Source organism: Strongylocentrotus purpuratus, unplaced genomic scaffold (genome assembly GCF_000002235.5).
Source record: "Strongylocentrotus purpuratus isolate Spur 01 unplaced genomic scaffold, Spur_5.0 spur5_scaffold_2, whole genome shotgun sequence".
In the NCBI taxonomy this organism is placed as follows: Eukaryota; Metazoa; Echinodermata; class Echinoidea; order Camarodonta; family Strongylocentrotidae; genus Strongylocentrotus; species Strongylocentrotus purpuratus.
The window spans coordinates 20,306,101-20,378,189 of NW_022145605.1; the positions used below are offsets into that span (position 1 = coordinate 20,306,101).

The 72,089-nt window shown below is 36.3% G+C and overlaps 2 protein-coding genes and 1 long non-coding RNA gene across 3 annotated transcripts; all 3 read right to left on the bottom strand.

Annotated features, from left to right (window-relative positions):
- Positions 1-21,713: 21,713 nt before the first annotated feature.
- LOC115926534 lies at positions 21,714-22,627 on the bottom strand. The gene is made up of 2 exons (XR_004065069.1): positions 22,421-22,627; positions 21,714-21,768 (listed from the first exon to the last, which is right to left on the bottom strand). It is a non-coding gene; the product is annotated as an uncharacterized LOC115926534 (long non-coding RNA).
- Positions 22,628-27,137: 4,510 nt separating this feature from the next.
- On the bottom strand, positions 27,138-45,480 carry LOC100890380. Its single transcript, XM_030991107.1, is given in 9 exon segments — positions 27,138-27,673; positions 28,222-28,383; positions 28,989-29,102; positions 30,985-31,237; positions 37,435-37,518; positions 41,238-43,390; positions 43,868-43,969; positions 44,445-44,555; positions 45,033-45,480. Coding segments are annotated over 9 exon segments (3,717 nt in total). The 5' UTR covers positions 45,235-45,480.
- Positions 45,481-45,846: 366 nt separating this feature from the next.
- LOC115926416 lies at positions 45,847-53,273 on the bottom strand. The gene is made up of 7 exons (XM_030991108.1): positions 53,027-53,273; positions 52,246-52,340; positions 50,263-50,506; positions 48,889-49,002; positions 48,517-48,590; positions 45,948-46,215; positions 45,847-45,887 (listed from the first exon to the last, which is right to left on the bottom strand). The coding sequence occupies exons 1-7, from the start codon at positions 53,127-53,129 to the stop codon at positions 45,847-45,849; spliced, it is 939 nt and encodes a 312-aa protein (XP_030846968.1). The 5' UTR covers positions 53,130-53,273.
- Positions 53,274-72,089: the final 18,816 nt, after the last annotated feature.

The window sequence follows — 72,089 nt, forward strand, 5'->3', positions numbered from 1 at the left end:
ATTGCTCAAAATCGTCTTAAATTTTTTTTGCATACGTTTCAGGCCATTTTAAGCATTTCATAAAAAATCACGCAAAACACGCATTTTTGCACGTTTTCGTTCGTCACGGCCGAACGAAAAATAATTTCTCCGCAAAAGCTCTTGACCGAATATTCCTCATATTTTTCCGGAAAATTTGATACCATGTTTAGCTCTTTATCACTATTAAAAACGGAATGAGCGTCCGTTCAAGATAACCGTCCGTACGCGCGATTTTTGTAATACATTGCATATATGGGCAAAAACATGCCTATGAAAAGTCCATTGGGATGAATAGGGATTGCCAATTTTTTTTTCATATTTAGATAGAGTATGAGTCGGAGGTATGATTTCATATCTCATTTGGCCATTAAGTACATCTTGACGGCATCATAATGGCCTTGGAAGTCAAAAATACAAAATTGCATATTATGACGTCATTGTATTTATGGAAAATGTAGTGTATTTCTCTCAATATTCATCGATTCTCTTTGAAATGTCGATATGTTGTAGATAAGGCAATTCTCTACAAGATCACTTTTCACTAAGTTTCATTTTAATGAGGTCATCATAGTACAAAATTCAATTAAAGGCCACATGTCAGAATTTTCGTCATTTGCGTGTTATGTCTATGGAAGGTGAATTTCGTTCACATCATGAATCTGCATGGCATTCATCTATGAGCACTATCTATCTTATGTGTGCTCTGTTTTCTCCCAAATTGGGGTATGTTATAGCTGAGACCATGGGCTATAAAAACGGTGTACTTTGTTTTTCGATCAGATGTTGGGATCATATCGAAATTTTCAATCGAAAGTTGAAATTGCAAATTTTGAAGGAATCATTAGGTGATGCGTACAAAGTATACGTATCATTAGGTGATACGTAACGAAGTCAACGTATCACCTTTTGATTTCGTCAAGATTTTTATTTATTTTTTTTTTATTTATTATTCTTCCTCGAATTTGTTCGCAGGATATCTCAAGACTCAATAAAGCCATTGTTATGAATCTTTCACTGATGATAGATCTTAGTCTAACTTAGAACTGCGTGACTTTTCAAAGACTCAAAGTCATCGTGACGTCATCCAGGCGCCATTTTGTAAAAATCAACTTATGATCATATCTTCATAACGGAAAGTAATTTTACATTCATATTTATCAAGATTAAGATCAATATCCGTCGGATCAATATGAGGTCAATAAATGCGCGCAAAAATGCGCGTACGCGTAGGCGCGCGCGTCAATGCGCGCGTAAAATTTTAAATTGCTCAAAATCGTCTTAAATTTTTTTTGCATACGTTTCAGGCCATTTTAAGCATTTCATAAAAAATCACGCAAAACACGCATTTTTGCACGTTTTCGTTCGTCACGGCCGAACGAAAAATAATTTCTCCGCAAAAGCTCTTGACCGAATATTCCTCATATTTTTCCGGAAAATTTGATACCATGTTTAGCTCTTTATCACTATTAAAAACGGAATGAGCGTCCGTTCAAGATAACCGTCCGTACGCGCGATTTTTGTAATACATTGCATATATGGGCAAAAACATGCCTATGAAAAGTCCATTGGGATGAATAGGGATTGCCAATTTTTTTTTCATATTTAGATAGAGTATGAGTCGGAGGTATGATTTCATATCTCATTTGGCCATTAAGTACATCTTGACGGCATCATAATGGCCTTGGAAGTCAAAAATACAAAATTGCATATTATGACGTCATTGTATTTATGGAAAATGTAGTGTATTTCTCTCAATATTCATCGATTCTCTTTGAAATGTCGATATGTTGTAGATAAGGCAATTCTCTACAAGATCACTTTTCACTAAGTTTCATTTTAATGAGGTCATCATAGTACAAAATTCAATTAAAGGCCACATGTCAGAATTTTCGTCATTTGCGTGTTATGTCTATGGAAGGTGAATTTCGTTCACATCATGAATCTGCATGGCATTCATCTATGAGCACTATCTATCTTATGTGTGCTCTGTTTTCTCCCAAATTGGGGTATGTTATAGCTGAGACCATGGGCTATAAAAAAGGGTGACTTTGTTTTTTAATCAGATGTTGGGATCATGTTAAAATTTTCGATCGAAAGTTGAAATTGCAAATTTTGAAGGGATCATTAGGTGATACGTAACGAAGTCAACGTATCACCTTTTGATTTCGTCAAGATTGTTATTTATTTATTATTATTCTTCCTCGAATTTGTTCGCAGGATATCTCAAGACTCAATAAAGCCATTGTTATGAATCTTTCACTGATGATAGATCTTAGTCTAACTTAGAACTGCGTGACTTTTCAAAGACTCAAAGTCATCGTGACGTCATCCAGGCGCCATTTTGTAAAAATCAACTTATGATCATATCTTCATAACGGAAAGTAATTTTACATTCATATTTATCAAGATTAAGATCAATATCCGTCGGATCAATATGAGGTCAATAAATGCGCGCAAAAATGCGCGTACGCGTAGGCGCGCGCGTCAATGCGCGCGTAAAATTTTAAATTGCTCAAAATCGTCTTAAATTTTTTTTGCATACGTTTCAGGCCATTTTAAGCATTTCATAAAAAATCACGCAAAACACGCATTTTTGCACGTTTTCGTTCGTCACGGCCGAACGAAAAATAATTTCTCCGCAAAAGCTCTTGACCGAATATTCCTCATATTTTTCCGGAAAATTTGATACCATGTTTAGCTCTTTATCACTATTAAAAACGGAATGAGCGTCCGTTCAAGATAACCGTCCGTACGCGCGATTTTTGTAATACATTGCATATATGGGCAAAAACATGCCTATGAAAAGTCCATTGGGATGAATAGGGATTGCCAATTTTTTTTTCATATTTAGATAGAGTATGAGTCGGAGGTATGATTTCATATCTCATTTGGCCATTAAGTACATCTTGACGGCATCATAATGGCCTTGGAAGTCAAAAATACAAAATTGCATATTATGACGTCATTGTATTTATGGAAAATGTAGTGTATTTCTCTCAATATTCATCGATTCTCTTTGAAATGTCGATATGTTGTAGATAAGGCAATTCTCTACAAGATCACTTTTCACTAAGTTTCATTTTAATGAGGTCATCATAGTACAAAATTCAATTAAAGGCCACATGTCAGAATTTTCGTCATTTGCGTGTTATGTCTATGGAAGGTGAATTTCGTTCACATCATGAATCTGCATGGCATTCATCTATGAGCACTATCTATCTTATGTGTGCTCTGTTTTCTCCCAAATTGGGGTATGTTATAGCTGAGACCATGGGCTATAAAAACGGTGTACTTTGTTTTTCGATCAGATGTTGGGATCATATCGAAATTTTCAATCGAAAGTTGAAATTGCAAATTTTGAAGGAATCATTAGGTGATGCGTACAAAGTATACGTATCATTAGGTGATACGTAACGAAGTCAACGTATCACCTTTTGATTTCGTCAAGATTTTTTTTTTTTTTTTATTATTATTCTTCCTCGAATTTGTTCGCAGGATATCTCAAGACTCAATAAAGCCATTGTTATGAATCTTTCACTGATGATAGATCTTAGTCTAACTTAGAACTGCGTGACTTTTCAAAGACTCAAAGTCATCGTGACGTCATCCAGGCGCCATTTTGTAAAAATCAACTTATGATCATATCTTCATAACGGAAAGTAATTTTACATTCATATTTATCAAGATTAAGATCAATATCCGTCGGATCAATATGAGGTCAATAAATGCGCGCAAAAATGCGCGTACGCGTAGGCGCGCGCGTCAATGCGCGCGTAAAATTTTAAATTGCTCAAAATCGTCTTAAATTTTTTTTGCATACGTTTCAGGCCATTTTAAGCATTTCATAAAAAATCACGCAAAACACGCATTTTTGCACGTTTTCGTTCGTCACGGCCGAACGAAAAATAATTTCTCCGCAAAAGCTCTTGACCGAATATTCCTCATATTTTTCCGGAAAATTTGATACCATGTTTAGCTCTTTATCACTATTAAAAACGGAATGAGCGTCCGTTCAAGATAACCGTCCGTACGCGCGATTTTTGTAATACATTGCATATATGGGCAAAAACATGCCTATGAAAAGTCCATTGGGATGAATAGGGATTGCCAATTTTTTTTTCATATTTAGATAGAGTATGAGTCGGAGGTATGATTTCATATCTCATTTGGCCATTAAGTACATCTTGACGGCATCATAATGGCCTTGGAAGTCAAAAATACAAAATTGCATATTATGACGTCATTGTATTTATGGAAAATGTAGTGTATTTCTCTCAATATTCATCGATTCTCTTTGAAATGTCGATATGTTGTAGATAAGGCAATTCTCTACAAGATCACTTTTCACTAAGTTTCATTTTAATGAGGTCATCATAGTACAAAATTCAATTAAAGGCCACATGTCAGAATTTTCGTCATTTGCGTGTTATGTCTATGGAAGGTGAATTTCGTTCACATCATGAATCTGCATGGCATTCATCTATGAGCACTATCTATCTTATGTGTGCTCTGTTTTCTCCCAAATTGGGGTATGTTATAGCTGAGACCATGGGCTATAAAAACGGTGTACTTTGTTTTTCGATCAGATGTTGGGATCATATCGAAATTTTCAATCGAAAGTTGAAATTGCAAATTTTGAAGGAATCATTAGGTGATGCGTACAAAGTATACGTATCATTAGGTGATACGTAACGAAGTCAACGTATCACCTTTTGATTTCGTCAAGATTTTTATTTATTTTTTTTTTTATTTATTATTCTTCCTCGAATTTGTTCGCAGGATATCTCAAGACTCAATAAAGCCATTGTTATGAATCTTTCACTGATGATAGATCTTAGTCTAACTTAGAACTGCGTGACTTTTCAAAGACTCAAAGTCATCGTGACGTCATCCAGGCGCCATTTTGTAAAAATCAACTTATGATCATATCTTCATAACGGAAAGTAATTTTACATTCATATTTATCAAGATTAAGATCAATATCCGTCGGATCAATATGAGGTCAATAAATGCGCGCAAAAATGCGCGTACGCGTAGGCGCGCGCGTCAATGCGCGCGTAAAATTTTAAATTGCTCAAAATCGTCTTAAATTTTTTTTGCATACGTTTCAGGCCATTTTAAGCATTTCATAAAAAATCACGCAAAACACGCATTTTTGCACGTTTTCGTTCGTCACGGCCGAACGAAAAATAATTTCTCCGCAAAAGCTCTTGACCGAATATTCCTCATATTTTTCCGGAAAATTTGATACCATGTTTAGCTCTTTATCACTATTAAAAACGGAATGAGCGTCCGTTCAAGATAACCGTCCGTACGCGCGATTTTTGTAATACATTGCATATATGGGCAAAAACATGCCTATGAAAAGTCCATTGGGATGAATAGGGATTGCCAATTTTTTTTTCATATTTAGATAGAGTATGAGTCGGAGGTATGATTTCATATCTCATTTGGCCATTAAGTACATCTTGACGGCATCATAATGGCCTTGGAAGTCAAAAATACAAAATTGCATATTATGACGTCATTGTATTTATGGAAAATGTAGTGTATTTCTCTCAATATTCATCGATTCTCTTTGAAATGTCGATATGTTGTAGATAAGGCAATTCTCTACAAGATCACTTTTCACTAAGTTTCATTTTAATGAGGTCATCATAGTACAAAATTCAATTAAAGGCCACATGTCAGAATTTTCGTCATTTGCGTGTTATGTCTATGGAAGGTGAATTTCGTTCACATCATGAATCTGCATGGCATTCATCTATGAGCACTATCTATCTTATGTGTGCTCTGTTTTCTCCCAAATTGGGGTATGTTATAGCTGAGACCATGGGCTATAAAAACGGTGTACTTTGTTTTTCGATCAGATGTTGGGATCATATCGAAATTTTCAATCGAAAGTTGAAATTGCAAATTTTGAAGGAATCATTAGGTGATGCGTACAAAGTATACGTATCATTAGGTGATACGTAACGAAGTCAACGTATCACCTTTTGATTTCGTCAAGATTTTTATTTATTTTTTTTTTTATTTATTATTCTTCCTCGAATTTGTTCGCAGGATATCTCAAGACTCAATAAAGCCATTGTTATGAATCTTTCACTGATGATAGATCTTAGTCTAACTTAGAACTGCGTGACTTTTCAAAGACTCAAAGTCATCGTGACGTCATCCAGGCGCCATTTTGTAAAAATCAACTTATGATCATATCTTCATAACGGAAAGTAATTTTACATTCATATTTATCAAGATTAAGATCAATATCCGTCGGATCAATATGAGGTCAATAAATGCGCGCAAAAATGCGCGTACGCGTAGGCGCGCGCGTCAATGCGCGCGTAAAATTTTAAATTGCTCAAAATCGTCTTAAATTTTTTTTGCATACGTTTCAGGCCATTTTAAGCATTTCATAAAAAATCACGCAAAACACGCATTTTTGCACGTTTTCGTTCGTCACGGCCGAACGAAAAATAATTTCTCCGCAAAAGCTCTTGACCGAATATTCCTCATATTTTTCCGGAAAATTTGATACCATGTTTAGCTCTTTATCACTATTAAAAACGGAATGAGCGTCCGTTCAAGATAACCGTCCGTACGCGCGATTTTTGTAATACATTGCATATATGGGCAAAAACATGCCTATGAAAAGTCCATTGGGATGAATAGGGATTGCCAATTTTTTTTTCATATTTAGATAGAGTATGAGTCGGAGGTATGATTTCATATCTCATTTGGCCATTAAGTACATCTTGACGGCATCATAATGGCCTTGGAAGTCAAAAATACAAAATTGCATATTATGACGTCATTGTATTTATGGAAAATGTAGTGTATTTCTCTCAATATTCATCGATTCTCTTTGAAATGTCGATATGTTGTAGATAAGGCAATTCTCTACAAGATCACTTTTCACTAAGTTTCATTTTAATGAGGTCATCATAGTACAAAATTCAATTAAAGGCCACATGTCAGAATTTTCGTCATTTGCGTGTTATGTCTATGGAAGGTGAATTTCGTTCACATCATGAATCTGCATGGCATTCATCTATGAGCACTATCTATCTTATGTGTGCTCTGTTTTCTCCCAAATTGGGGTATGTTATAGCTGAGACCATGGGCTATAAAAACGGTGTACTTTGTTTTTCGATCAGATGTTGGGATCATATCGAAATTTTCAATCGAAAGTTGAAATTGCAAATTTTGAAGGAATCATTAGGTGATGCGTACAAAGTATACGTATCATTAGGTGATACGTAACGAAGTCAACGTATCACCTTTTGATTTCGTCAAGATTTTTATTTATTTTTTTTTTTATTTATTATTCTTCCTCGAATTTGTTCGCAGGATATCTCAAGACTCAATAAAGCCATTGTTATGAATCTTTCACTGATGATAGATCTTAGTCTAACTTAGAACTGCGTGACTTTTCAAAGACTCAAAGTCATCGTGACGTCATCCAGGCGCCATTTTGTAAAAATCAACTTATGATCATATCTTCATAACGGAAAGTAATTTTACATTCATATTTATCAAGATTAAGATCAATATCCGTCGGATCAATATGAGGTCAATAAATGCGCGCAAAAATGCGCGTACGCGTAGGCGCGCGCGTCAATGCGCGCGTAAAATTTTAAATTGCTCAAAATCGTCTTAAATTTTTTTTGCATACGTTTCAGGCCATTTTAAGCATTTCATAAAAAATCACGCAAAACACGCATTTTTGCACGTTTTCGTTCGTCACGGCCGAACGAAAAATAATTTCTCCGCAAAAGCTCTTGACCGAATATTCCTCATATTTTTCCGGAAAATTTGATACCATGTTTAGCTCTTTATCACTATTAAAAACGGAATGAGCGTCCGTTCAAGATAACCGTCCGTACGCGCGATTTTTGTAATACATTGCATATATGGGCAAAAACATGCCTATGAAAAGTCCATTGGGATGAATAGGGATTGCCAATTTTTTTTTCATATTTAGATAGAGTATGAGTCGGAGGTATGATTTCATATCTCATTTGGCCATTAAGTACATCTTGACGGCATCATAATGGCCTTGGAAGTCAAAAATACAAAATTGCATATTATGACGTCATTGTATTTATGGAAAATGTAGTGTATTTCTCTCAATATTCATCGATTCTCTTTGAAATGTCGATATGTTGTAGATAAGGCAATTCTCTACAAGATCACTTTTCACTAAGTTTCATTTTAATGAGGTCATCATAGTACAAAATTCAATTAAAGGCCACATGTCAGAATTTTCGTCATTTGCGTGTTATGTCTATGGAAGGTGAATTTCGTTCACATCATGAATCTACATGGCATTCATCTATGAGCACTATCTATCTTATGTGTGCTCTGTTTTCTCCCAAATTGGGGTATGTTATAGCTGAGACCATGGGCTATAAAAACGGTGTACTTTGTTTTTTCATCAGATGTTGGGATCATGTCGGAATTTTCAATCGAAAGTTGAAATTGCAAATTTTGACGGAATCATTAGGTGATACGTAACGAAGTCTACGTATCACCTTTTGATTTCGTCAAGATTTTCTTTTTTTTTTTTATTATTATTCTTCCTCGAATTTGTTCGCAGGATATCTCAAGACTCAATAAAGCCATTGTTATGAATCTTTCACTGATGATAGATCTTAGTCTAACTTAGAACTGCGTGACTTTTCAAAGACTCAAAGTCATCGTGACGTCATCCAGGCGCCATTTTGTAAAAATCAACTTATGATCATATCTTCATAACGGAAAGTAATTTTACATTCATATTTATCAAGATTAAGATCAATATCCGTCGGATCAATATGAGGTCAATAAATGCGCGCAAAAATGCGCGTACGCGTAGGCGCGCGCGTCAATGCGCGCGTAAAATTTTAAATTGCTCAAAATCGTCTTAAATTTTTTTTGCATACGTTTCAGGCCATTTTAAGCATTTCATAAAAAATCACGCAAAACACGCATTTTTGCACGTTTTCGTTCGTCACGGCCGAACGAAAAATAATTTCTCCGCAAAAGCTCTTGACCGAATATTCCTCATATTTTTCCGGAAAATTTGATACCATGTTTAGCTCTTTATCACTATTAAAAACGGAATGAGCGTCCGTTCAAGATAACCGTCCGTACGCGCGATTTTTGTAATACATTGCATATATGGGCAAAAACATGCCTATGAAAAGTCCATTGGGATGAATAGGGATTGCCAATTTTTTTTTCATATTTAGATAGAGTATGAGTCGGAGGTATGATTTCATATCTCATTTGGCCATTAAGTACATCTTGACGGCATCATAATGGCCTTGGAAGTCAAAAATACAAAATTGCATATTATGACGTCATTGTATTTATGGAAAATGTAGTGTATTTCTCTCAATATTCATCGATTCTCTTTGAAATGTCGATATGTTGTAGATAAGGCAATTCTCTACAAGATCACTTTTCACTAAGTTTCATTTTAATGAGGTCATCATAGTACAAAATTCAATTAAAGGCCACATGTCAGAATTTTCGTCATTTGCGTGTTATGTCTATGGAAGGTGAATTTCGTTCACATCATGAATCTGCATGGCATTCATCTATGAGCACTATCTATCTTATGTGTGCTCTGTTTTCTCCCAAATTGGGGTATGTTATAGCTGAGACCATGGGCTATAAAAACGGTGTACTTTGTTTTTCGATCAGATGTTGGGATCATATCGAAATTTTCAATCGAAAGTTGAAATTGCAAATTTTGAAGGAATCATTAGGTGATGCGTACAAAGTATACGTATCATTAGGTGATACGTAACGAAGTCAACGTATCACCTTTTGATTTCGTCAAGATTTTTATTTATTTTTTTTTTTATTTATTATTCTTCCTCGAATTTGTTCGCAGGATATCTCAAGACTCAATAAAGCCATTGTTATGAATCTTTCACTGATGATAGATCTTAGTCTAACTTAGAACTGCGTGACTTTTCAAAGACTCAAAGTCATCGTGACGTCATCCAGGCGCCATTTTGTAAAAATCAACTTATGATCATATCTTCATAACGGAAAGTAATTTTACATTCATATTTATCAAGATTAAGATCAATATCCGTCGGATCAATATGAGGTCAATAAATGCGCGCAAAAATGCGCGTACGCGTAGGCGCGCGCGTCAATGCGCGCGTAAAATTTTAAATTGCTCAAAATCGTCTTAAATTTTTTTTGCATACGTTTCAGGCCATTTTAAGCATTTCATAAAAAATCACGCAAAACACGCATTTTTGCACGTTTTCGTTCGTCACGGCCGAACGAAAAATAATTTCTCCGCAAAAGCTCTTGACCGAATATTCCTCATATTTTTCCGGAAAATTTGATACCATGTTTAGCTCTTTATCACTATTAAAAACGGAATGAGCGTCCGTTCAAGATAACCGTCCGTACGCGCGATTTTTGTAATACATTGCATATATGGGCAAAAACATGCCTATGAAAAGTCCATTGGGATGAATAGGGATTGCCAATTTTTTTTTCATATTTAGATAGAGTATGAGTCGGAGGTATGATTTCATATCTCATTTGGCCATTAAGTACATCTTGACGGCATCATAATGGCCTTGGAAGTCAAAAATACAAAATTGCATATTATGACGTCATTGTATTTATGGAAAATGTAGTGTATTTCTCTCAATATTCATCGATTCTCTTTGAAATGTCGATATGTTGTAGATAAGGCAATTCTCTACAAGATCACTTTTCACTAAGTTTCATTTTAATGAGGTCATCATAGTACAAAATTCAATTAAAGGCCACATGTCAGAATTTTCGTCATTTGCGTGTTATGTCTATGGAAGGTGAATTTCGTTCACATCATGAATCTACATGGCATTCATCTATGAGCACTATCTATCTTATGTGTCCTCTGTTTTCTCCCAAATTGGGGTATGTTATAGCTGAGACCATGGGCTATCAAAACGGTGTACTTTGTTTTTTCATCGGATGTTGGGATCATGTCGGAATTTTCAATCGAAAGTTGAAATTGCAAATTTTGACGGAATCATTAGGTGATACGTAACGAAGTCTACGTATCACCTTTTGATTTCGTCAAGATTTTCTTTTTTTTTTTTATTATTATTCTTCCTCGAATTTGTTCGCAGGATATCTCAAGACTCAATAAAGCCATTGTTATGAATCTTTCACTGATGATAGATCTTAGTCTAACTTAGAACTGCGTGACTTTTCAAAGACTCAAAGTCATCGTGACGTCATCCAGGCGCCATTTTGTAAAAATCAACTTATGATCATATCTTCATAACGGAAAGTAATTTTACATTCATATTTATCAAGATTAAGATCAATATCCGTCGGATCAATATGAGGTCAATAAATGCGCGCAAAAATGCGCGTACGCGTAGGCGCGCGCGTCAATGCGCGCGTAAAATTTTAAATTGCTCAAAATCGTCTTAAATTTTTTTTGCATACGTTTCAGGCCATTTTAAGCATTTCATAAAAAATCACGCAAAACACGCATTTTTGCACGTTTTCGTTCGTCACGGCCGAACGAAAAATAATTTCTCCGCAAAAGCTCTTGACCGAATATTCCTCATATTTTTCCGGAAAATTTGATACCATGTTTAGCTCTTTATCACTATTAAAAACGGAATGAGCGTCCGTTCAAGATAACCGTCCGTACGCGCGATTTTTGTAATACATTGCATATATGGGCAAAAACATGCCTATGAAAAGTCCATTGGGATGAATAGGGATTGCCAATTTTTTTTTCATATTTAGATAGAGTATGAGTCGGAGGTATGATTTCATATCTCATTTGGCCATTAAGTACATCTTGACGGCATCATAATGGCCTTGGAAGTCAAAAATACAAAATTGCATATTATGACGTCATTGTATTTATGGAAAATGTAGTGTATTTCTCTCAATATTCATCGATTCTCTTTGAAATGTCGATATGTTGTAGATAAGGCAATTCTCTACAAGATCACTTTTCACTAAGTTTCATTTTAATGAGGTCATCATAGTACAAAATTCAATTAAAGGCCACATGTCAGAATTTTCGTCATTTGCGTGTTATGTCTATGGAAGGTGAATTTCGTTCACATCATGAATCTACATGGCATTCATCTATGAGCACTATCTATCTTATGTGTCCTCTGTTTTCTCCCAAATTGGGGTATGTTATAGCTGAGACCATGGGCTATCAAAACGGTGTACTTTGTTTTTTCATCGGATGTTGGGATCATGTCGGAATTTTCAATCGAAAGTTGAAATTGCAAATTTTGACGGAATCATTAGGTGATACGTAACGAAGTCTACGTATCACCTTTTGATTTCGTCAAGATTTTCTTTTTTTTTTTTATTATTATTCTTCCTCGAATTTGTTCGCAGGATATCTCAAGACTCAATAAAGCCATTGTTATGAATCTTTCACTGATGATAGATCTTAGTCTAACTTAGAACTGCGTGACTTTTCAAAGACTCAAAGTCATCGTGACGTCATCCAGGCGCCATTTTGTAAAAATCAACTTATGATCATATCTTCATAACGGAAAGTAATTTTACATTCATATTTATCAAGATTAAGATCAATATCCGTCGGATCAATATGAGGTCAATAAATGCGCGCAAAAATGCGCGTACGCGTAGGCGCGCGCGTCAATGCGCGCGTAAAATTTTAAATTGCTCAAAATCGTCTTAAATTTTTTTTGCATACGTTTCAGGCCATTTTAAGCATTTCATAAAAAATCACGCAAAACACGCATTTTTGCACGTTTTCGTTCGTCACGGCCGAACGAAAAATAATTTCTCCGCAAAAGCTCTTGACCGAATATTCCTCATATTTTTCCGGAAAATTTGATACCATGTTTAGCTCTTTATCACTATTAAAAACGGAATGAGCGTCCGTTCAAGATAACCGTCCGTACGCGCGATTTTTGTAATACATTGCATATATGGGCAAAAACATGCCTATGAAAAGTCCATTGGGATGAATAGGGATTGCCAATTTTTTTTTCATATTTAGATAGAGTATGAGTCGGAGGTATGATTTCATATCTCATTTGGCCATTAAGTACATCTTGACGGCATCATAATGGCCTTGGAAGTCAAAAATACAAAATTGCATATTATGACGTCATTGTATTTATGGAAAATGTAGTGTATTTCTCTCAATATTCATCGATTCTCTTTGAAATGTCGATATGTTGTAGATAAGGCAATTCTCTACAAGATCACTTTTCACTAAGTTTCATTTTAATGAGGTCATCATAGTACAAAATTCAATTAAAGGCCACATGTCAGAATTTTCGTCATTTGCGTGTTATGTCTATGGAAGGTGAATTTCGTTCACATCATGAATCTGCATGGCATTCATCTATGAGCACTATCTATCTTATGTGTGCTCTGTTTTCTCCCAAATTGGGGTATGTTATAGCTGAGACCATGGGCTATAAAAACGGTGTACTTTGTTTTTCGATCAGATGTTGGGATCATATCGAAATTTTCAATCGAAAGTTGAAATTGCAAATTTTGAAGGAATCATTAGGTGATGCGTACAAAGTATACGTATCATTAGGTGATACGTAACGAAGTCAACGTATCACCTTTTGATTTCGTCAAGATTTTTATTTATTTTTTTTTTTATTTATTATTCTTCCTCGAATTTGTTCGCAGGATATCTCAAGACTCAATAAAGCCATTGTTATGAATCTTTCACTGATGATAGATCTTAGTCTAACTTAGAACTGCGTGACTTTTCAAAGACTCAAAGTCATCGTGACGTCATCCAGGCGCCATTTTGTAAAAATCAACTTATGATCATATCTTCATAACGGAAAGTAATTTTACATTCATATTTATCAAGATTAAGATCAATATCCGTCGGATCAATATGAGGTCAATAAATGCGCGCAAAAATGCGCGTACGCGTAGGCGCGCGCGTCAATGCGCGCGTAAAATTTTAAATTGCTCAAAATCGTCTTAAATTTTTTTTGCATACGTTTCAGGCCATTTTAAGCATTTCATAAAAAATCACGCAAAACACGCATTTTTGCACGTTTTCGTTCGTCACGGCCGAACGAAAAATAATTTCTCCGCAAAAGCTCTTGACCGAATATTCCTCATATTTTTCCGGAAAATTTGATACCATGTTTAGCTCTTTATCACTATTAAAAACGGAATGAGCGTCCGTTCAAGATAACCGTCCGTACGCGCGATTTTTGTAATACATTGCATATATGGGCAAAAACATGCCTATGAAAAGTCCATTGGGATGAATAGGGATTGCCAATTTTTTTTTCATATTTAGATAGAGTATGAGTCGGAGGTATGATTTCATATCTCATTTGGCCATTAAGTACATCTTGACGGCATCATAATGGCCTTGGAAGTCAAAAATACAAAATTGCATATTATGACGTCATTGTATTTATGGAAAATGTAGTGTATTTCTCTCAATATTCATCGATTCTCTTTGAAATGTCGATATGTTGTAGATAAGGCAATTCTCTACAAGATCACTTTTCACTAAGTTTCATTTTAATGAGGTCATCATAGTACAAAATTCAATTAAAGGCCACATGTCAGAATTTTCGTCATTTGCGTGTTATGTCTATGGAAGGTGAATTTCGTTCACATCATGAATCTACATGGCATTCATCTATGAGCACTATCTATCTTATGTGTCCTCTGTTTTCTCCCAAATTGGGGTATGTTATAGCTGAGACCATGGGCTATAAAAACGGTGCTTTTAGTTTTTTGATCAGATGATGAGATCATATCACAATTTTCAGTTGAATGTTGAAATGATGAATATGTCACGTATGTCCTATTTGTGAAACTTAAACGTTAGCAGTGTCCTCGTATTGAAATTATGTAAGGAAACCCTTTTACTTTCTAGACTGTACTCTCAGACACTATTGAGTGACTGACTGACATCTTTTTTTCTCTGGTAATAAAATACATAAAATGAGCGTTATAGAGAACATGAGCATTCGGCTACATTAATAACCCACTCTGTTCTCATTGTTCATTTCCTATTCAAGACTTGAATAATGACGAACTTCATTCAATATTTGGTAGTAATACTACAGATACTTATACTGATATCAATGATTTAAACTATTTATCCGAAAAAGAATATGAGTTTCATTTCAGTAGGTTTCTGAACTGTAAATATTATATTGATGAGGATTTTACGACTGAATTCAGTAACATTAACTATCATTTTTAGTATTTTACATTTTAATTCGCGTAGTTTAAACATACATTGTAATGCTTTATCCAATTTCATCTGTACTTATGTATAGAAACTTGGGTTAATGATAGTACGCCACTATTATTCAATGTATCCGGTCATTCATTTATACAATTTAATCGCCAAGTACAAAAGAGTGGAGGTGTTGGTCTATTGGTCGCTGACAATTTTGAATATGAAATACGCAATGATATATGTATATTATACCCATCATACAACTATGAATCACTGTTTATTGAAAGCAATTTCCCTGTCGTCGAAAATGTTTTACAAAAAACACATACTGAACATAAACAGGTTTATATAATGGGAGATTTTAACATTGATCCCGTGAAATTTACTGGCAATGCTGTATGTAATTTCTTGAGCGAAATACATTCAAATCTTTGTATTCCTTTAATTGACAAGCCTTCAAGAAAGACTGACGGATCAATATCCCTCTAATCCACATTCTTTATACAGTGACAGTATATATCCATCCGATATTTAAAGATTTTATTTTCAAGCAACTAGTGAATCTCACGTCGACAACTCAAAATGATCGCTAATGTATTCTCACACTTTTCATTTACGCCGGGACATCGTGACGTCATACACTATACATTTTTAATTATTCAGGCATAAGCTCTTATTTATCAATTATATTTTCATTTCTTTGAATAAGATAAAAATCGTCAAAATGCGTTCTTCATGATGTAAATTAGAGTCAAAGGTGTAACTGGTTACTGCACAGAGTCAATGGTCATATATTGTCTCAATCTATCTTCCCTATATCCATAATGATCAAGGGATCGACACAATTTAAACTTGACATATGGATAGATCATTATGGGAAGAGCATTTTATAAAATAATATGATATCGTGTAATGCATTCTTTGTTATGTAAACCAATATCATACGTATCACCTAATTCGTCTAAGTGACGAATTAAAGTCTAGTATTTATTTTGTGTCTGTATAGAAGAAATTATTATTATTCTTCCTCAATTTTGTTCGCAGGATATCTCAAGAACGGCTAAAGCCATTATCATGAAACTTGCCATGATAATAGATCTTAGTCTAACTTAGACCTGCGTGACTTTTTAAAAACTCAAAATCATCGTGACGTCATCCAGGCGCCATTTTATGAAAATCAACTTATGATCATATCTTCATAACGAAAAAGTATTTCTGATTCATAATTATCACGATTAAGATCAATATCCGTCCGGTCAATTTCAGGTCAATAAACGTGCGCAAATGAGCGCGTGCGCGTTCGTCCGCGCGTTTACGCGCGCGCAAAAATTAAAAATGCTCTAAATCATCCCAAATTTTTTTTGCATACGTTTTAGGCCATATGGAGCATTTGACAAAAAATTATACTCACGCGCATGCGCGCGCGTTTTTTGCGCGTACTAGCATTTTGCAAGATAGAATCGCCGAATTTTCTCTATTATCATATTTTGCACATTTTTCCAAGCATTTTGATAACTTGTCCATCTTTTAATAACGCAATGAGCGTCCGTCAAAGTTGACAGCACCCGCGGACCTGCGTTTTCTTTATCCACAATACATGAGCAAAAACATGCCTATACAAAATTCTTTGTAACTCTTTAGAATAGATAGAAACTCCTAATATTCTTTCATATTTAGATAGATTATGGGTCGGAGATATGATTTCATGTCTCATTTGACCCTCAATTAACTAATGACGTCATTATAATGGCCTCCAAACTCAAAATTTAAATTTGCATATTATGACGTTTGCATATTTTTGGAAAATTGATTGTATCTCTGTAAATATTGATTGATTTTCTTCCAAATTTTGATATGTTCTAGCTGAGATAATTTTTTACATATAAAGTGTCCTCAATTTTCCAGTTCGACAAAGGTATCATGGCGTATTTTTGCGATTAAAGGAGGCATGTCAATTTTTCACATTTTGCGTGGAATTGTCTATGGGACATGACCATTTCGCAAAACTGCATTCTACATTTCCGTCTTTCGCGAGCAATATCTCCCTTGTTTTAACTTTGTTTTCGCTGAGCTTCAGCTATGTTGTAGCTGAGACAATTACCTATCTCCAATGTGCACTTTATTTTTCGATTAGATGCTGGGATCATGCTCATATTTCACTTGCAAAGTAGGACTTCAGAATTCCATTTCCCGTTTACATGTAATCGCTATGGGAGATGTTTTGGTATATCAGTAACGCACTTGACTTTCAACCTCGAGATCCCTGGTTCGAGTCCGGGTGTCTCCAACAATTTTTTCTCCACTTTTTTTTCCTTTTGACCTTTCACTGTACCATTCTCTTTGATTATTTAAACACGTAGAATCGCAAATAATGTCATAAACAACCCTTTTTACTTTATTATTACCCTATTTTCACTTAATCCATTACTTTTTGCGTGTAATCCCTATGGGAGATGACTTTTTCTGAAATCTGGATTCTACATTCCTGTCTTTTGCGAGCAATATCGCCGTTATTTCTGCTTGGATTTTGTTGATTTTTGAGTATGTTGTAGCTGAGACTATATGCTATCTAAATCAACCCTTATTTTTTCAATAAGATGTCAGGATCGCGCTCATGATCATGATCATGATCATTATCATCATGATCATCATTATCATAATGATGATAATCATTTATCAATTACATTTTCATTTCTTTCAATAAGATAAAATCGTCAAAAGGTGTTCTTCATGATGTAAATTAGAGTCAAATGTGTAACTGGTTACTGCACAGGGTCAAAGGTCATATATTGTTTCAATCTATCTTCCCTAGATCCATGATGATCAAGGAGACACAATTTAATCTTGACATATCGATAGATCTTTATGGGAGAAGCATATAAATGGGAGAAGCATTTCATAAAATAATATATCGTGTAATGCATTATTCGTTATGTAAACCATTATCATACGTATCACCTAATTCGTCTAAGTGACGAATTAAAGTCTAGTATTTATTTTGTGTCTGTATAGAAGAAATTTTTATTCTTCCTCAATTTTGTTCGCAGGATATCTCAAGAATGGCAAAAGCCATTGTCATGAAACTTTCAAAAATGATAGATCGTAGTCTAACTTAGATCTGCATGACTTTTCAAAGACTCAAAATTATCATGACGTCATCCAGGCGCCATTTTGTAAAAATCAACATATGATCATATCTTCATAACGGAAACTAATTTTTCATTCATATTTATCATGAATAAGATCAATATCCTTCCGGTCAATTTCAGATCAAAAAACGTGCGCAAATCCGCGCGTACGCGTTCGTGTGCGCGTTTACGTGCGCGCAAAAATTAAAAATGCTCCAAATCATCCCTAATTTTTTTGGCATACGTTTCAAGCCATATGGAGCATTTGACAAAAAATCACTCAAACGCGCATGCGCGCGCGTTTTTTGCGCGTTCTGGCATTTTGCAACATATAATCGCCAAATTTTCTCTGTCATCATGTTGAGCACATTTTTCCAAGCATTTTGATACCATATTCATCTCTTTATCCCTAATAATAACGGAATGAGCGTCCGTTCAAGATAATATCCGTGCGCGCGAGCTCATGTATTACATAGTATATATGGGCAAAAACATGCCTATAAAAAGTCCATTGGGATGAATAAGGACTGCCAAGTTTTTTTTCATATTTTGATAGAGTATGAGTCGGAGATATGATTTCATAGCTCACTTGGCCATTAAATACATCTTGACGTCATCATAATGGCCTTGGAAGTCAAAATACAAAATTGCATATTATGACGTCATTATATTTATGGAAAATTTAGTGTATTTCTCATAATATTGACTGATTTTCTTTCAAATTGCGGTATCTTGTAGTTGAGGCAATTGCGTTCAAGATAAATACACACTACTTTTTATTTCATTGACGTCATCATAGTACAAAATTCAATTAAAGGCCACATTTCAGAATTTTCTTAATTTGAGTGTTATGCCTAAGGAAGGTGAATTTCGTTCAAATCATAAATCTTCATGACATTGATCTTTGAGCACTATCTAGCTTATTTGTATTCTATGTTCTTCCAAATTTTGATACGGTGCAGCTAATAAATTATCTACAATATTGACGTACATCATTTATCATTTCGATGACATCATAATAGTGAAAATTTCAATTAAAGGTGACATGTCAGAATTTTCTTAGTTTGCGTGTTAGGCGACTTTTTCTGAAATCCTGATTCTACAAATCTCTATCGAATACCTGAAGGGGGCGCTACACCACTCTTAATCATGGTCTTTATCGTATTTATGATCATTATCATTAGATCATCATCGGCACACTTTCATGATAACAAAATAGCACGTATCACCTAATTCGTCAAAGTGACGAATTAAAGTCTAGTTATTATTTATTATTATTCTTCCTCGATTTTGTTCGCAGGATATCTCAAGACTGAATAAAGCCATTGCCATGAAACTTTCAATGATGATAGATCTTAGTCTAACTTAGAACTGCGTGACTTTTCAAAGACTAAAAATTATCGTGACGTCATCTAGACGCCATTTTGTTAAAATCAACTTATGATCATATCTTCATAACGGAAAGCCATTTCTCATTCATATTTGTCATGATCAAAGTCAATATCCGCCCGGTCAATTTGAGGACAATATATGCGCGTAAAAATGCGCGTACGTGTAGGTGCGCGCGTTTACGCGCGCTTAAAAATTTAAAATGCTCTAAATCATCCCAAAATTTTTTTGCATACGTTTAAGGCCATATAGAGCATTTGACAAAAAATCTCGCTCACGCGCATGCGCGTGCGTTTTTTGCGCGTACTAGCATTTTGCAACATAGAATCCCAATATTTTCTCCGTCATCGTATTTTGTACATTTTTCCAAGCATTTTGATAATTTGTTCACCTTTTAATAACGCAATGAGCATCCGTCAAAGTTGACAGCACGCGCGGATTTGCGTGATCTTTATCCACAATACATGGGCAAAAAAATGCCTATACAAAATTCATTGTAACTCTTCAGAATAGATAGAAACTCCCAATATTCTTTCATATGTGGATAGATTATGAAATGGAAATATGATTTCATGTCTCATTTGACTCTCAATTAACTCATAATGTCATCATAATGGCCTCCGAACTCGAAATTTAAATTTGCATATTATGACGGATGCATATTTTTGGAAAATTGATTGTATCTCTGTAAATATTGCTTTTTTTTCTTTCAAATTTTGATATGTTCTAGCTGAGACAATTTTCTACAAATGCAGTGTACATAATTGTCCAGTTTGACAAAGGTATCATGGCGTATTTTTGCAATTAAAGGAGGCATGTCAATTTTTCAAATTTTGCGTGTATTGTCTATGGGACATGACTATTTCTCAAAACTGCATTCTACATTTCCGTCTTTCGCGAGCAACATCTCCGTTTTTTTAACTTTGTTTTCCGTGAGCTTCGGATATGTTGTAGCTGAGACAATGAGCTATCTCCAATGTGACTTCATTTTTCGATCATATGCCGGGATCATGCTCATATTTTACTTGCAAAGTGGGATTTTAGAATTCCATTTTCGTTTACGTGTAATCGCTATAAGAAATGTTTTGGTATATGGGTAACGCACTTGACTTCCGACCTTGAGATCCCGGGTTCGAGTCCGGGTGTCTCCAACAATTTTTTCTCCACCTTTTTTTTTCCTTTTGACCTTTCACTGTACCATCTCCTTTGATTATTTAAACACGTAGAATCGCAAATAATGTAATAAACAACCCTATTTACTTTAGTGTTTCCCTTTTTTCACTTAATCCATTACTTTTTGCGTGTAATCCCTGTGGGAGATAATTTTTTCTCAAATCTGGATTCTACATTCCTGTCTTTTGCGAGCAATATCGCTGTTATTTCTGCTTGGATTTTGTGCTATGTGCTATCTAAATCACCCCTCATTTTTTCAATAAGATGTCAGGATCCCGCTCATGATCATGATCTTCATCATGATTATCATGATCATCAATATCATAATGATGATAATCATTTATCAATTACATTTTCATTTCTTTGAATAAGATAAAATCGTCAAAATGTGTTCTTCGTGATATAAATTAGAATCAAAGGTGTAACTGGTTACTGCGCAGGGTCAATGGTCATATTTTTTCAATCTATCTTCCCTACATCTATAATGATCAAGGGGACACAATTTAAACTTGACATATGGATAGATCTTAATGGATGAAGCATTTCATAAAATAATATGATATCGTATAATGCATTCTTTATTATGTAAACCATTAGCATACGTATCACCTAATTCGTCAAAGTGACGAATTAAAGTCTAGTTACAACTTGTTATTGATATTTTTATAAAGCAGGGCCTAGCTGGCCTTCCTTCAGGGTGATTTCATACAAATTGGTCTCATGTGAAATGCCCAGATGTATACTTTTAAATACGTGTACATACCTGAAGAAGCAATACTTGTTTTCTGATTTCAGAGATTTTGTCTTCTTCTGTCTGTGTCAGTTTGCCTGAATCTACAATGTTTTCAGGGGCAAAAGCTACATGCGAGAAGGAGAGAAAGAATAAACACCATTTTAATTGATTTTAACTCATTAACATTCTAGGGAGAAAGTGATAATTTTTCTGTAAAATTTTGATCAAAGTCTCATGTTTAACTTGGACACGTTATTGGTACAATGTTGTTGCCGTTAATTACAATTTCATGAATGTATTAGCCCTATTTGTTCAACTGTATTCTTTTTAAAAGGTTAAACAAGGAAGAACAAGTATCAACGCAAATTGATGTTTTCGATTAGTTACAGCCAGCCTTACCTTATTTTACATATATTATTGTGTCGTGTGTAAATTTGCAATGTTCTGTTTGTAATATATCTCTAAAAATGCAAAAGAAAAAGAAAATTAAACAGAATTAAATAAATCAAGAAACTTTTCATTGGCCAATCGAAGCTAATTCATTTGGTTGAAATCATTCACCAGACAATGCTCTTGCGGATCAGAGTTATCGATAAAATACATTTTATTATTCCTAACCAAAAGCTTGGTTGCGAAATTAAACCCCTTAAACACTTTACTAAAAATACATTCATGATGTTGTAGGGAGGACATTTACCCTATTTTGGACATCAATGGTAGAAAGTTACAGTGACAAGTAGCAGTATGATCTAAATGAAACCTGCCCAGAAACCTCACCTTCATCTTGCGTACCTTCCTTTGAAACAGCAACGGCTTGGGTGACTTCAACAAGACACAGACATGGAAATAGAACTAAAGTGACGACAAAGAACGACTTCATCTTGAACAGTTTGCTGATAGCAGCCGAGAGATTTTTTTAAAATTTACTTCGAGTGAAGGTTTTATAGGAGAATTTCTGCAATCACTTTGATGAGGAGATGAATGCGTGGTGATTTTGACTGTCCAAGGATCGGGTTGGCTTCGGTATTTATACCACTTAAGCCCCTCCCACTCTTTGCCAAATTAGGTGACAGGAGGGGCCAGAGCTAGTTTGGCACAACCATTTGTGTATTAGGCAGAGTTTTTTTTTTGTATTTAAAGTCTCTAGAACCGTTTTCATTAATACACATTAAGCTGAGCTGAGCTATAGCGCAGAAGTGGCAAGCTCGACATCCAAATTATATGGCAAAATATGAAAGGGGCAAGGTTATTTCTTATGTAGATGTACATGTAGACAGTCACCCTTTCACATGAGATCCTTAAACATTTTTGAGATGATACATATATCCCAAGGTGACTTATGATTAAGTTCCTTTTCTTTTTTGTTTGACTCCAGCTGTCCACTTGATTGGATAGACCGCCTTGTTACCTTCAATACTTTTTTAGTTATTAATAAATCTCAATGGAGTGAAAGATTTGTCAGGAAGTTATGCAATCCAATCTGGGAACGTGTAGACCGCCATATCCAGCTGCTTTACTCAAAGGTACTGATGGATGAGACTTAGAACTGACTGAATGTGTCGTCCATGATCCACCTTGGAAAGACTGGGGTTTTGGCTCGTTGTATATGGAATAGATGAGGGTTTTAAAAGTATAACAGGTCACTAGAGCCAAGTATGTCCTTGAAAGAGCGAAGGTATTGAAAAAGACTGTTTCCCAACCTGGGTGCAGAAGCAGCAGAAGAAGATTTGTCGCCTAGCAGAGAATTTTAATAAAGATAAGGCACTGCGATTTTGAAGCATTGAGGGCATGATAACCATGTACGGCATAACGAATAAAAGCACTTTCCCCAAACTACAGACAAATCGCAACCATTGCCATTACCTTGATAGATCGTGCCGAGACAATGTTTACATGGAACGATATTGAAATAAAGAAGTCAATTACGGTTGAGCTAAATGAGGATGATGTCCGAGACAAGAAGAACCCATCGTAAGAGGGAATATTCTTAATTTAATAAATGATGATGATGATTTGATTTGATTTGATTTGATTTTGATTTATTGGTTTCTGCATCTTTTTTTTTTTTTTTTTTTCATCATACATTTTCATGAACATAACATGGTTTGTCACAATATTTTAAGTGTATATAATTTGATGATGATGATGATGATGATGATGATGATGAGTTTAGGAAAAAGTAATATAAATTAGCTTCATCAGCTTTTGACAGAGTAATATGTTGTCCCATATTAGTGGTAACAGAATAAAAAAATAAAACCTAAACAGGTCTTTATTTTGGTGACCCGACAGGGATTGTTTTCATTTTACCAATAGCTGAGGGGCACATAAGATCGGATAACTGGGAAAAACACGTATTCTTGAAATGGAGAGGGGTACTTGGTACTTGGTAGGATTCCTCCAAAAGACGCCCTAAAGGTGTTTAAACTGGAGGTGTGTCGAGGGTGGGGGTGACTGACAAACATTTCCCCTAAATTTTCCCTAAAATTATCTAATAAGCCAAAAAAATCAACAAACAACAACAACAACAGTACCCCACCGCCACCACCACCACCAAAAAAGGTACCAAGGCTTATATTCCGATATAAACTTTGCGACACGACGTGAGCTATGATGACATGGTCGAATACTAAAAGATCTTTATATTATTTTGCAATTTCAACCGCCCACATTCTATTCTCAGATTAAACTATCGAATATCAATACACCAAAACCATAGATGAGGGAATAAAATATTGTGACCTGAGATTTCCTGCTGAAAATATATGTCTTTGATGACTGTTCTGTTATGTTCACATAAGGCAACAAATAGTAAAAGACAAAGCGGTAAGTAAAAGGCATGGTACCAATAGAGGGAGGCACTCGTCATTATGCTCGTTTTCTGAAAGTGCGTTTATTAGGTCGCCAGCCTACGAGACCAGCACTGAGGGTCTAAAAGTCATGTCGGTCTAGCGAACCCTCTAGAGAGCCCACGAGGCCGTCACCGTCGGTCTCGTTGGCTGTATCCCGGTCTGTAACTCGAGAGACACTTGTGTCTCTTAATATTCATCACTCCTAGGATTCGCAATGCCAAACATGATGTTATCATACCAGACGGGACAGACGGTTCATACTTTTGAACAAGACATTATTGCGTTATTCCAAAAGTTCGTTAAACCGAACGTTCGTCATTCTGAGAGGAAAATAGTGTTCATTTTCCATGGACATATCCATATCTCAGTAGGGCTCGAGACATTATAGGAGGAAGGGAGAGAGATAGAGGGTAACAATAAAGAGGGCGTGTGTGACGGAGAGACAGACTGAAAGATAATTATTGACAATATCACGTAGACAACAGAGAGATAGAGAGGGAGAACATAGCGATGTATAAGAGAGAGAGAGAGAGAGAGAGAGAAAGAGATATATTTTAGATGAATAGCTGATTTCCGATTTCTCACTGACCGACCAATGCCAAACACACAATTCTACTTCTTTTGCATTTTAAGTTTTCTAGATCCCCCCCCCCCCCCCCCTCCATCTGAAATGTGTTCTAATCTGCCAATGCACTAACAAACCGTACACTATTAAATTGTTAATCAAACCGTTAGGCGATTTCGTTAGCTTTGTCCATCACCATTGGATTTTGGAAATGTTCGATTACTGTAATGTCATGAATTTACGTAATTACAAGACAAACAGCATGCTCTATTGAATCATTGTATTATTATTGCGAGAAAAAAAATTGTATTTATGTAGATATCTTGAGATACTCGCTTCTTTTAAATTATTTCTTATTAATTTAAATCAAACGTACATGTACCTTACAGAAAAATATATTTGTTATAAGGATAGATCCATGCATAGATTTCGCAAAGAATGGGATGTGTTATAATTAGAATAATATAGTAACCTATTATGTTGTCTGTCCTTTTTCTTTGTTTTTTATCCATAATCTCGGTTTCTACTCCTACTTTATTGATCATCATTTTGTATTGTGATAATGATATATTTGAAATACATGTGTTTCATTTTAATTTGTATAATGTATGAGAAGTCTTAAGAAAATTGTAACAAAGTTATAACAAAAAATGAAATTACGTAATCTGAATTTGATTTCTGAAGGCAGTACAATAGGGTAGAACAACTGAGATTGCCATTGAATCTATATATTTCTTGAAAGTCATTGCGAGATTGTAATGCCTAGACAATAAAGGGGTTCCTGATTGCTTTATTTCAAGCTGCGTTTGATTTTGTCGGTATATTGATCAATTTGTATAATAAAAAGAGGCCAGTGAGTTTTGTAAAAATAAACCATCTAGATCAATCTCAAGTAACTCTGTAGAATAAAAAACAGGTAATCAAGGTTTAAAGATTTCTCCTTCGTATTTATTTTAGCATGACCACGCATAGATGGAAATGCCTAATATGAATTGAGTATGAAACACCTTTTTTGAAAAATCTCCATAATTATGCTTTAAAACACATGATAGGAACCTTGAATGCAACACGTTTTTTAACGGGCAAGATTGATGAAATCAAGTTTCCGTCGAACGTGTTTTCTCACAATCGTGTTTTGTTAGCATTATAGACAACATTAAGCACAACACCTTTGGAATTATGAAGTCAATGTTAATTTGATATAGTTAAATTAAAGTAAATTCTTATATTGACAAATACATTGAGCAATCAACAGGTTTCGTATCACACTTCTTTAAAAATGAATACTAACTCTTGTTTGATAATTCGGAGTAACAAAAGAATTATTCTTTCCTGAAGAAAAAGAAAATCTACCCTAAAACTCAATACACATTTACAATATATAGAGAACCATCGACAAACTAGGCCTAGTTTTATCAGACACTTTATCACAGTTGTGTGCATGAAACTAAGGTGTACATTGTATCACTGGTATGTGTATGGAACTTATGTGTACATTTTATCACTGCTGTGTGTATGAAATTAAGATGTTCTAAAAGCATGACAAGAACTGTCAATATAATAAAAACAACTTTCGATTTATATAGCACATAATAATTAACGCTCAATTCTCTATGCGTTTTACATTAAAAGATTACGCTTTACAATCTAAATCAACATAAAACACCACTACATGCACACCGACACATCAAACAAGAATTTGTACACTACTGTAAGAAAATGGCAGAGAATTCCACAGAGCTGGAGCCGAAACCACAAAGGATCAGTCTCCATAGGTATGCATATTAACAGGGTGTAGTGGTGTACTGCAAGGAGGTGTTGTGGTGATGCTTGACGTGTACGTATTGGATTTTGCTCTAGAATTAGATCTGATATATAAGATGGAGCAAGATTCTGTGCTCTAAAACACATGATAGGAATCTTGAATGCAACACGTTTTTCTACGGGCAACCATTGTAGTTTCTTTAGAAAGGGAGTGATGGAATCTATTAAACACGTACCCACTATTAACGTTGCTGCTGTGTTTCGACAACGGTGTCAAACTATACGAAATGAAATAGTATTTATTAGTAGTCCTTCAGATTGTACAGACAGCACAAGTTATTTCTTGACCACTGATATAGGGTCGACAATCCAAGCCCCCACCCGCCTGACACCGGACTTCTGTCATGAACAACAGCACACCATTCTGATTCCCCCAGGTCCCCGCTTTAGGAACCATCTCTCGGTCCACACAAATAAATTCCGTTCTCTTGTTTGTGTATTTCTCTGCCATAAGATAACCAGCGTACTCTAAACGCCACTCTTGAGAAGGACATACGTTTCGGGCAGGAATCATAAGTTTGCTGGAGCGGCCGGAGGGCGCCCTGCAGACTGCACAGGTCGGAGTGTGGTCATGCATAGGTCGTATGCGTGAAGGACCTGTACTGACTTGGTATTCAGAGGAGTATAGTAGGGCTCGGTCAGTATGTAGGGAAGTTTCTACTTCGTCATAGATAGGCTCGTCCGGCATGCAGAGATGATTTGAGCCGCTACCAGCATGAGTGTAGTGTGCACCTCCGATAGAACCTGAATAAATCACAAAGCAATGTAACACAAACAAAGATAAACCCACTAATGAAGTTCAAATTCATCAAAATCTAAATTAAGAATGACGTAGGACCAATGACGACCAATGTAGGCAACTCCGGAGAACGTTCTAGGAATATTTTTTTTACCAGGCATCCTTTTAATATGTTGTTTTAATCTTGCATATACTGTATAAAGAAGAGTCAAGCATCACAAAGAACTTTGCATATTTTGTTCATTCACTTAATCCCCACCTATTGTTGTGCACCTAAGTTTCCGCCAGTGAGGCTATATAAGCCATGTATTTTGTTCGTCGCGATGACAAAACAAAATAAGATTGATTGCAGATTACATTAACAATTAAACAAGATTGCAAAGACTTTTGATAATGAACACAAAGATAATGCAATCCCTATTGTTTACCCTATAGAAATAGTGTTTGAAAAACTTTGAAGTATTCGCACATTTCCATATGTTATGAACAAGACTATTGAAATTGACTTTCAATTGGTTAATTTTCGGAAAGTCCTTGCAATCATGGAAAAACCATGTGCACAGTTTCCCCCCATGTGATATTGCATGTCTGTACCAACCTGAATAGATGACTTCTGCATCTTCGGGACATACATCGTTACCCCAGCGAATGTAGATGACACCAGGTAGACCTGTCATGTTACCTACTGCAGGCACTACCGCATCACCGGGGGATTCAGTTGGGTTTCTTTCGTCGCTCGGTGAAGCGGGTGTTTCTTGAGCTAAAATTTTAAACATTCGGAAGTTTGAACGGAATCCATAAATACAAAATTCAACTGTATTCCATACGTTTGGGCATCTGTATTCGTAGTATAATGCCATCATATGTGGTAAATTTGATCGAGGTTATAAAAAACAACTGGATTTAGTTGTGTGTGCTTGGTCGTTGTGTGAAGGGTGTTTCATCAGCTAAAATGTTAAACGTTTAGGAATTTATATTTCATTTGATAACGGATATTATCCAACGTGGTTAATCAAATAAAGCCAAAAAATCTACAAACATATTTTTTATGTAATTTGCCCGGCTTATGATTTTTGACTAATCAATGACTAATTTGCACTTTTACTTTTTTTAAGCGGCGGCTGTTATTACATCATCAAGTTACCTCCGCCTATCCGTCTCCATTATTGTATTTTTCGATATAGGCTTATAGTATCTCTTTATTGTGTAAATTTCCAAAGACAACTTATAGGAGTTACGATATTCAAAGTGTTTTCCAACAACCTGAATGTTATTTCGCTAGCTCTGCATTCTTCGGTTATAAATGTTCTACAATCTCTGCATGTTGTGCCATATCGTGTCAGATTTGTTTTGTTATAGGTCTACCTTGTGGACTTGTCGGTGCATCCCGTCCGTCTCTCCCGTCCCTTCCGGCAGTCCCCTGTGGTCCTGCAGGACCTCTTTCTCCAGGAACACCAGCGGGACACAAGAAACATTGACCTAAAGAAGAAACAGAATACATATTTCATATCTGCGAGGCTTAAATACTTCTGCCTGCATAAAGCTATGGTCACAACTCAGAGCGGCGACCGACCGATCTGTAGCCTGCTCGGGCGCCTCTGGAATTTAGGCATCGCCTAACGATTTTTGGAGAAGTCGAGCAGGCTGTAGAGCCCCAGCGATGCCTGGGCGGTGCTCTGTCGATTTGCCGTCGGTCGCCGGACGATTTTAGGTAAAAACTTGGCGAAATCGGGGAGCTTCTCTGGGCGGCGTCCCGACAGTGACCGACTGATGACCCACTGATTCCCGAGCGGTCTCCCACCGGCTGATTTTAAAGAAATTGCTCGGCGGCCAGCTGGTGATCGGCGGGGCACCAAAATACGTTCGGTGCCACGGCGGTCGCCGCCTGGGCACCGGCCAAATCGAGCGTTCGCCGTCGAGCGATTAAGGGCAAAAATTGAAATCGATAGGTCAAAGGCTGCCCACCGATTTTGAACTCGCCGCCCAGTGACCGACTGATCTCCCAGCAGTGACCGGGCGGCGACCGCTCAGCAGCCTTTGACCTAGTTTGCGGCTTGAATTCTTGACCTAAATCGCTCGACGGCGAACGCTCGATTAGGTCGGTGCCAGGGCGGAGCGTATTTTGGGCGGCGAGTTGAATTGAGCAGGCGCCGCCCGAATTTTTACTCAGCGCTAAAACTTCAGCAGCGACCGAGCGATGCCCTTAAAAAAAGCGGTGCCCGGGCGAAATTGGCTAGAAACTCGCCGCCCGGCCGCCGAGCGCCGAGCAGGCTACTTGTTGGTGTTGTGACCATACCTTAACATTATATTTCAAGTAAAAAAGCTCTTTCTGAAGATTATTCTCAACCTTGATGATAATGACCTCCGCCATACGTCCCATTGATAAATTTCTTATTTCTTCAAGTTAATTCATAGATTTTTTAGTTACCTTTAGTTTTCGAATATTGATATCTCCTTTGTTCTGACTTTGAATGCTTGGACTAACGTGGCCAACAAACATGACCTATGGCTCTGGATGTTCGTCTTTGGTTATTAAGGCTTTCTTATGTTTCTCTTTTCGTTTAGTAAACGCATCCGTTAGCTTCAACTGTATTTCTACTTTCGTGACGTAAAGGTAAACCGGTACTGCCCTGTCTAGTGCAGTGGTTTCCCGATTAGATTTTTGACAGTTTGAGGCCGATTTCTTGATTATTGCATGCTGGTTTTGTAGGCGCCTCAAGGCCTACAAGGCATCCAATACCCACTGCAGAAAATACATTATTTGCTGATGAATACGCGAGCGACTTGCGGGGTCTAGTTCTTTTTAGCATGCCTGGGGATAGTATCCTCAATCGAAAGGTTAATGAAACGTGAACATTTGATTTCTTGGCGCACGAACTAATTCTCTTAACAGGTGCAGGCGCAGATCCAGGATTCCTTAGGGGTGGGGGCCCAATTTTTTACTGTTTGCTCCCGAAAATGTTCAAATCGCGCCGGCCGAAAATGCGCTCAGTGGGGGAGGGGGGTAGTGAGCACATTTTTGTTTTTGCCCTCGAAAATTTGAAAATGTGCACCCCCCCCCCTTGAGCGCCAGTGGGGGGGGGGGGGCATCTCCCCATAAAGGTTAAATTAACGTGTTTTTTATACTTTTTTTCAGGGGGCCCGGTCCCCCTAACCCCCCCCCCTGGATCCGCCACTACATAGGCGAGCCTTCGTTTGCGATGGACATTAGAGGAATTAATAAACGTCTGGTCCCTGTTTCTTAAGACTTGTTATCAATAAATACTAACGCATATGATTTGCTGAGAGTAAATTTGTCATAGAATCTTAGCATCTGTTATTAATAATAAATTTTAAAGAAACTGTGACCTGGTCTTCATACCAGAATACATAGGCCATGAGTATGGTCCGAATGGGTTCTGGCCCAGGCTTGGCTGCTCGGCACTAGATGATGGGACCGATGTTGGGAGAGTCGATGGCGAGTCGAGTTCCCTTCGACGTCGTGTCTTTTCAGGTTCTCTCAGCTCAAACTCGGTCTCGAGAGAGTCAGGAATGTGAATATTCGCCATCATTGATGGATTCTTCGCGACGAGTTCGAGAGTTGAGAAGGAACGGGTGATTTCAGCAACGGATTCCTACATGATTTTGTAGTTGAAAAGTTTAGAAACAAGTTTTAGAAAGAAAGTCATTAACGTACCCTCGATATTTTTTTCTTGATTAAGGCACTGTGGTGAAGGTACTCTTCAAATCTGGTATATAATTGTTTTCTGGTGAAACATGCCTTCCAACCATACGATAAGTTGCCAGTAAGTTATAGGCATTTGTCCCAACACATGTTGATCAAAGATCCACCTTCGAATAGTATTAGAAGACTTTGAAGATTGTAATCATTCATAAAAAGATGACCTAAAAGGTGGTCTGAACGCGAATTATAAAATTTAATTGTTCTTTTGTATGAAATAATCTCTAAAATCCGTTAGAAATACAATTAATGTGTGGAAGAATAAACAGAAAAAGATGTTTGCATTAGAGTTGTAGTCGCATGCTTGGTGTAGAATAAAGGACAATTCTCAAATAATGTGTAATGAAAATATGCGAGAGAAAAAAATTATATAGCTTAAAACGTTTTTCTGGAAAACAAAAGAGAGAGTTTTTCCACATGAAATCATAATGATTAACGTTAACCATCCATCCAGGGAAGTAAGATTTTCACTCGTTGAGTCGTGAAACGAACATGAAAAATTAATTGCTTAATGATATTGATTTTCCTTTTTCATTTTAATTTCTGAAATGTGACACGTTTTAACGCTTGGTGTTCGGTACATTTAGCGGACTAACTCGCTTCATTTATGCCCATATAACATAAAATGCGTCGCGTAGCCTATAGGACGCAGTCGAGTCAGACTGCGTGCAGATACCGGCCATGGTATTTTAGACGCCATTTGAGGTGGCGTCAACTGAGTGCAAAATTAACAGTTAACGTATCGTGTTGAATTCGCTATAATCTTTGCCTTCACAGGTTTGATTAGCTAGGGTAATTGGTGATCGGGGTGTTATACATCCCAGAGCTTATCTATTTACCAAGAGTGGCGACATTGGAAGTCACTTCTGATTGGTCAGATACATCCTGGAACTTCTAATAGTTCCCTCCCATAGTAGTAGACTGGCAAACATAAACAAGGGCTTTAGAATAAGATCCCAAGGTATTTGGAGGGCAATGCAGGGCATCCATGCTAAAATAGAATTTGAAAAAAATACTAGAGAATAAAATGTAATTTTGGGCTCAAAATTTGAAAAAAGGTCTAAAACCATGATATTTATTTTTGGACCAAACAGGTTTTATCTGAACTAGACCTTTTCATTATTATAATTTTTATTTTTAGTCTGAAGTAATGAACCTGTTTAATATACAGGTCTCGGTAGCGTACACAAACTTGATTACCATGATTGGTTAGTCGCACATGTATTCTATGACCCTTTTCGGTATATGACTGCTTTACTATTCGAGGCATAGTTGTTTTTATATGCTCTCAGGGAGGTTACATGATCGTGATGTCACCCCTCGGAACGGCTCGGGGCGATAGCACGATCATGTCATCTCCCCTTGAGCGTATAAAACAATTATATTCCACATACTAAGAATCTTGCTCTACGATTGGTCGAAAGTAAATCACGTGATGAAAGATAGTTCGCCCATCATTGCTGGGAGAAGCAAAAAGTGTGTTACACTGTGTAGATAGGCTACTATCTACACAGTGCAACGCACTTTCACTGAAGATAGAAGTCCTATCTACACAGTGCAACGCACTTTAATTGTATACGCTGCGTATTGCTGTCATCTTTAAGCGCTTTTAGTGTTAGTACGCGAACTTTGGCCCTGCGCGAACAATATGGTCACACCACCATACTACATGCACTGTACGTATCGTACACCGTTTGATAGCTGTTAATTGATGACTTGTTGCTCTAAAATGACGGAAAAGGTGAAATGTTTCCGATGTGGAATATAAAGCAAATAATCACCTTTTGGTTTCAGGCGATGGCAAACTGTCACTTCCTCGGCGATCTGAATGTATACGCTATCTTTCCTCAGCTTCGCTTCGGAAAGATAGCTACATCCAGATCGCCTCGGAAGTGATAGTTTGTCCCATCACCTTCACCAACGGTAGTTTGCTTACTATGTCTCTCATAACAGTCATTACTATAATATGGGATTATAAAAACTATATTCCAAAGTTGTGTACACACCATAAAGCTATCCATTTCAACAATTTGTCTTTTTTAAAGAAGTAATATATACGCCACACACAGAATAGAAATGATCAGATATTGTGATGAATAAGTCTTTTTGTTATTCCAAATGAAATTATGTCTTTTTACAGGATGCGCATTTTAGTGGAAAACACACTGTACATACTGTATATGGCAATTCCCACATATTAGCAGTATTAGTCCATGGGCCCAAAACTGAAAAGCACCACCCTCCTGAGACACAATCTTAAATGAAATTTTGTCTGTTTGTTTAGGACCCTTCCCTATCAGAACGTTCTCATTGGCCCTAAAGTTTGTAGTGGATGTGACCACTCAGGCTATTACAATGGTAACTGATCAAGAATGAACATAATGATTTAGAAAATTTAATATATTTGCCAATTTGAGTCAAACACGTTGTAAATATTTCCTCAAAATATTTTTGTTCAAAGTTATATATAAAAAATAAGTATTAAAAGAAGACAACAATACCAAATCGGAAACTAATCTAAAAAAATACCCTGTTTATTGAGTTTCTGCGTAATTTTTATTGATGAGTTTCTGTTTTCCTCGGTGATATTACAGATGAGTTCTTGTCTTGAAAACCCCTTTTGGATTCTATATGCACAAGTATTGGTGTCATATGTAGGTTAAGATTTATCCTAGCTAAGAATTTTTTGTTTACTTTATACAACAGTATTTTTCTCTCTTACCTTACATATTGCATGGGGTAACACTTTTAAGACGTATATTGATAAACTTAAAACATTGCAAAAGAAAGTTATTCCGCTTGTTACCAACTCTTGCATCAGAAAGCCTAGTAAGCCATTATTCCTTGAGATGAAATTGCTGCCTTTTGATGAGCTTGTGTCATTCAGTAGTACGAATTTTGTGTTTAAACTTAAAGGTAAAGACCAGTAATGGTCATGCGATTGCATTGTGAAAGAAACGTTGTGGAATCGATCAGAAAAGGTCGATCATCTAGCATCTAGCATCTGCAAGGTTCTGGAATCATCAAAATGATAAGAAATTTGGCTCATTCTTCGTAAAGTTACAAGCACTATACACAGAAAGATGTATATGGGACTACCCTATCTCTCTCACCAGACCATGAGAGAAATAAATTTACCAAATATATGAATTAGTAGGCGGTTTCCCGGCAAATTTTTTATCATCATGTATTAGTCAAAACATATTCTTTCACATGATTGGTAATGAGAGCTTCCATTTCATTTTTTGAAATTGGGGCGTTGCCAATACTGGTCTTTACCTTTAAGTTTTGTCCTCAGGCTTGCCTGTTAAAAGACCTATTTTCCTGTAACTCCCAGATACATAGCTACAATACACGTCAAAGTAACCTTGTGCATCAACCTCATGTAAGGACAAATGTTGCACTGAACTCCTTTCGAATCATATGGATTAAAGATATGAACCAGTTTAATACCCGCAGACAGTACCACGCTTACTACATTCAGACTTTTGTGTAAATCATATCTCTAAGATAGATTGTAATAGATTGCCGCTATTACTGACTGTACTATATAATAGCAAGGAGTAGCCAGTCAGCCTGGGTGCGTGCGCGTGTGTGTGTGCGGGTGTGGGTGTGTGTGTGTGTGTGTGCGTGTGTGTGCGTGCGCGCGCGCGTGTGTGTGTGTGTTTGTGTGTGTTAATTTGATGCGTACAGCACGATATGCCGCTTACGGCTGGGGGTGGGGTTACGGGGGTTCATGATGTTGTCAGTGGTTCAGCTTTTTTTCCTTCTAAATATGTATTAAAGTTATATTACCTTGTAATCAGTTATTGTTTAATATCATGTTTTGTTTTATGATGTGTTTTTTTAATCATGTTTTTCATATCATGCCTTTTTCCTTGTAAATATTTTGTCGAAGTTACATAACCTTGCCAATTCCTTGTAATCTGTTTAGTACATTATATGTTTTATGTTGTTGTAAATGAACTTCTTGATCTCGGTTAGCGGACTCTGGGACCTGCTTGTTTCGGGGGCTCTGCGCGCGTGAGACTGTATAGTATTCATTTTCGTATCCTACTATCCATCATGTTTTGAATTGCGCAGATCCTTGAAACACGTTGGTCTCTTTGCCAATCCGCCGGGATTGAGAAGTCCATCCTTCCCAGGGGCCCACTCGCAAGCATAGCTTTTGGGAGTCTCAATTTGGATCATGTTTGTTCTCATTATTGCTATTTAATGTGTTTTTTAATAAACTGAACTTTACTGAACTGAAATTGTGAAAATGCATTCTTCATTATGTCAATTTGGGTCAATAGTGTTACTGAATATTTTACAGGGTCAATGGTCATATTGTCTCGATCTATCTTCCATAGCTCCATAATGACCTATGCTACACAGTTGAAACTAATTGACATAATAGAGAGATTATGTATCAAATGGAAGTAGCATTTTATAAGATGATATGAAATCGTGAAAATGATTGCTCATTATGTAAAACATGAGGATACGTATTACCTAATTCGTTTGAATGTCGAATTTATTTCTAGTAATTATTTTTAAATCGTCCCTAAAAGGCTACTTGAATTTTGTTTTTTTAAAGGTTAGGCTGCCCGGGAAAAATAATCCTTTCAGAAATCATAATATTTTGTTTTACGGTGATTCCACCCAGTTCATTTTATTATTCGGTAAGGGTTAGAAGGGGATATAAGTGAATATTCTCACGGTTAAAGACAGTGTATTAATATTCTTATCTTTCCATCGTCTCTAAAATGCTATTTGAATTCTTGTATTTATTATTTTATTTTAGGCCTCCTGGGAGAGGTTTTAATTGCTGAAAAGAATTTGACGGCTTGCCGCCATTAGATTATTAAAGATCGCGTGTTCGATCTTGTAATAAGACCTCCTGGGGGAGGTGATCCTTTCAGTAATCATGATAGTTCATTTTATGGGTGATTCCACCCAGTTCATTTCATTATTCGGTAAGGGTTAGAGGGGGATAGTTTATTAATATTCTTATCTTTTCATCGTCTCTAAAATGCTATTTGAATGCTTGTATTTATTATTTTATTTTAGGCCTCCTGGGAGAGGTTTTAATTGCTGAAAAGAATTCGACGGCTTGCCGCCATTAGATTATTAAAGATCGCGTGTTCGATCTTGTAATAAGACCTCCTGGGGAGGTGATCCTTTCAGGAATCATGATAGTTCATTCTATGGGTGATTCCATTTGGTTAATTCCATTGTTCGGGTGATTTATCAGAGAGGGAGAGAAGTTTATATTCTCACGGTTAGCGACAGTGTATTAATATTCTTATCTTTTCGTCGTCTCTACAAGGCTATTTGATTTTTTTTTTTTTTTTTTGTAATTTTAGGCTTCCTGGGAGAAGTTCCAATTGCTGTAAAGAAATTTCCGGCTAGCATCCAGTATATCAAGATCACATGCTCGATCTTGTAATTTAAAACAATTCAGAAGAAAATCTTAGAACCAGCAAGATCTAATAGGTACAAGCAAAACATTTCTTAACAACGGTAAACAACACTGTGGTACTATTTGATGTATTATTGTTAATATATGTTAAATGTTGCTTTACTCTTTGTAGCATTACATAGCATCCACATGGCCAAAAAAATTATCATCAGTACCGAGATTAATTATAATTTAGGGCCATACTCTCTTCTTTTTCGTCTCTTACTTCCTTTTTACCACGAAGTATGTAACGTGCATGTATATCCCTCGATCAAAGAGGAAATAACCACTAATGTCGCTGAAATGAATCTTCTCCCCCTCTTTTTTCTTCCTCATCTTCTTTCCCTTCATTTTCTTCTTTCTCTTCTTCTTCCAGTGGCGTACCTGGCATAGCTCGTCAGGGGGGGCAAGCGATTTGGACGAGCAAGGGGGGGGGGGGGGGATGATGTGTGGCTGTGGAAAACTGGAAATGGGTGAAGGGGTAATAGGGGGCGTCCCAATAACACAGTAGAGATTTTGTTGATATTAGTATTTGCAATCGGGTGTTTCTATATCTTTGGTCTATTTTGATTTAAAAGAAGGAATTATCTTTTTTTTTAAATGTTAAATGTATTGAATTTCGACAAAATCAGTGGTTAACTTATCACTGGTAATGACAATGCTTCTATTAACGTACTTCTATTATTCCTCTTTGAAGAAGCTTTGACATATTATGTTCCCAATTCTGCATATTTGGAAATGTAATCAAGTGTATTTGACAATGAATGGAATTGTATTGATTTGCATTTGTTTCATTTCCACATGCACAATTAAAACTTTAAAAAAATATTCAGAATAAGCATCTATTCAATCATTGAAAATAAATGTAGTAATTAAAAGTAAGAAAAAAATGAAACAGTAAAATGATATATCACTAGATATAAGAGAAATCACTCACTGGGAGGAATGTCAGAAGGTTGAGGAAAATGACATTGGAGAAAGATAGGGTACAGAGAGATAGGGTACATAAGGTAGAAAAGGTGGAAATAAGCAGAGGAATGTTGAAGAATTGTATATCTGAAGAAATGATAACTGGCTGTAGGTCAGACGATACAAGAAAAGCTAGGGAAATTTGAGGATTTTGGCAAGGAGGTTAATAGCAGATCAAAACAAACAAACAGAAAGCACTCTGAAACTTGATTACAGGATACTTGTTAAATGAACAAAGCAGTTTCAGCAGACATCATCAATAAAATTGTATACTATACAATTTATTAATCTTTTGAAACTCATCTTCAACCAGTCTTCAAAAGTAGTATATTGTTTCAATAAGTTGTCCTTAGAAATCCAATGTTTGACCTTTATAAACCAATGCATAGAAATCCAACTAGTTCTTACTAATGGTAAGTGGAAGAGGTTTGAGGTTTCTGGCAAGAAAGTTAATAAATAGGTCAAATGAATAGTAAGCACTCGTAGCTATAATAAAACACATATATGATTACAAGCAACTAATTACTGAAATGAACATAGCAATTTCAGCACACAGCATCAATAAAATTGTATACTATACAATTCATAAATCTTTTGAAACTCATCTTCAAGCAGTCTTCAAAAGTAGTATATTGTTTCAATAAGTTGTCCTTAGAAATCCAATGTTTGACCTTTATAAACCAATGAATAGAAATCCAACTAGTTCTTACTAATGGTAAGTGGAAGAGGTTTGAGGTTTCTGGCAAGAAAGTTAATAAATAGGTCAAATGAATAGTAAGCACTCGTAGCTATAATAAAACACATATATGATTACAAGCAACTAATTACTGAAATGAACAAAGCAGTTTCAGCAGACATCATCAATAAAATTGTATACTATACAATTTATTAATCTTTTGAAACTCATCTTCAAGCAGTCTTCAAAAGTTGTAGATTGTTTCAATAAGTTGTCCTTAGAAATCCAATGTTTGACCTTTATCAACCAATGAATAGAAATCCAACTAGTTCTTACTAATGGTAAGTGGAAGAGGTTTGAGGTTTCTGGCAAGAAAGTTAATAAATAGGTCAAATGAATAGTAAGCACTCGTAGCTATAATAAAACACATATATGATTACAAGCAACTAACTACTGAAATGAACATAGCAATTTCAGCACACAGCATCAATAAAATTGTATGCTATACAATTCATAAATCTTTTGAAACTCATCTTCAAGCAGTCTTCAAAAGTAGTATATTGTTTCAATAAGTTGTCCTTAGAAATCCAATGTTTGACCTTTATAAACCAATGAATAGAAATCCAACTAGTTCTTACTAATGGTAAGTGGAAGAGGTTTGAGGTTTCTGGCAAGAAAGTTAATAAATAGGTCAAATGAATAGTAAGCACTCGTAGCTATAATAAAACACATATATGATTACAAGCAACTAACTACTGAAATGAACATAGCAATTTCAGCACACAGCATCAATAAAATTGTATGCTATACAATTCATAAATCTTTTGAAACTCATCTTCAAGCAGTCTTCAAAAGTAGTATATTGTTTCAATAAGTTGTCCTTAGAAATCCAATGTTTGACCTTTATAAACCAATGAATAGAAATCCAACTAGTTCTTACTAATGGTAAGTGGAAGAGGTTTGAGGTTTCTGGCAAGAAAGTTAATAAATAGGTCAAATGAATAGTAAGCACTCGTAGCTATAATAAAACACATATATGATTACAAGCAACTAACTACTGAAATGAACATAGCAATTTCAGCAGACATCATCAATAAAATTGTATACTATACAATTTATTAATCTTTTGAAACTCATCTTCAAGCAGTCTTCAAAAGTAGTATATTGTTTCAATAAGTTGTCCTTAGAAATCCAATGTTTGACCTTTATCAACCAATGAATAGAAATCCAACTAGTTCTTACTAATGGTAAGTGGAAGAGACTTATAAAGGTTGTGTGTCCCTTTAACATGCAACAAATATCTCAAATATCGACCAAGATTATGTATGTTTTATCTGTAAATTCAAAAGAAAGTGGGATAGTAGAGTTTGTAAAAACGACTAAAAACAGTTGTTAATCATTGAGTGTATAGTCTGTGTCTCAGGCTTAAATTTACACTCTGTTTCGAGTGTTGACATTGTAATGGACTTGAGGGTAGTGCTTTAGGGCCCTCAATAACCATTCCAGCTCAAGAAGTGGTTTTTTGCAGCAGCAATAACAAAAACTTACACACTTGGTTGTCATTTCTCAAAATATGCATCCCTACATGGACATGAAATAATGATATGCATCCAGTAAATAAGTTTCTGGTACAACAGAAAAATAATTAGAACAAATCTAAATTTAACAGTCATAAAAATCCACTTACAGTACACAAGTGTCCAAACCCAATTCTTTCACACAGCTTCATGAATTGTAATCGCTTCAACATAACACTCTCTTAAGATATTTCCAATTATTAGGCTTGCAAAAGATTGACACACTGAGGTTGGTTGTCATGTACAATAAAATTTACCTTGTAGTTTGTGACAAAAACTATGGCTAGAGCAAGGGGCAGGTTGTTACCTGTCCAAGTCAATTTCCATAGATATGATATTTGTAAATAAAGAATCTTTCCCTTGTATTACATTAAATACAACAATGATTTTTCATAATCCATGAGGAGTAAAAATGGGAAAGTGAGGTGATTTTCTCATCCACTAACTCTTGCATAGAGCCAATTTTATGTTTGACACCGTTTCCAACTTTGCATGACTTAAAATGCTGTCACTTTCTTATGTCTTATCTGATTTTGATGTTGTTTTCATTGTTTTGTTTAATTCTACTCTATTTATTAAAGTCAAATTAATATCGGGTGGAATTCCCCTATAATATAAAAGAGATCAAAATTTAAAAAAAAGTCGAAGCAGAGACTGTCCGGTGGAAATGAGAGGCTATAATACAATCTAAAATAATGATTTATGGGTATATGTTATTCCTTGTATATTGCACCTCCACTCAGCAGCATTTTGTACTTTGAATTGAATTGTTGTGAACTGAAAGAAAATGAAAAATCGCAACTAATTTTGAAAAAATAGTATCTTTCCACACAAATTGAGCCAAATATGTGCATGATTGGGTGAAAAACTCCTGCACTGTTATGGCCAGAATATACATGGAATTTCAACACATTCATACTGTTCTACCCTAAATAAAGTCTATGCGTCTCCGGTGCATCCTAGCAAAGTGATCAATTACATCTGAATAGTCTACACTACAGGCAATTTCTTTCTCTATGCTAATAATTGCCAAACCTGACAACCTTTCTTCCTTCATTGTAGAACGCAGATATGATTTGATTATTTTCACTCTGCTAAAAGATCGCTCTGCAGTAGCTGAGGAAATGGGCAATGTAGCAATAATTCTGTACAGTTTGGTTAAATTTGGATATGCACTCTCAAGGGAATTCTTGATTAGGAACTTCAACAATCCATTAATTGTTTTCACATAGATATCATTGTTGTCAAACACGTCAGTGTTCTGAACCAGAGGGCGGAAAGTCCTGTATTCAGCCATGAGTTGTTCCGTGTCGACTACATCTTTGTACTTCTCAGCCAGCTTCTTGACTCTTCTTTCGGCATTGAGGTCATTGAAATGTTCTGGCATTAACGCAGAAAAATCTCTGACCGTTTCCATGAAATCTGAAAACCGGTCTTTGAATTGCTGCAAAACAGAGTCATATACCTTGTAAAAGACTTCTACTCGAAATCTGGAAACAGGATCATTAATCGGCTGATCTTCAGCTTGTTCCCCTGAAAGAACCTTCCGTTTTCTTTGTCGTACAGTAGTTAGATCTGGATCAATTTCTTGTTTCTCTGCTTCTACTCTTGCTTTACGGTACAATTCCTCAAAGTGTTCCTCAGTCCGATTTTTTCCAATTGCTTCTGATGTTGCCGTGATAACACCTCCAGCACTGATCAAGTCAATTTTTGAAGATTGGAGGTATTTTGACAGGGAATCCGTAGTTGAAAGCAGCTCCTCCCACATATTCATCAGAAGAAGAAAATCTACTTTGCTAAGAGCATTGATGAGACCCCTTGCTTCTGCAGCCTCCGTGGGTTTGCCCTCACTTTCTTCGATGTCTTCTAATGTGTCAAGAATGGCTGGATATGTTGCCTTGACAGCACGAACAGACTCAATTCTGCAAGACCAGCGTGTGTCAACTAGTCGTTTTAACTGGATGTCTTGCACCTCCTTTGACAATTTTCTTTTGGCTTCCTTGAATTTCTCGAGACGAGGATGGCTATTAGTCAGAAACACATACAGTTTTTCAAGGATTCCAAAGAAATCCTTGGCAACTGGAGAGACACATGCAGCATTACTTATCACAAGATTGAGGTTATGTGCACAACAGTGCACATAGAGTGCATTGTTACTGACTTCTTTTATTCTTTGCTGAAGGCCAGATAGTGAACCAGACATGTTTGCTGCCCCGTCGTAGGCTTGTCCAACACAATCTTTGAGTGAAATGTTACGCTTCTTTGCAAATTCGTTTATTTGCTCAAACAGAACGGATGATTTTGTAGAAGGTAGTTCTTGAAAGCAAATGAATCTCTCAACAACATCTCCGTCAGAAGTAACGTAACGAAGGGTTACAGAAAGTAAGTCCGTGTGAGATATGTCAATAGCAGAATCTGCTATGATGGTAAAGCATCCCGCCTCATGTACTTCCTCCATTATGACACTTTCTACTGAATTCCGCAGGCATTGTATGAGCTCATTCTGTATTCGTGGACTGAGGTACATTGAATGACTTCTTTGCTCAGATAAATGAGCAGCTAATACACTGTCATATTTGCTGATTAATCGCACAAGTTCTAAAAAGTTGCCATCGTTGCGTTCTGTTTCAGCAGATCTCATATTCTCACGATGTCCCCGGAAAGCTAAATTCTGTTTGGCCAAAAATAGTGTAACATCAACTAGCCTAGAAAGTACTTTCCGATTTTTCTGCACCTGACATTCATGTGCCCTCACTTGCTCAGCATCAACTGCTTTGCCTTTGTCAAGTCTCAGTCGGGTAAGTGACAGCTGACCCTCTGCTTCCATGTGAAGTGAAGATTGTTCATGCTGTTCAATTCGTAGAGTTGCCTTTTTCCAATTCGAAAAGCCGGATCCACTTACTTTGCTCCATGTTGGGTCATAATTTTTCTTGTGTCTGTCTGCAAAGAGCCAACATGATAAACAGAACAAGGAGTCTCTCGAGGGAGAATATATGAGCCACTTTCGAGGGACTTTCTTCTTTTCATCCTTTAAGTGTCTAAAGTACCACTCTCGGCGAAAGCCTCTACCATGTTTCCGAGGAAAAGAAAATTCGTCATTGGCATCAAAGTTAGGCTGGCAAGGTCCCATTTCTAGAATCTGTCTAACTACGTTGGGTGTTATGCTTACTCCTGAAAAATGTTTTGGATCGTTTGGAAAGCGATTGAAAGCATTGTTGTCCGATGTAGGTACAGGAACCTGTCCTACATTAATTGTATCCCTGACATGAGATTCCTCATTGTTTGACCTTTCTTCATGAGATACAGCATTATCATCTTCAGCTTCATCGTCATCGTCATCCAGTGAAACACATGGAGTATCAGGACTACCAGGCTTATATTCTGCAGTTTAAAAAAGAGGTGGAATTTACAATAAATATTTACACAGTATTTCTATTTCCTTAGGGATACTGCCCCCCCCCCGTTTTCTACTGTTTCTTTCTCTCCTGTCCTCCCAAAGTTGCCCTAGTATAACCCCCCCCCCCCCCCCCCCTCCCCTCCCCAATCTCTGTCTGAGCAACTAAACATATGGCAATTTTGAGTGGAATATCTCACTCAATTAATCAAAACACTTGCTAGATTTATTTTGATTTGTTTCCCAATTTAATGCATATTGCACTTAGCCATTAATAGATGAATATTAAGTAATGAAAGAACTTATTTTGTAATCAAATTAGGATAAATGGCTGAATATATAAAAGAGGAAATATAAATATATAAAAGAAAGAAAACAATGTATATATATTTATACATAATATATATTTATACATAATATATACAACTATCAGGACAGAAAATAAGATTTTCAATTTTGTTCACCTTCATGATCTGGTTGAGTAGATACAGCATTATCATCTTCAGCTTCATCGTCATCGTCATCCAGTGAAACACATGGAGTATCAGGACTACCAGGCTTATATTCTGCAGTTTAAAAAAGAGGTGGAATTTACAATGAATAATTACACAGTATTTCTATTTCTTTAGGGATACTGCCCCCCCCGTTTTCTAGTGTTTCTTTCTCTCTCCCTTTCTCTCCTGTCATCCCAAAGTTGCCCTAGTAACCCCCCCCCCCTCCTCCTCAATCTTTGTCTGAGCAACTAAACATATGGCAATTTTGAGTGGAATATCTCACTCAATTAATCAAAACACTTGCTAGATTTATTTTAATTTGTTTCCCAATTTAATGCATATTGCACTTAGCCATTAATAGATGAATATAAAGTAATGAAAGAACTTATTTTGTAATTAAATTAGGATAAATGGCTGAATATATAAAAGAGGAAATATAAATATATAAAAGAAAGAAAACAATGTATATATATTTATACATAATATATATTTATACATAATATATACAACTATCAGGACAGAAAATAAGATTTTCAATTCTGTTCACCTTCATGATCTGGTTGAGTAGATACAGCATTATCATCTTCTTCAGCATTGGGCCTTTCACTTGTACCCTCGTCATTGTCAAGTGAAACATGAGGAGCATCTGGTTTGCATCCTAAAAATAAAATTGAAAAAAAAATGTAAATAAAAGGAAGTCAGTTATGCCATTTCTGTTATTTTTATTATTTCAATACATTATCGCAATGATTAGGACCTTGCTTAGATCTTTTCAACCTTCTGCCAGTCCTCTTTCTACCCTTTGGTGCAATTTGATTTACTGTACCTTGGTAATAAATTGGGAACATTGGTTCGAGCATTTACACTGAACTGAATGAAATAAAAACAAAAAGCAAGAAAGGTTTGATCGCACCATAACTGTTCAACGTTTTTGTTGGGCATGCAGGGGTTTACTTGTACATGTTTCTATGGGATTCCGCGGTTGATATATATATATATTTTTTTGAAAGATGAAAAGTCGTATTTTCAAGAGGCGATATCGTATTATCGTACTTCACTTTTTTTTATTGTACTAAATACGATAAAATTGTACTTGTTTAGTGGTTGACATCTCTGCTGATTGACCATGACATACCTTGGTTTGACCCTCTTCGTTGGCTGAGGAACAAATCCATTAAACTACTTTGGTGAAATTTCTTTTTAGATGGATGATTTTCACTCGGGTTTCGGGCACTAGATGAACTTGGCGTTTCTGTTGTTTCTGATGTAGTATTCAAGGTTGAACTTGCTTCAACTGGTTCTGGGGGGGAGGGGGTGGGAGAGAGGAGGTTAGACATTGTAGGAAATGGATGAGCTGGGTAGATACATATTGGACAATATTTGGGAATAACAATATATACTTTTCTTATTTTCAAAAATATGAGTGTGCTATGAAAATACTATAAAGAAGCTCCATTATGATGCAGATCATACAGTCAAAACAAGAACATTCACATAATGAATAAATGAACTACCCTGGCTAAATAAATCTTCTTTTTGTATTATTATTATCATTATCATTATAATTTGTATTGATATATTAAAGTCACTGTTGTTATTATCATTCTTCTTCTTTTTAGTATAATTTTTTAATATCAGTAGTAGTATGAGCTTTATAAGAATGGTTTATTATTATTTTTATTATTGTTATTGTCATCATAAGCTATGTGTACAAACACTTAATAAATCTTCTGCAACTTTACTTTCTGATAGAAGAAAAATGCCAATTTATATTCAAGAACCTTTGGCCTTCCATTTTATCAATAGGCCAGTACATGCATGAAATCAATTCTGCATCAATATCATCTTAAACAATCAAGGGATTTTTTTGTTTTGTTTTTGTTTTTGAAGACACAACCAAATTTATATCTAAGCTGTGAATATGAGAACAGTTTCTGTCCTAGACATGCTTAGGAGAGAGCAGAGAATGCTATCCTCTGAAAGTGGTATGCTAAATCTCATAAGGTATAATTAAGGGTTAAAGTCATATTGGATTATTGATAGTTCTTACCTAGGCTTACATAGTGTTGTTCAAACACATGTCCAAAATACAACGTCATCAGTTCAGCATTTGCCTCTTCTCCTGTTGCCTTGTACTTGTGCATTATAAACCCTGCTTCGGTGCTTCCTTCTGCGCTTGTTATTACATTGATGTTCACTCTATACTTGTTGGCACATGCAATGATTTCAGGTTCTCCTCCCCACGTCCCATCCTTCCTCATTTCCTGAATATAATCAGGAGTCACTATGTGTGCCATCACTGCCATGTCTTTAGAAGCCTAAGTGAAACATACACAAACGAGCAAAACATATGATACAGATATTTTTGTGGATATTTTAATTTGCCTGCAAAAAGGTATACAAAACCATTCACTGAACTTGTCCTGGACAAACTATCTGTTGTGTATTATTCTACATTTTAACACATTTACATGTTTTTCGTTTTGTGTTGTTTTATTTTTGTTTTTCAGTTTTGAAAGAAAAATATGAAAAGAATGTACAAACCTTATTTGAAATTGTAAAAATTAAAAATAAAATGCTTATTTCTGACTTCTGAGTCACATTTCCATCACCATCAACAAATAGAACTCTTGAATTACAATGGTATTTACTTTCTGGATACTTTATTATTAATATAATTGGGTTGTAAATTCATTATTCCACCTTTACTTGATCACATACATGTACTTGAATAAAAAATTAAAAAAACAGAAGCTAATTGAAGATAAATTTATATTAAACTCACACTGTTTTCCATGTGTTCACATATCTCCTCTCTAAGTTCTTTTTGGTTTGCTTGACATTTGATGCCAACCCTTTGTAACTGGTCTAAGAGCACATGGAAGAAGCAATTCCCATCACCAGGAACTTCTCGCCTTATCCGTAAACCACATTTGGCTGCATTTGATATGAGCCGACCATGATGACTGCCTGTAATATTGGATTAAAGATTTGAAAAAATATTACATATTTGCATTGGTTCTATTTACAGAAATTCAAAATAATGCATGCCTTTATCAGTGATGGAGTCGAGGCCAGCAGATTTGAGTCACTATGTGACTCACAAGGCATCAGGATAAAAAAAAAGTCTTTTACAGACTTTGTACATGTGACACAGACCAAGACCTAAACCAGTTTTGACTCCATCCATGCATGGCCTCTATCTTTAACCAGAAAACGTTTAACTGAGATGCTCAACACTTTTGTGTCACACATACACACACTCACCCACATACAGCATATTATTACTGTAATTTAAAGTAATAGTAGGCCTATTCATGTTTCAACTTAGAAGTTAGATGTGCAAGGAAATAAAAATCTTACCTCCTGACACCCTCAATTTGCAACGTTTTGCACTCGATAAGTTGCAGTCAAAATCACGATGTTTTGATTTCAAGGTGGCCAAGCCCTGTATAAAAAAAAAACAATTAATGGATTTCACTATTCTTCCTTTCATGATCTGAAATCAAACTGAAAAGTTGTCCTTATCTTATGATTTTGTTAGCAGAGTCACCTTACTATTTAAAGGTACTATGTCCAATTTGCAGGCCCACAAAATGAAAAGGTTAAATTCCAAGTTTCCAACGGCATTTGAAAGACGATGCTAATTTAGAACTTCCCTAAAAAAAAAGTGGGCTTGAAAAAGTCTTTAAGTGGGAAAATAACGACTATTAGTTGTCGAATCTTAGAGGCTGAAAAAGTAGAAGGGCTGGCATTCATCCACATGATTTCGGATATAACCATGTCCTAATTAGGTCTTGTGTCACCCAGTCTTTGTTAAACCAGAACATTACATTAATGTATGCAAGCTAGACTAAAATGATTAGAGTCTACTGTCACAAATATCAGCATCTGCATGACCTAGCTCGGGCAACGCCTCTACCCGTACCCGTACCCGCCCGGGGCCCCGAGATGCTCCTAAGGAGGTCCCGTCCCATCAAAGAGTTAAGCCTACATCACCCGACAGCCGACATACTCAGCTGTACGTTTTCATTAGGTTTATGTTATCTACAAAATCTTGATTAAAAATACCCTGATATTAAAAAATGAATGATCATGCTTACCTTTTTGACTTTCTTTGGTGCCATTTCAGATCTACTTAAGATCGTTGGACAAATCAGCATGCCATGGCGCTGGCTCGTGGTGGCGCTATAATGCGCTAGAATACACGTGGCAGGCCAGCGGCCGGCCTACGAACCCTAGCGCGCCGCGCCTGACCGGGGGAGGGGCGGCGCAGCCTAGCCTAGGCCCCGTGCTCATAACATTCATAGGCGTCTGTAAGCAGGTCGATGTACTAGCAATCGACGATCTCGTGCTGGCGTACTACGTATGAAGCCTGAAGTATATAGTTTATGCAAAATGATGCAACCCCTCCCCCCCCCCCTCCCCTCCGTCAATTTGGTGTTTGCTTGTGATAGACTTAGTGATTACCGTTTTTATATGTATTTTCATTTTTTTGCCTGTCAATCAGACCTTTCAGCCATGGTGATGATGACTTTGTGTTGGTTTTTGTTGCTTGTCACTCGTCAGGGGGGGCAGACTGCCCCCCCTGCCCCCCCCGTAGGTACGCCACTGCCTACTGGAGGCACTACCGCACTACCTCCGGATTCAGTTGGGTTTGTTTCGTCGCTGGGTGAAGTAGATGTTTCTCGAGCTAAAATTTCAAACATTTAATTCAGAAGTTTCATTAATTTTTATTCTAGAAGTTTGTAATCTTAGGTTATGCGACCTCATATTATATTTTCTAATAAAGGTTTCTGGTATCTCTTCATTGTGTAATTGGCCAGAAAGGACACAGAAGTTACAGTATCCGAAGTGTTTTCCAAACTTTAATTTCATTTCGCTAACCCTGCATTCTCCGGCTTGAATTATTACAATGTCACAATTATAAATGTTCTACAACCTCTGCGGTCGTGCCATATCGAGTCAGATTGATGTCATTATAGGCCTACCTTGGGAATCTGTCGGTGCATCCCGTCTGTCTCTGCCGTCCCTTCCGGCAACCCCCTGTGGGCCTGAGGGACCTCTTTGTCCAGGAACACCAGCAGGACACAAGAAACATTGACCTAAAGAAGAAACATCATAGTTATTTCTTGTCAAGTTTAATGATCAGATCTTAAACACTTCTGCCTGTATAAGATTATATTTCAAGCAAAGTAGCTCTCTCTGTAGGTTATTCTCAACCTGGATGATAAAGGCCTATACGTCACATGTTCCATTGATAATTTCTTATATGTTCTAGGTGACGCATAGATCTTTAAGTTTCGAATATTTTATGTCTCCTATTTTCGGACTTTGAATGGCCTAACGTGGTCAAACAACATGACTTATAGCTCTGGAATTTATTTGTGCATTCAGGGCTCTCTATTTTTCTCTTTTCTTCTAGATAACGCATCTGTTAGCTTTAAAGATAATAATAATGATAATAATAATAATCTTTTAAAGTCCACTCCAAATTTTATTAAGTTAAACCGAAAAAGGATATTCTTTTTGCCCAATTGATCGTGCATGAGCCCGGCAGCCACTGAGCAGCGCTAGATCGGCGTTGCTCTATCCTTTATTGTTGAACGCCAAACAAGGAAGCAGCAACGCCCGTATTTTAACGTCTTTCATGACGTACAGTTTACCAGTTTACCAGTATTGCCCTGTTTCCGATTTGATTTTGGACATTTTGAGGTCGATTTCCTGATTGCTACATACTTGGTAATAATGCGCCTCAAGGCCTATAAGGTGTCCAATGCCCATTGCAAACGATACATTATTTGCTGAAGTATATAGAATTATATACGCAAGCAACTTGCGGGGTCTATAGTTCTTTTTTGACATGGCTGGTGAGAGTACCATCATTCGAAAGGTAATTCGTGCAATTTTATGAACACTTGACTTCCTGGTGCACGCACTAATTTTCTTCATAGGTAGGCCTTCGTGTGCGATGGACATTAGAGAAATCAAGAAATATCTGCATCGTGTCTGTTTCATAAGAATGTTATCAATAACTAGTTACAATAACTATTGAAGCCCATCTGCACTAGTTTAGCCAGGAGGGATTAGACCTTCCTGGGTGTTCACTGGCAGGTGGTTATCTCATCAAATCAGCTCTGAATTAACATATGAAAAAGGGGACCATGGGGATCAACGGGTACCGCTTACATACAAGGCATTGTTGGCTATATAAAGAAGGCGCAAGTAGTTACAAGTAGTGCAGTCCCACTTTAATATCTACACTGAAATATTGGCATTTGATTGACCGAGAGGAAATTTGTCATAGAATGTTAGCATCTGTTAAGGATTGCAAGTTTGATGCAATAGGGCCCTGGTGCTCTTACCAGAATACATTGGCCATGAGTATGGTCCGGATTGGTTCTGACCTAGGCTAATCTGCTCGGCACCAGATGATGAGAACGATGTCGATTGCGAGTCGACGTGCCTTCGACGTCGTATCTTTTCAGGTTCTCCTAGCTCAAGCTCGGTCTCGGGAGAGTCAGCAATGTGAATCTTTGCCATCATTGATGGATTCTTCGCGACGAGTTCGAGAGTTGAGAAGGAACGGGTGATCTCAGCAACGGATTCCTACATGATTTTTTAGTTGTTAAAATTGTTAAAAGAAATTGTTAAAAGAAAATTACTGATACATACCCTTGATATCATTTTCTGTTATTAAGGGAGAGCAATGAAGGTACTCTTCAAAACTGATATGAAATTGTTTGCCGGTGAAACATTCCTTCCAACCCTACGACATGTGGCCGGTAGACCATTGGCATTTTTGGCACAAAACACGTTCATAAATCTACTAATACTACTCGACCGCCTTCTGACCGCCTTCGAGTAGAACTAGTAGATTTTGAAGATTGTAATCAATATATAAAAAGACGATTTCTAAAATGTGGTCTAAAAGTGAATTATAAGATTACAATATTTGTAAAAAATAATCCCTAAAATCTGTTAAAAATGATATAAGATTAAACATTCTTTTACGAATCGAAAGAGAGAGATGTCCCACTTGAAATCATAATGCATTATAATTATCATGCAAACTTAGATTCTCATCCATTGAGTCGTGAAACGAAATTGAGATATTCATTCTTTGACGAAATTGATTTTCCATTTCCATTTTGAAATGTGACACGTTTCAAATGTGTAAAAGGTTGATCCTTGATGTTTAAGGAATTAGTGGACTAACTCGACTGACTTAGGACCAAAACATTAAGACACGGTCGGACTACGGGTAGCGACTGGCGTGCATCGTTTAGGTGCCATATGAGGTGGGAACTACTTTAAGGGCAAGTTCACTCCAAAAATAACTTAATTTCAATACAAGCAGAAAAATCGGCCAAAATAATCAAAATAAGTTTGAGCAAAATCGGATAACTAATAAGAAAGTTATTAATTTTAATGACATGAAAAACTTTGAAAATCACAAGATAAATTGGCAACTCACTCATGAGTCCGTGACGTCATTGCCTCACTATTTACCAATTGATTTCTTTATATTGATGATATAAATTTCCAATTTTTCCCCTAAAAATCTTAGTTCCACCCACCAGCAACCAAGTTATATTGATAATAATATGTTTTTGTGTAGATGCAATAATATAGAGTAATCTTGTTTTAGTTAAATCGTGAAATGAACTATTTATACAAAAACCAATGATTATGAATATTCAGAAAATAGTATAAATACTTTAAAGTTCGTAAAATAATTTGTGAAATGCCATGTACGCAATGTGATACAAATTATATAACCTGGGTAAAGGCATGGGCAAATCAAGTTTTGGGGGATAAAAAGGGACATTAATGGGATAAAAATATATAAAGCAATCGATGAATAGTGGCAATGACGTCACAAACTAATAACCAAATTGGCATTTAGTGTAGTGATTTTTTAAGTTTCATAGTTGGTCATACTTTAAAAAAAGGAACACAACTTCCATATTAGTTATCCGATTTTACCCAATGTTTGTGTCCTCTGTTTCTTTTGTTTTTCTGCATCTACGGTATTAAAATCAAACTATTTTTGGAGTGCACTTCATGGCCATTAATGCAAAATTAACAGTAAACACATCGTATTGAATTCGCTATACTCATTGCATTCACATGATTGTTTAGTTGGGGTACTTGCACAATCGAATGACACCTCGTGTCCAACAGGGAACATTGGCGATCGGGGTGTTAACCCCTCCCCCTCCCCCCCCCCCCCCCCCCCCCCGCTTTTGCGTATGTGCGCGTTTCACATGTGGCCTTACTTTAGTGGGTTTTCATACAAGTTATTTGGAATGCAAATGTGTATAATTTTCAATACGTGTACATACCTGAAGGAACAATACTTGGTTTCTAATTTCGGAGATTTTATCCTCTTCTGTTTGGATCAGTTTGCCTGAATCTAGAATGTTTTCAGGGTCAAAAGCTACATGCGAGAAGAGAGAGAGAGAGAGAGAGAGCGAGAGAATAAAAACAATTTCTGGTAATAACATATTTCCATTTTAGGGAGAAAGTGATTATTTTTTTGGAACATTTTGACCCAGATCTTGTTTACCTTGTACTTCGTACAATATTGTAAATGTTATCATCTTTATCATACATGTATTATTAGTTCAACCGTATTCCTTATAACAGATAAAACAAGGAAGAAAAAGTATCAACGAAAATTATAATAATTACGTAAGTTTACATTTACGTAGAATCAGAATGAGTAACTTAGTATCAACTATATCAACAATACAAGCAGCTGACTAGAAGATATTTTGTTCAAGAACTTATTATGATTATCAATAATATTATGTCTCTTGCTTAAACTAGAAACTTGCGATTAGCCAATCGAAACTGATACAGACAGATTTGAAATGGTTCACCAAACAATGCTCTTGTGGATCAAAGTTATCGATTAAATCAAGTTTATTATTTCTTGCCAAGATGACGTTGGTTGGGAAATAAAATCCCCTTAACACTTTTCAAAATAAACCTCAATGATGTTGTTATTTAAGAGGATATCTACCCCATTTTGGCAATTGTGTACAAGACATCAAAGTTTGTTTACAGTGATAAGTAGCATAATGATATATAACATAAATAAAACCTGCCCGGAAAACTCACCTTCCTCTTGCGTACCTTCCTTTGAAACAGCAACGGCTTGGGTGACTCCAACAAGACACAGACATGAAAATAGAACTAGAGTGATTACAAAGAACGGCTTCATCTTGAAAAGTGAGTTGATAGAAGCTGGGAGAATTGTTTTAACAATTACTTTGGAAGTGAAGCTCTGTAAAAGACCTTCTGCAATCTTTGATGAGAAGATGAGTGCGCGCTGACTTCGAATGTCTGAGGAGCGGATTGGCTTCGGTATTTATACCACTTAAAGCCCCTCCCAGGGGTGACCCTGGTTAGAACGAGTGGGCTGTGTATTATGTGAGTTTTTCTCCGGAACCATTTTCATTTATAAACTGAGCTGAGCTATAGCGCAGAACAGGCTAGCTGGACATCCAATGTGAAAGGGCAAGGGCAGTGGCGTACGCAGGATTTTTTCGAAGGGGGGATTTTAAAATCGGGCTTGCTCCCGAAAATTTGAAAATCGGGGGGGGGGGGGTAAGCGGACACTTTTTTTTTTTTTTTGGAGTCCCCCAAACAAAAATCGCAACGACTCAGCCAGCCGGAAAAGTCGCTCAGTTGGGGGGGGGGGAGGGGGTGGTAAGCGGACCCTTTTTTTAGGTCAGCCATTGGCATCATTTTTTTTATTTGTATTTATTTTATTTTTTTTATAAAAAAAAAAAAAAAAAAAAAACATTCAAAAGGGGGGGGGGGCGGGTTTCACAAAACAAATACACAAAACATACACATGAAAAAAACTCAAGGGGGGTTTAACCCCAACCCCCCCCCCCCCCCCACCCCCCTGCGTACGCGCCTGGGCAAGGGAATAGTTGTGTATACGTAAATGTAGACTGTCACCCTTTCACTTGCAAACTTGTGTCATAATGTTTGCGATGACAACTCAAGTTCATTTATGATTCTATTTCTGTTTGGCTCCAGCTGTCTGAACAGGAGCATTTAAAAGGAAAAAAAAAAACCTTGTTTAATACCTTTGATGCATTTTTTTTGCTTTTATTCAAATAAATCTCGATGGAGTGAAAGATTTGTCAGAAAGTTTTCCAATCCAATCTGAGAACGTGTAGACCGCCAATACCTAGCTCCCTCCTCACATAGACTGACGCAGGGGGGGGGGGGGGGGGTTAAACCCCCCTTTTAGTTATTATTATTAAAAAATAAATTAAAAAAAAAAATGTCCTCTTACCCCCCCCCCCCCCCCCCCCCCCCCCCCCCCCCCATAGTCTTGATATTCAGACCATTGTACCGAATGGTCATACGTTTTATGCTGCTCAAATAGTTAATCAGTTTAATTTTGGCCATCACAAGAAGTGGGTTATTGATGTAGACATATATGCTCATGTACCCTTTACAGCTCATTTGTTATTACCAAAGAAGAAAACAAAAGCCAGTCAATCACTCAATAGTGTCTGACAGTGAAGTCTAGCAAGTAAACGGGTTTCCTTGCATAATTTGAATATTAGGACACTGCTAACGTTCAAATTTCACAGATAGGACATAAGTGACATATTAATAATTCCTGCAAAGTTCTACAGAATTTGAGATTGGCTGCAAAAGGGACATAGTACCTTTAACCAGCCATCCGCAAAAACCTCACCCGGGTAGGTTACCATAACAACCTCGCCTGCCTCGTCGCGATCAGCTGGCGCGCGCTGTGTTCATGTATGCATTTTTTCACGGCCCTCGCGTCATCTACCCGGGTAGAGTTCCGCGCGCGTCTTAAAAGGCCGCTTATCAGGATGTCATCCGGACAACGTTTGGACGTCACCGCGATATCACCCTGGCCCGACTAGGGTGAGATTTACCTCGATGTCACCTCGATATTGTCCGGACGTTAAACCGATTGACGCGTAACAGAAAGGGGGTAAATGAAATCTGGACAACGTCCGGACGACACCGCGACTTTATTTTCCGGTTAAGACGGGGTTTTAACAGGAAGGGGGTAAATGTCATCCGGACGACACCACGACTGTATTTTCCGGTTAAGACGGGGTTTTAGAATACCTTGTACTGTAAAAAGTGTAATCTAATGAATCTGTTATCATTTCAATTGTCTACTTTATGCCGATTCTGCAAGGTAGAAGGAATTGCATAGCCTCTGCTTACTTTAAAAGTCAGTCATTGATTGCTTGCTGGTAACCTAAAAGTATTACCTAAAACACGATTGTAGAGACTGTCAAGAAATCGACTAAAGGGTAAGTTCAGTAGCCTATCGTTTGCCTACAGAAATCTTGTTAAAATAATGTAACATGTCATTGCAGTGTTCGTTCAGTTCGTTCAGTTGCAGTGTTCGTTCAGTTTATGTTGCACAAGGCTATTGATATTGATTTTTTTTTCTCGAAAATCTCTAAGATCGTGCTGCACTTATCGATGACTTAAATACGATGTTCGATTTATAATCTAGAAAATAAATAATGTCTTATGATAATAATGGTAATATGCATCGTAGCTCGGGGGCTGAATTGTACAAATGAATTTTACAAAAGCACTTACATGATAAATTATTCTGAGTATCATAATAATACAAGTAAACAATCTTTATGCAATTATTGTAAATATTGCTCATTACTTTGATATGAACATAAAAAAGCATCAGTAACGAGCTGTTTGCTCTATCATGGCTATGATAGTATATATTTGTTCATAATTTATGTAACGCTGTTTTGAATTAATCGTATATCCTTTGACTTAGCTTAGATTTCGCTTCTCAATAACCATATCCAATGACAATTTATTTATCTTTCGAAACAGTATAATCTGTATTTCTACGCAGAGTTATTGAGTACGCGTTAATTCGTCATTCACAATATAACAATAATGATTTTATATCAGAAACGCAGAATTTGTATTTGAAAAAATATATATATATGTACTCTCCTACGTATCACCAATTACTGGTACTCCTTTAATTATTATTTTAGTTTTTATCATGCATTGTCATCAACAATGCTATTACTCATTCTTTGGACCATAAAAATGTTTCAACGTGTATTGTTAAAAAGGTAGAAAATAATAGGCTAATTTGAGTTTTTCGTCTAGAATAGAAGGAATCCTTCTTAAATTTTCTAAATCGTTTCACAGTCATGGCATTTGAAACGATATCGCAATTTTATGGTTTTGCGTCTTTTGCGACCTTGGAGCACAAGAGGCAAGGGATAAAATATTTAAGAAGACATCTATGAATCCTCAGTTCTGTTTGCTTGTGAGAATTATGAATGGAAAATGTATTAAAGTATAGCCTACATTATTAGAAATTTCATGAAAGAACAGTGAAACTACATTGTATTCTCTTCAACATGGTGTGTGTCCATTACAAAAAGTTGATAAAAACGTGTACTTGTATATGCATTTGTACTGAGAGGAATTATATTTCAATAATGTAAGCGTGTATTCAAAATATTTGTATCCACGCAAAAATCCAAGGTAAATAATTAAAGTTGTAAATAAGTAAGCACGAAGCACACAATTTCTTTTGTTTTCTGTACTTATAAATATGGGATAGCGTCTAAACATTTTGTGGTCTAGATCATAATTATACACAGAGGTGTAAAATAGATGCCTTTTTTTGGGGGGGGGGGGTTGGGTATACTTGAAGACATCGAACATGCTCTTTTTTTAGAAAGGCATTGTTATAAGGAAAAGTAACGTAGTGTTTTGTTAATACGAGCCTTATGATGCCTTATGGTGCGTATGAACAATGAACATGATGTCAGATCAAATGTAATTACTCCTTGGTCAGATGTATGTCGACAACAACTCCCTTCAAATACAATTTTATCATACACAAGGTACAGATCAACTTGACAACGGAAAAGTTACCAGGAAGTTCCCGACTCCTTGGGCCGTATATAGACTGAAGTTGGATCATCAATTGACTAGTTTCAAGGGCACCATTTGATGATAAGGTGCCATTTCGAAATGTTTAAGCAAACCAGCTCGGCTGCCCGATCAAGAGTTGTTTGCATAATTATGTGGAGTGTTTGTGCGTTATCTATCGGGGGTGCATAGGGAAAGGAAAAAATCAACTTTGTCCCATTACTCAAAATAAGGCAGCCACCCCCCCCCCCCTCTCTCTATCTCTTCTTCTCACTGCCTATGTACCTTTCTTTTTCTGTTAATGACATTAAAATGTTTAAGTCGACAAAGGTTTACCCCGTACTATTGAGTGAATTCGACTAAATGTGCAGACATCTATCGTGAGGTTTTTTGTTCTGGAGGGGGGGGGGGGGCATGGAATGCATAATTGAGATAAAGAAAGTGATCCAAATTGTTTCTTCAAAGCTCTCAATGACATCAAAATTATGAAGTAGATAGCGGTGTTATATTTAGAAGGGAAACAAAATCAACATTATAATAAAACCGTACGGTTAATCGACAAAGCAGGAACAAGACCAAAACATATGTAACCCGAGTCAATACAATTATACATCGTGACACAACACACTGCATCGGGGGCAAACCCTCTTCCAGTCCTCTTCACCTGGATTATATTTCCTTGTTCAAATTTGAAGAAAAAAAACATCAAAAATTCCCTAATGTTTTGGTGGAGGAAATATCTCGAAACGGATACAGGTTCACGCAATGTCATATCCTTAACATTATGAACAAGAACTTCAAATTTCCTCTTCTCCATACATCTCTAGAAGAATTATTGGTAGGGCCTATATATTGATCAGATGCTAAGAGACAATTCATGCTGTTCTAACGGCATACAGACAGGGAGCGTTTATTAAAGTTACTGTGTCCCATTTGCAGGCCCCAAAAATGAAAAGGTTAAATTCAACCGGCATTTGAAAGATAATACAAATTTAGAACTTCCCTCAAAACGAAAGGGCTTGAAATGTCTTTGTGTGGGAAAATAATCGAAACCGTTAGTTGTCGAATCGAATGTTATTACCAAAGAAAAAAAAATGAGTCAGTCACTCAATAGTGTCTGACAGTTAAGTCTACAAAGTAAACGGGTTTCCTCGCACAATTTCAATACTAGGACACTGTTACGTTTAAATTTCACAGAGAGGACATACGTGACATATTCATAATTCCTGCAAAGTTCTACAGAATTTGATGTTCGCTGTAAATGGACACAGTACCTTTAAAGGAGAGGGAGGATGACAAAAGAAGAGGCGTAATGTGTGTGGGCGTGTAGTGTGTATGTGCGCATGTGTAAACGTGTGCGTTTGTTGGTTCGAGTGTTTAAGAGGGGGTGGCGTTTGATAGCAAGAGAAAAGAGAGATAAAGAGTAAAGGGAGTAAAAATGAGATGAAACTGGTAAAGATGGAGGGAGAATTGATAAAAAGAAATAGGCATTCACAGAAACACCTCTAAAAGAATATGTTTTCAAACTTCAAGTTTAATATGAAAATATTTTTCTTTCATTTCTATTACATTTTACAAATAAATACTCATTGTCAGTACAATTGACTTCAATATCAGATGAAATTCCAATTAATATTTTAATGCTTGTTATACACCCTTTCTTATATTTTTCTTACATAATTATATATGTACAAATTTAAAATGATCCTTTTTAATATATACACATTTGAAAAGTTTATTGCATTTCCCAGATTTGCACAATCATATATAACACATTTTGCTTGAAATTTAACAAGAAAATATATTTTCACAGGTAGAGAATAAGATTAGTTGATGAATTAGTACACTATCCTATATAAAACAGTAACACCTTTTTTTGTCCAAACATTTATGAACTTGCATAATTCCTTTAACATAGTTATACTGTCTACAAAAAAATACACAGAGAAATGAAACTATTCATCAGGAGATTACATAGCACACATGCTTTTTATCATTTTCTCTACTGTCATATAAAATCAGAAAAAATGCAAAATAAGTCATTTACTTCTGAAAATTAAAAAGTTGCACACTTTATGGTTAAAATAATGTCTGGACTCGGCTCCACATGTCAGCATAACAAAATAAACCCTGCGGCATAATACTCTTATATTACAATCCACTACCAGTAAGATAAGGTTTTACAGACTGGCTTAACACCGCCCCCCCCTCCCCCTAAAAAAAAAAATAATAATAAATAAATAAAATAAAATAAAATAAAATAAAATAAAATAAAATAAATATAATAATAATAATAATAATAATTATAATAATAATAATAATAAATAAAAAAAAATAAAAAAAATGATGATGTGGTGTTAGGGGTGAAGTTGGTGGTGGTGGTGATGATGATGATGATGATGATGACAACAAAAACTATAAATATCGCAATCTGTATTGCCGCGCAATGCGAATGTAGGTAGTGGCAGCGATTTTGTGTCATCCTTATGTTCGGAGGAGGGGCAAGGATCCTCTCTCCCCTCCCTGAAACAAAAGGATGACGTATATAGCGATCGCCACTAGTAGATCAGATAAATTGTCAAGCCTAGGAGCAGCATCACCAAAACAATATCTGTGTAGATCAGAGTATAATGCATCTCTGTAGAAAATTTGACAGAAATCTGTCAAGAAATGTGGCAGTTAGAACGCACAAAAGACAGCCACCAAAATATAACCTTTGACCCTATAATAGACGGAACACAAGAGGGAGCATCACCAAACACGAAAGATGTGTAGATTGTACTAAGACACACCTCCATACAACATTTGAAAGAATCCATCAAGAAATATGGCAGTTAGAGCGCATAATAGACATATATGACCTTTGACCATATAAAAGACGGAACAATGAGGGCAGCATCACCCAAAATGGTAGATTGTACCAAGATACAATTCTAATTCTCTATACAAAATTTGAAAGAAATCCCTCATGAAATATGACCTGCAGAGTGCACACTAGACAACCATCAACATATGACCTATTGACCCTATAAAAGACGGAACACTGGGGGCAGCATCACCAAAAGTTGTAGGTGTGTGGATTATACAAAAATACACCTTCATACACAATTTGAAGGAAATCCGTTAAGGAATGATGCAGTTAGATCGCAAACTAGAGTGCCACGAAGATACCTATCAAAATATGACCTTTGACCCTATTAAAGACGGAAAACTGGAGGCAGCATCACCAAAATATATAGGCTTGTAGATTATACCAAGATACACCTTTGTTAAAGATTTGAACAAAACCCCTTGAAAAATGTGGCTTGTAGAGCACACACAAATCATCAAAAAAAAATGGCCTTTTACCCTATAGAAGACGGAACACTGGGGGCAGCATCACCAAAATTTATATGTGTTGAGATTATATCACAATACACCTCCATAAAAAATTTGAAAGAAATCCGTCAAGGAATGTGGCAATTAGAGTGCACACAAGAATATGACGCGGCGGACGCGGCGGCGTAACGCTGCTGAATCCAAAGTACCCCACCGGCATACTGTCGGGGGATACAATAATGATAATAATAATAATATTTATAATCATAAATTTAATAATAATAATACAAATAAAACAAAATAAAATAAAATATCAGACCACTTAATAGATGCTAAAATTGTGTTAACATTTAATTACATTTTTTCTTTGACACATTATTTATACATACGTGGCCTCAGATCAATAGAGAATACAAGATTATTTTTTGGATTACAAAAAAAAAGACTTACATTAGTGGTGAGTTTCAGGGTCGATAGGTTTGGAGACTAAGGATCACTACTAATCACTACGACAGCACTAACGTCCTTTTGCAAGATATATATTTGCACTTCTTGACCAAGGTCAAACAAATGAAAGGAGAATTTAAACTCGATGCTTGGTTGTTTGATGAAAATGGGTTAATAATCTAATATCTTATATCTATGCTAGATTATTACAAATTCTTATCATACTTGATCAAGCAAACAACAGGCAGGTCAAAGCTGAGCTGAATGCAGTGATTTTCTTATTTTACTGGTTCAAACAATCAATCTACTGCAGGATTACAATCCAGAATGAATTATAGCCATGTTTTCTCGACATATGATGCCTAAACCAGAGCTCAAGATTAGCTTTAATTAAATGAATTGGGTAACTTAGCCTCAGATTCTAAACAAAATCCTGGATTTAGCTCATGCTGCAATCATAATTATAAACCTTTAGGTCATACATGTATCCCATGACTTTTACCAGCCAATCGCCTGTCTGATTATCAAGATATCTATGATTGAAATTAGAGATTTCAGAATTCGTTTTCTTAACATTTTTTATAACACTACAGTCTATTGGGGAAATGAGTATGGTAAAACCGGTCACTGAAAGATCTTTACTTTTTTGAGGCACTTCATGATCATTTTGAAGCGCAATTTTTGTTACGGCTTCAATATTACACCATATCACAGACACTGATAACGCGTAGGGCCATGCATCTCAGATTTAACATTGTTAAACGATGCCTTTAATGCAGTAAATTACTTATTCTCCTTGCTAATCAGTCTGGTTACATACCAAGGCCAAGGCTGAATTTAATGCACTTTCTTATTCTTCTTCTTTTTATTATCACTATTGTGAAATCAGTCTGGTTATATACCATTTTGCAAGTACCGGTAACTTAGTTATTTTCAGCAATTAAAGATTTACTACGTTGTTTTTTATCAGAAAGTTAGTTTTTTTTATCAGAAACAGAACTCATGGACATCTCGTTCAAAACCATGACCACAACCCCTTATCTGGCTTCATGTTTTTTCCTTCTTAAAACAAACTTCCTGACAATACAGTTCTTGAAAGTTGTCCGTTTCGGGTTTACCTTTTATGGTTAAATGCATGATAGGAAACACGAGAATTCTATTTGTATCTAGTAAGTATGTGGTATAGATATAATTTATAGATCAAGCAAGTATGTTAGATACTCAAATTAGTCAGGAATTCTAGTGCATAGTGTAATGAAGAACAAGTTCAATAATTTGTAACAGAAAACAAGGTTGGTGACCAGTTTCACATTAAAAAAAAAAAAATCGGATTTCAAATTTATTATTAAATAATGTAAATCGCCGTTAAATAATACAAATTTAAAAAAAGTTTCAGTGGTTGATTATCAGCACTGATTTCAGTTTCAAACCGTAAGGATAGCCTACCTGGGTATACACATACAGTTTGTTCAATTTGCATATTGCCATCTTCACTAATGTTGTCACGTTCAAATGTATATATATACAGGTGTTTATTTACTTCAAATTGTTGATATTTCCTTAAGTTCTCGTTCACGGTAAGCTTTCCTGATCAAATCATTGTTATTCTACTAGAAGCAAGTATAAATATATACCACCACACTCCAACGAAATGATTCTTTATTGCTATCTCTTCCTTTTCGAAACCAATAACAGGAATATGATCTGATCAAATCATTGTTATTCTACCAGAAGCAAGTATAAATATATACCACCACACTCCAACGATATGATTCTTTATTGCTATCTCTTCCTTTTCGAAACTAATAACAGGAATATGATCTAGGTGTAGTGCCATATTTCCTTGTACATGACTTCCTCCCTGGATAGACTTTTTCTTGGAGCTTGATTTCATTCTATTTTCTCAAAAATTCCCCACCTTCTGAAACCATTGATGGGTATAAAAAACGAAACTTGTGATTTTGTGTTTAAATCATGTAAAGGGCATCAGTCATTTACAGGTACCTGGAATATGTAGTTCATGCTCAGAGACTGACCATTGCAGGAAAGTAGTTTGGCACGTACTTCAAAACCTAGGGTTGCTGCATGGGGCCATACACTGGCATGGCATGTACATACATGACTGAGTGCATGGTAGAGCAGTGGACTGGTATCTAGGAGATCCTGGTTTGAAAGTCACTTGGATAGGACTTAGAGCTATAGAACAAAAGATAACTTGACATACACTTTCTATCTTAGCAGTCAAGTAAAACATATAAGTCATAATCATCATCACTGTTTCCTAACTCATATTGTTTCAGACTTTAAATTTATGAAAAGTTGGCATTAAAATGATGTCACTTAAAGTCTTTTTGTCTGTATTGTCATGGTATAATCTTAGAAGTTCCATTTCGAAATATTTTTTCATAGTTTCTCTGTTTAAATGACATCTAACCCACAATTCCCTCATTACCACAAACACATACAACAAAATTCTTTCATAGCTAATTTCAACAAGTACCACTCAAGAAGTACCACTCATTGTATAGTCTAGTGTACTTCCTCGCCAAAGAAACATTTCCTGGTTGTACATTCATGATAATAAACTACCCGATCATAAAAATGAGTCATCCTACTTGAATAGACAAGCACAAGGGGAAATGTCAAGCACCATTTTATGTTTATTTTGTCTACCTCCATAGTTACCCCCTTTATTCTTCCATAATTAATAATAATAATATGGCCTGCTTTTATATAGCACTTAATAAATCAACAATGTCTCGAGGTGCTTTACAGATATATTATTACCATTTTCTATTCTTAAAGTTAATACAAAGTTTTGGTATGGGGTCATGAATTTGGTTCAAATGAACATATTGGAAGCATATGCGATTTTACGATATTCGATGATCGTTGTCGCGGTTAGAATCGAGTATAAAGTAATGAAATTGTAAATAACAAACTCTTTATGTTGTATAGCGCCTTCTCAAGACTGATATTACTTTAGCTTTAAAACAATGTTTCTTGACTACAATCTACCGATTTGCTTATCCTGTTTGGAAATTATATATCGGAACTACATAATATTATTCTGAGAGTTTCATGGTCGCAGCTACCATGGAATGGCCTTATAGGCGCTATTCGAAATATTTGAAATTTACCGGGAGCACCGGTAAACTTTTGATTATTCAATTTCTCGAAAACAGAAGTGTTTTAGGGGCTAAATTTTCTAGCATTTATAATACATCCACAGGGGCATCCAAATATATCAAAATTTTAAAAAGAATTATTATCCATCCAATTTTCAAAATTTCCCAAAACTTTGCATTACCTTTAATCGTAGGTATACACAGTTTCAAATACCCTGTTAACAAGAAGATATATTATCTATATTTGATTTCATGGAACATACTTCTTCATTCATCATAAACATGTTCTAGAATGGACATTTCTCAATAATGATTCTGGATAGTACTGAATAATCATTTCTGGCCTGCTATCAGTCAGTTTCAATACGATTATTCCATTGAAAATTGATTACCACATCATCACAAGGTTGTACTGAATGACTGCAATCACAGTGGAATTCAATATCTTCTAACAACGTATAATTCCTACTACTTCCGCTTTACGTTTTATCATCAATTTCTTCCTTAATACCAATCCCATCACCGGGCCAGACGACTCGCCTCCTTGTATCACGTCCGTCTAAGTACTTCCCTTCCAAATATTTATCTTCAGGATCATTATCACCTAGTCTTTGCTCTTTCTCATCATTACCTGTGCCTCTCTGAGATATCAGTTGCTCTTTCATGAGTTTCAATCCTTCCTCTCTTCTCTCTGTGGCTCCATTTCCATCTCCTCCTCTTCTTACTATCCCTCTATCCCCCCTTGGATCATCCAGCACTCCTACCATCTTCACCTCCCCTCCATAATCCCCAAGCTCCAGATTTCCCGCATCCTTCTCAATATTCTCCTTCAGCTCCACCTCCTCCTCCTGTTTCTCCAGTTCATCCATCTCATGCTGGAGCTGTTCTTTCCGCTCCGCTATCTTCTTGAGGTCTCCTGTCTGGAGTCGCCCCTTCACGCTAACAGACATCTTGATGTGTTTATATTGGATGCCTGGTGGGTGACAAAATATTGATTTAAGGGTTCAGGTCTCCAAAAAAAAGAGAACTATAGCAATGATGATATAATTGTAGCATCAATTAAAGCAATTGTAAAAAATACCTGGCTTTCTCAATCATTTCCACCTAAAATCAAGGACAAACCATAGGATACCTCCAATCTGAATTTGAATGGCCAGATGCCACATTTTCTTGCAAAGACTCATTTATTGTTAAATGGCTATGCTCACTCATGCATGAATGCAATGATTCTAATTCCATCTTTATGGCACGCCTTTAGGGAAACAAATAAATATATGCGACACTTTCAAAAATGTATTTCACTCAAATGTATATATTCGACACTTTCAGAAAATATTTGACAAGTTTTATTTGACAAGAATTTTATTCGACATAGATATCTAAATTTCATTCGACACATTGTTCGTCAAAAATTGTATTTGTCAACAAATTTATTCGACAAAAATGTTATTCGACAAAATTTTTATTCGACAAAAATTTTATTCGACAAAAATTTTATTCGACATAAATTTCATTCGACACAAATTTCATTCGACACAAATTTCATTCGACACAAATTTTATTCGACACAAATTTTATTCGACACAAATTTCATTCGACACAAATTTTATTCGACAAAAATTTCATTCGACACAAATTTCATTCGGCACAAATTTTATTCGACACAAATTTTATTAAACCAGAATACATATACACACAACTAAACCTGCACCGTGCACACCCGCGCAACAGGCGCGTTTACGATACGAAGACTATAGATCCACGTCGCGGCCCATATAGCCTCTGGTCAATGAACAGTGGGTTTGGATTGTTTGAGGGTGATGAGAGATGAGAAGAGGGAGGGCAACGTCATGTAGCCTGGATGGTTAGGGGCTTGTTGGGGGGGGGCGTTAAGGGGGTACAAATTAGTGTTTATTACCTGCTTTGTTCATTTTTTCATTTACTATATAGATTGTGTTAGGGTGATACAAATGAAGGTGTGGACATACTGATGTAGTCACCCGGGTAAAGAGCTAGTGGATGGGGGGGGGAGGTACGTGGAAACGAAGTAGGTAATATACACTCCTTTATATTCCAATAACGCCACCCTCACCACCACCACTATCCCATTCAATTCCAGTCTACATCACTATGCCCTCCCTCTTCTCATCATCCTCATGCAAACAATCCTACCCACTGTTAATAATTAATAAAGTAGGTAATATACTCATACATATACTGTATCCATACTCTTTTGAAAGCAGGCCATTGAACTTCAATGCAATTCAATGTATTTCTCCACAAATGCCAAACATAGGAAAATACATAAAATCAAATACATACATGCAATAAAACGACTCCAATTTATGTTTGAAATAGAAACAAATCAGCAGAGGTAGAAAGGGTAGTCGAGGACTACCCCCCCCCCCCCAATAATAATAACAAATTATACAATCAAAAGTAAATATAAAGTCAAATGATGAGGTGGTGCCAATAACGAGAAAGAAGAGGGAGAAAATATCAAAGACGGGGGGGGGTGCTTCCGTGAATGTTTACAAAAATTAATGATGGATTATATACTTATTGGATGGATGGATTATACTTGAGTATCAGGAATAACCTTAACTTAGCCTCAATGAATACAATGAAGGACAATTGATATCAGGTGGAACATGACTCCATAACATATAGGCCAATTGAAGGCTTTCCGTTTTTGTAAGAAAGTCTTAGCTATTATGGGTATATGAAAACTAATACATTTCTTGCCATATAGAAGAGTTCTGTATAAAAAGGTCATCATAGACAGGTGGCAAGTTGTTATGTTTGTACTGGAACATGAATTGACCGAGCTGCATTAACATTTAAAATATTCATCCGTTTTAATAGGGGTGCAGTATGTGCACAACCCCCCCCCCCCCCCCCGCAAAAGTATGTCTGTAGATTCAATAACCATGCAGTGTATCACTTTAACACCCGCACGTGCGTCTTATATACACATGTGCATGTAGAGCTGTTGACTGTATATAGTTAGGAACTAGAAATAATAAAACATTTCTTTTTTAAACATCACTTTATTGTTCAATCTTGCACAACAAAGGAGAAGATACAAAAACCCCGGACAATAAGCCAGTTCACGGTTGCAGTCTGAGCATGAGCAGATAAAGGTCATTGCAGAACAAATTTTGAAATTAACGGAGACGAAATACTGGATTCGTGCTCATGAAAGTTATGTAACATTATTCATTCATGCACATTCAGTGCACTCCATGATACACAGGTGGAAGTATTCTTTGAAAAGGGGAAACAAAGGCTATTTCTATAGCACCTCCATCGCTGTAGGAGTGATTATTTCAAAATGTACAAAGTGGGACCTCTTCATGGTTTTAAGATCTGTGGATATTCGGGGTCATTGCAGTAATGTGCTAACCGTGAACTGGTCTATTCCATTTTACTGGAAAATGCAGGGCATTAAAAGTACATACAGTGTATAATGTTATATAACATCAACAAAGTAAAAGTATAGGATAAATTGATGGCCTGCCTGAGCCAGCTAGCCCAGTTACATGTAGCTATGTAGCTGCGCTGCATGCCTAGACTACCTACATGCCGGTGCGTGGGTCCGACCAGAGGCTATAGGCCTTCCTAGTCTTCGTACTGTAAACGCGCCTGTTGTGTAGTTTGCAGGCACAAACCCTGGTCAGTCTTAAAAGAGAGTCTGCATTATAAGACTACCATAGGCCATGTAGCTGCTCCTGACACAACCAGTAGGTAGCTGGGCTAGGCTTCTCTCAAGGCACAATTATTTTTTAATAAAGTGTTAAATTAGGGTCTGTGCTTGCAGACTACCTGTTGCGCGCGCGTGTACTACTGCACGGTTCAGGTGGTTGTGTAAAGTATCGCATGTATTCTGTTTGAATAAAATTCGTGTCGAATAAAATTCGTGTCGAATAAAATGTGTGTCGAATAAAATTTGTGTCGAATGAAATTTGTGTCGAATGAAATTTCGTGGCATGCATTATGTATGGAACGCCGAATAGCTTTTTTGTTGAATACATCTTTTTCATTGAATACCTTTATTGTTGGGTAAAAAGTAAAATAATTCCTTGGAATAATATTTTTGTAGAACAAAACAAAATGTGCCAAATAAGATTTTGTCGAACTAAATTTTTGTCGAATGAAATTTTTGTCGAATGAAATTTTTGTCGAATGAAATTTTTGTCGAATAAAATTTTTGTCGAATGAAATTTGTGTCGAATAAAATTTGTGTCGAATAAAATTTTTGTCAAATAAAATTTTTGTCGAATAAATTTGTTGACAAATACAATTTTTGACGAACAATGTGTCGAATGAAATTTATGTCAAATAAAATTCTTGTCAAATAAAACTTGTCAAATATTTTCTGAAAGTGTCGAATATATACATTTGAGTGAAATATATTTTTTGAAAGTGTCGCATATATTTATTTGTTTCCCTAAAGGCGTGCCATACATCTTAGAGAGGATTTGTTTATGTTTATTTTGAAATATGAAAAATAAGTAGCTATCAACTAAAATAGCCTCCATTTTTTTGGTTTTGTTTTTGTTTTTGGTAGCTGAGAGGTTTATTGGGTATCATACACTACATATATAATACAGTGTCATAATATTTGTTGAGGGAGAGCAACTCCCCCCCCCCCCCCTGCATCCAAGGATCCCTGACCCTGGTCCACAGTATCCCTTTGTTTACTTGGTATGGAAGAAGTGTCGCAGTCGAATGGTTTAAGCACTTGACTTGAAATTCAAAGGTCAAGGATTTGATCCCTGACATGGCACTAATGTACTTTGGCAAGGCATTAATCTACATTTGCCACTCAATACCCGGGAGAGAAATGGGAACCCAGTAGGATGACAAAAGAATTTGTGTTAGTAATTGTCTATGCCCTCACTATGACTATATGGTAGGAATACTCCCCAGCGAGAGGAGATGATGCACATTGTGCGTGAATGAATCCAATGACCGGGGTAATAATATCTATAAAGTGCTTGAAGACGGTACTCTGTATTAAGTGCTATAAATATAAATCCAGATTATTATTATTATTATTATTTTAGTTTGACGTGTTAAGATGAGCAAGTGGGTTATATTCAGTCTTTTGAATTAGAAGATAGTAATCCAGGATCTTTGAATGCCAAATGTGGAGTGCATTTACGTCGAGCAATGATCCTAAATTACATTGTTTTTGGAAAGGGCTCAAACCTTCAGATCTTCAACTTCCTTATCAAAACGCATATCGATGTAAAAAATAAACAAACCAGGATGAACTTACGGTAAAAAGCTCAATCGCACTGATGTCATTCCTTGGATTAGTAGGAGGCCCTCTACTGATGATTCTTGCAACAGCTGGTATGTCCTCTGATTTGGGCTCCCACTTAGACGAGTTGTTTTAGCGAGTTATGGCGAGTTGTGGTGAGTTGCCTGCAAAGAGGCACTCGCAATAACTCGCGAACAATTCGGTATGGCTTTAGCGTAACTCTTTACAACATTCCACGACTCTCCTCGAAGTCGAGAGCAGTTCCACAATTTTGGACATGTTCAAAAAATTTCCCCGATTCGTTGTAATTCGCCTACACTCGTAACATACACGCATTACTCGTAACAAGCTCACGGTGCACTCTTCATAAGGTGGCGAGTTGCTACGAGTATATTACAAGTGTTAGACAAGTTCACCGCGAGCTACAACGAATCACCGAACATTTTGAACATGTTCAAAATTTTCACTGATTCGTTGTTACTCGAGGTGAATTCGTTGTCTCGCATTATTCGTAACAAGCTCGCGCTACACTCTTCATAAGGTGGCTAGTTGCTACACCCACAACAAAAAGTGAGTCATTTGACACATTTAAGCATAATTTTCGTGAGTCAGGTGTAAATTGACTCATTAGTAACAACCAATGAGTCTCTATTGACTCATTTATATTTCACCAGTGTGTCAATCATGAGCTGACGCATTTGCAAAATGCTTCGACTGACTCACATGGTCGTAAAAAATGAGTCAAGATCGACATAAGAGCATTTTAGAAGAAAAAAGTGAGTCAACTTGAAAGTGAGGCTGTATGCATGCGCGCGCATGCTTTCGTGACGTCATCCAAAATGCGCATTCTAGAGCCATATTTGAATTCCCGATCGACGACGCGACGTCGCCATCTTATATCTTGGATTCAGAAGAGTTTTGACTGCAGCTAGTGAAAAATTGGTACGCATAATTATTCATATGGTTTTAAACGATGATTTTTATGACTGGATTCGTGGGCTGAATCTTCTGATTATTATACAAATGATGCATGCGTTCATTTTACGATATCCGCACTCGAGTTGATGAGGCTGTGTGTAACTTAACTATCACTATGAACATGACTGACAATGAGAGCGGACGAAATATACAGTTCCTCAGGTAGACAAAGGAACATCCCTTACTGCTATTATGTAAAAATGTGTAGAACAGGTGTCACATGCATATTCACCTTTTTACATAATAGCTGTGAAGGGATGTTCCTTTGTCTACCTGAGGAACTGTATATTTTGTCCGCTCTCATTGTCAGTCATGTTCATAGTGTATAGATTCTACTGTATCGCACGAAGCCGTGTCGAATGAAAACATGCATGATCTTGCATCATTGTTTTATACAACGAAACTCCTAGATCCTTGTTATTTGATGTAAAACGAATCAATTCAAGATTGTTTCGTGACAGTATGGGTGACAAATAAATCTCAAGTTAAGGCTTAATTTAGTGCGTATAAAGTAGATTTTTCAGATTCGGGTAGCGGGACCACCGATTACATCGCTAAAATGTGATATTTTAGGATATATTTTCCATTGCAAATGTGGACAGTGACTCTGGCATGGTATGGTATGTGTGTGATAGGCCTAGGGAGTAGGGGGGTCTATGTCATGATGCACCCACAACAAAAAGTGAGTCACCCTTACTCAAATTGATGAGTCACTGGTTTGTCCGTACAGCGAAACACTTGAAGGATCATATGTGAGTCTAGTTTTCCTCAATGTACTTTGTAAGTAGTTGACAGCTATATAAGTAATGTGTTATAAAAATGTGTCCTGAGTTTTTAGCATAGACTTAGTACAGTAAACTTTGCTCCAAGTCCCTTAACTGATAAAATCTTTACCAGCCATCGGACTGATGATCATGACTTCATAGTCTTTTTTAGGTGTGAGGTAGGCCATAGCTGTAGCTTTCCCCAAACTTAGTAGTCAGACCAAGGGCATTGTGAACCTGTGGGGGGGGGGGGTGGGTAGAGGGAAGCATGACGAGCGGTTTTGGGTTGGAGGTATTGTCATGATCTTTGAATTCCCGAAGTTGCCTCACAATGTCATTTTGACATTTTGAAACTATGATTTCAGGCTTTAAAAATTGACATCTACTTTGAAATAATAAAAAGCTTAACAGTCCAAACGAATATCCGAATACACTATTCTTCTAATACCTACTTAATTTTAATAACAGATACCAAGTATTAGCAAAACATTGATATAATGGTGAATAGCTTTAATCTGATTATAGTCTTCAACTATCATTAGGATTGATGATGTAACTGAAATAGTGCACTGTGAAATTAATTGCAATTAAACACAGCAATCCATCTTATCTAATTTCAATATACAGTCGTGTACAACAATATTATGTAGTCTATAAATTGAATCTTGGAATGGAGTCAGAGAGTTTCCTGATGCATTTTCATGGCACAGGTGCAGGTAAAAATTTGAATGATAGAAAATGGTGAATCAATTTACCTGAATGAGATCAGTGAAGTAGTTTTGTCCATTATTTTTCAGACTATACTCCAGTGTATACTTTAATGTGCTCCATCAAACCTTGTAGAGTGACGTTTTTTTTTTACAAATAAAAAGATAAATTTGTCTAAAATGAACTAGTTTATACCCAATGGAATATCTACATTTACACAACAATACACAGTCAACTTATCTGTGAACTGTGTCAATTTTGCGTAATTCAGTATAAAATACACCAGATAACATTTATGCTACTGTATTTTCTCCTCCTTCTTTCCTCCTTTTCTACAACAATAACACTTCTTGGCTATGAGTCCTAAATGATATGTTCTCCAACATTTGGAATATAGTAATTAAAGTGAATTTGTATCGAAAATAATATCGCAAGTGATATTTGTTTGTCTCGCAATGTGGTCAATAAGGAATCTAAAAGTTCACGACGTTTCGTACGCATCTGCAATACTTCGTCTGGTGATAATAACTACTGTAAGCAAGGGTCTTTTATACTCTACGGGAGGACCGGCGGAGCGGTCCATAATTCGATCGATAATTGGAACAATAACGCACAATACCTATTGGTCG

Coding starts and splice junctions, on each gene's coding strand:
- LOC115926416 (XM_030991108.1), bottom strand. CDS start 53,129: ATGAAGCCGTTCTTTGTAATCACTCTAGTTCTATTTTCATGTCTGTGT. Junction 52,341..53,026: donor GGAAGGTACGCAAGAGGAAG/GTGAGTTTTCCG, acceptor TCTCGCATGTAG/CTTTTGACCCTGAAAACATT. Junction 46,216..48,516: donor GTAGTGCGGTAGTGCCTCCA/GTAGGCAGTGGC, acceptor TGTTTCACTTAG/GCTTCTAAAGACATGGCAGT.